A 60,744-nucleotide genomic window follows, 5' to 3' on the forward strand; every position below is an offset into this window, starting at 1 on the left:
CAACATCTCTCTGCCTTATATGTTTTCTTTACCTGAAAAAGTGTTTTTTCTGAAGTACAGGCTCACCCACATCATTCAAATATAAATTCCTTTGTTTGTTATTTAAAATTCTTTCTATTTCTGCCTTCTAGTCCTTTTACACTTTACTCCCCTCCACATACCTTCTATGACCCAATTACAATGGCCTACTTGCTGTGCCTCAGATATGATATCCCATTGCCAGTCTCATTGCCTTTGTACTGGACTCCCTCCTACCTGAAATGATCTTTCTTTTTCCTTTTCCTTTCTCTTCATAGTTTTGCTTTCTTCAAATTTCAGTTCAATCCCACCTTCTGCAGGAGGTCTTTCCCTAATCTCCCCAGTTAACAGTACTGTCTCTTCTGAAATTCCTTCCATCTACTCTATGTATATATTTAGAATCAAGTGTAGTCACAGGAAGCACCTCCCATTAGGAACATGGACTCAGGAACCCAGGAACTAGCCACCAAGACTGGAAATATACATTTCCCAGGATCAATCTTCAAATAACCTGTGTTCAGGGAATCACAAACTTCCACAGGTAGTCAATGATTTGGAACCCTCAATCATACTCACCTAGGAAAGTTCACATTCTTGCTGCTATGTTTGTGTAGTTTTCACTGCTTGGGGGGAAAACCATGGGGATTCCCATCCCATCTCCCACTCCTATCCCAAGGAACACACTCAAGCATTCTGCTCAAAAGAGAAGGAAGGAAGCAGAACATTGCTGTCTCAACCTATTGAAGGTGGAAGCTCCACATATAAAGTGTTTTGCAAACTTAAAAGTGCTATATAAATCTTAGCCATTCAGACTTTATCCCCAAGCTACCCTCAATGCTAATTGTGACTATAAGGTGTAGGCTCAGATAATTCATGGAAGATTCATGATACTGAAAAAGGGAAGGAGTAGGATCATGCCTGGAATAAAGAAGGGAAGGGGGAAGAGTAAGGGACAACATGAGCAGTGGAAGGTAGGAAAGGGGAGCTTGATTTGTGGGTAGACAATAAAAAAACTGATCTTACTAGATCAGAGAGTTTGTGTTAGGAAGTAGTGAAAGATAAGCGTCCAGGTGATAGACTGCAGGGCAGCCAGGTGGCAAAGTATCTACATCTAGGGACCTAATATCAGGAAGACCAATCTTTGCAAGTTCAAATCTGGCCTCAGACTTTACTAGTTGTGTGCCTCTGGGCAAGTCAATTAATCCTATTTGCCTCCATTTCCTCATCTGTAGAAAAACTAAAGAAGGAAATGGCAAACTACTCCAGTATCTTTGCCCAGAAAAATTTTTGCCCATATGGGGTCACAAAGAGTTGCACATTACTGAATAGCTAATAGAGATCTTTAAAAGTCATGCTGGTCAATTTGTACTTGATCCATTAAAGAATAGGTTCCTAAGCAAAGAGAGGTGAATTCTTTAAGCAGAATTTTAGGAAAACAGTGATAAACAGAATGGATTGAAGCCAAAAGGCTATTATAGCAATCCAGGGGTAAGACAATGAAGGCCCAAACTAAGATAATGATAATAGCACTGAGAAAAATATTTGAAAGCCATTGTAATTAAGAAAGAATTAGCAGGATGAATACAGAGAGGATTGGTGAGACTTAAATGAACTGATGCTGAGTGAAATGAGCAAAACCAGGAGATCATTATATACCTCAACAACGATACTGTATGAGGATGTATTCTGATGGAAGTGGATTTCTTCAACAAAAGAGAAGATCTAACTTAGTTTCAATTGATCAAGGATGGACAGAAGCAGCTACACCCAAAGAAAGAACACTAGGAAATGAATGTAAACTGCTTGCATTTTTGTTCTTCTTCCCGGATTATTTATACCTTCTAAATCCAATTCTCCCTGAGCAACAAGAGAACTGTTCGGTTCTGCACACATATATTGTATCCAAGATCTACTGTAACCTATTTAACATGTATAGGACTGCTTGCATCTGGGGGAGGGGGTGGAAGGAGGGAGGGGAAAAATCAGAACAAAAGTGAGTGCAAGGGATAATGTTGTAAAAAATTACCCTGGCATGGGTTCTGTCAATAAAAAGTTATTTTAAAAAATAGAAAGAAAGAAAAGAAAAGAAAAGAAAAGAAACCTACAAAGAAGCAATAAAAGATAGTTTTGAAAACAATGTATACTATTTATCATATAGGTTTTCTTGAAACAGAAATTTATTGTTTTATCTTGAATTCTTTCTTATGTTCTGCTGTGTACAAGGCAATTTTTTTCTTTTCTTGTATTTTAGTTTAAAATAAATTTAAAAAATTTTAAAATTTAAAAAAAATTTTTAAAAAAAGAATTAAAAGGACTTAAAAAACTAGAGAGGATTTAAGAACTTAAAAACAGAAAAAGCAGGAGAAGAAAAGGGAAATGGAAAGGGAAAATGACTGCCTGGCCTGAGTACCATCAATAAAAATAAGAAGAGTCAGGATGGGGAAGACAAAGAGAGAATAAATAACTTTTAGACATGTTGAGAGTTTGAAGTGAAATATGATACTCTGGTATAGGGATTCTTAATATGAGATCCACTGACCTTCAAGAGGCATGTACATAGACTTCAAATTGTCTATAAAATTGAATAAGAAAAAGAAATATATATCTTAATTTTCCCCAACCCCCAAATGAAATTTATAATTTTCTTCAATTATTCAAAATATTATTTTCATGGATTCATGATTTAGAGATAAAAGGTGATACTATAAGCAAATTAGGTGAACAAGGAAAAGTCTATCTCTCAGATCTGTGGAGAAGGAAGGAATTTATGGCCAAAGAAGAACTAGAGAACATTGTAAAATGCAAAATAGATAATTCTGACTAATTTTGATTATATTAAATTTAAAAGTTTTTGTACAAACAAAACCAATACAGCTAAGATTATAAGGGAAGAGAAAACTGGGAGAAATTTTACATCCAAGGGTTCTGATAAAGGCCTCATTTCTAAGAGAATTGACCCAAATTTAAAAGACTATAAGCCATCCTTCAATTGATAAATGGTCAAAATATATGAACAGACAATTTTCAGACAAAGAATTACAATTTTCAGACAAATAAATTAAAGCCATTTCTAGTCATATGAAAAAATGCTCTAAATCGCTATTGATTAGGAAAATGCAAATTAAGACATAACCGAGGTACTACTTCACATCTCACAGATTGTCTAAGATGACAGGAGAAGATAATGATAAATGTTGGATGGTATGTGGGAAAACTGGAACACTAATACATTGTTGGTGGAATTGTGAACTGATCCAACCATGCTGGAGAACAATTTGGAACTACACCCAAAGAGCTAAAAACTGTGCATACCTTTTTTTGATCCAGCAGTGTCTCTATTGAGTCTGTCTCCCAAACAGATTATAAGAAAAGGAAAAGGACCCACATGTGCAAAAATTTTTATAGCAGCCTTTTTCATAGTGGCAAGTAACAGGAAACTGAGTGGATGTTCATTAGCTGAGCAATGGCTAAATAAGTTATTATGGTATAAGAAAGTAATGGAATATTATTGTTCTATAAGAAAAATCAGCAGGATGATTTCAGAAAGGTCTGAAGAGACTTACATGAACTGATGTTAGGTGAAGTGAACAGAACTAACAGAACACTGTACACAGCAACAACAAGCTTATGCGATGACCAATTCTTCCAGAAGTGGCTCTTTTCAATAGTGAGGTGATTCAGGCCATTTCCAAAGATCTTGGAAAGAGCCATCTGCACCCAGAGAGAGGTCTGTGGGAATTGAGTATAGATTACAACATAGTATTTCACTTTTTAGTTGTTGCTTGTTGCTTACATTTTATTTTCTTTCTCATTTTTTTCCTTTTTTGATCTGATTTTTCTTGTGCAGCATGATCACTGTGGAAATATATATATATATATATATGTATATATATATTATATATATATATATATCTGCACATGTTTAACATATATTGGATTACTTGCCATCTAGAAAGGGGGTGAGGAGGAAGGGAAGGAGAAAAAAATGGAACACAAGGTTTTGCAAAGCTGAATGTTGACAACTACCTATGCATATTTTGAAAATAAAAAGATCTTTTAAAAAAAATTAAGAAATTGGGGAATTAGAAAGAGTGCAAGGGAGTGTTGGAGCTAGCTCCAACCAGCTGGTAAGAACTAACTTGAATTTTCAGTGCAAGGATATCATACACTTCAGAGATCAACAAGACAAATCAGTTTGATTTATTCTTTTGTTGGTTGTCTAAATTTAAAACAGTGATGGAGAAAATGCCAATAATGCAAACTAAACTTTGTAAAAAGTGTGTTGTGCATAGTTTTGTTTTGTTTTCCAGAGAACCTGTTAAACATTTGAAGCTAGAAGGAAAACATTCTGAAGCAAACATACTGAAGGAAATGAGCCAGGGAATAGAAGACTTTTATATATTTTATACATATATACATATATGTGTATATATATATATATACATATATATGTAGTAAATAGGCTGAAATCAATTGTACTTTGATAAACATAAGCAGAAGTTCAGTAAGGAAAAAATAAAGAATTTAATTTTTTTTTCTTAGTGCTTTAAAGTTCACATTTCAAGAAGAGAGAATGAAAATAGCTCTAACCCCTCCAGAGCTCCTCCGTCAGCCAGCTTCTCTTTTTACTTTCTCTGTGGAAGTAGTCCATGGGTTCTTTAGTATTTAAACCAACTCAGTACAGCCCCCTTAAGATGAAAAATGAGGAAACTTTGAACTAAGGCAAAGTGAATTGCTTAAGGTCCTATAGTTAATGGCAAAATCAGATTCAAGTTCAGGTTTTATTTCTGTCTCAAATCTAAAGAGTGATGAATGTTTTATAAGGATTACCCCACAAAGGCTAGAGGGAGAAAAGTAAAAAAAAAAAAAAAAATGGACCAGTATGACTGAATAGGTAGAGAATGGGGGGAAGTCAGTAATAAAGGATATGAAGACTGAAAAGGTCAATTATTGGACCAATAAACAGTTAGGAAGCTTCTTAGTGCCAAGCAATCAACTCAATTCTACAAGTTCAAAAGGAGGCAAAAGACAGCCCTTGCCTTCAACGAACTCACAATCTAATGAGAGAGACAAGCAATCACATGTACTTATGAGCTATATAGAGGATAACAGGGAGTGAATGAGGGAAGGTACTAGAATTAAAAGGAATTGGGAGGGTCTAGAGGGAAGCTGACCCATCAATCAGGTATTGCAATAGACCAAGCATGAAGTGGTGGAGATCAGCACTAGGATAAGCGGAAGTGTCAGGGGAGAGAAGGGGACACATTGTTGCAAAGTGATTGCAAAAAAAAACCAAAAAAACTACAAGCCTTGACCACAGGTTGGCTGCGGGGTAAAAAGAGCCACTTTGTGAAAAGCTTTAAAACCCAAGGGGAGTTTTCTTTTGAATTTGGGCAGCCGCTGGAGCTGACTGAGCAGGGAAGGTATGTGATGTGGTCAGACATTTTGACCGAAGGATGGAGAATGAACCCGGGAGGTGAGCGGCTTGACTCCCGGAGACCAAACAAGCCGTTCTAATAGCCTGAGGACGAGATGAGGAGGACTGGTAACTGTGGGCGGAGGAAAGGCGTCAGAGTTAAGAAATGGGACAAAGGTAGAAAGGCAAGAGCTAGCAGCTGATTGGCTATTCGGGGCCCGGGATGACACTGGGATGAGGACCTGGGAGTCTGCGGGATTGCGTTACTGGGATGGCGATAGGGACTTTTTACTACGTGCCAGGCACTTCGATAAACAAACGCAGGGAGAAAAATAGCCCTGTCCTCCAGTAGCTTACATTCTAAAGAGGCAAGGCAAGCTTACAAAAGGAAACCGAAAGGGGGAAGAAGGGGTCAAGGTACCTGCTTGGGGACATAGAAAGTCAGAGACGTTGCAGCCTAGAAAGGAATGAACGAAAGGAGAGGCTGTGGGCGGTAAGAGTTGTGTTTTGGATATGCTGAGTTCGACATACTTAAGGCTCATCCAGTCCAGCTCCACTGATTGGACAACGAAGCAGAAGGGCCGTATTCCGAGGATGGAGGAGGGGAAGTTTTCCAGCAATGTCTTCTTCCCCCTCCCCCAACTGCATCCCTGGGCTCCCGAGAGACGAAACCTCGAGCTCAGAAGCGCAGGAAGGACTGGGAGGGGCGGGACCAGGAGGGCGGGACCTCCCAGGATCCGCGACCCCGTTTCCATGACAACATCCCTAGCGACCTCAAACTGAGAGACGGCGAGCATGGCGGCTCACTCCGGGTACAAGCCCAATTTCACGTTCAGGTTCCTTCCTCAGAGAGCCTTCCAGTCGCTCACCTCCCCCGAGACGGTCCAGCGCCTGCGGAAGTGGTGAGGAGAGGGCAGGCGGGGCGCGGGGAGAGAGGACTGCAGCCCCGGGACGCGGGAGCGCCGAGGCGCGGGACAGGTGGCGGGTCTGGGACCGGCGTCTCATTCTCGGGTCTCGTCTCTCCCCTCTGCCCCAGGTCCATGCAAGGAAGAATCTGCGCGCAGGCGTTCGGTTTTGACGAGAATTTCCAGTCCTATTACAAAGATGATTTCTTAATGGTAAAGTCCGCCCCGGACCTTGGGGATCCCAGGAGCCTAAACTTTGGGTTTGGGGGTCACGTGGTTTCTCTCTCTCCTTTAGGGCGGGGGAGGGAGGGGCAACCCTTACATAAGATTATTAAATTATTAATTAAAATTATTAAATAAGATACACACACAGAGAGAGACTGAAGTCTTAAAAGGAAAAGCTCCTAATGTTTCCCTATCGTGGTGAACGTTTCAAGAAATGAAATTCTTCCCGTGACCTGTGGAAACGTGGTGTCTATATCATCTCAACGTCCGGTCTAGAACCTTCCCCCTCCACAAAAAAAAAAAAAAAAAAAAAAAAAAAACTTTAGAAACGATTTCTCTTTGGGTCGTTCGTCCCCATATTGCAATTCTGCCTACTTGGGGATCTTTTGGCACTGGCTCAGAAATTGCGTCATGTTAAACCACGTACTCCGCTACGGCATCCTCTCCCAGCCTCTCACCAGCCTTTTGAAATGCAGATAAACTTGGGAAAAGGCCAGATTCTCCTGCTTCTTCTGCTAACAATTATTAAAAGATTCAATTCAATTCAGGTTCTACAAGTGGAATCATTTAGGGAACCCAGAGTGAGGATATTAGGATGGGGGAAGGAATCCTGATAAGGAAAATGGGAGGCTACCAACAGAAATTTCAGTCCTTAATGATTTGGGGGGCTAGGACTAATCCCCAAGCAGGCCTCTCAACATTTATCCTTCATAACATTTTTGGTATTATTGTCTTTGATTTCGAAAAATCAACAGTTTTTAGTTGGGTGTAAATGACTCCTCAAGATTCTCTATGAGTGATTTTTTATGTCTGTTATCTGAGAGAATCTAGCACATTGCTCATAATGGTCATTCAAAAACTGAATGAATAAAGATTGGGAAAGGGGATCCGAAAAGAACAGAAGAGAAATCAAAAGAAAAGATATTGGATGAATGGTGATAGGGTGCTACCAACAATTTCTATAAGGTGTCTTTAAAGAATGTGACCTGCCAGCCCAGAGATCTAAGAATTCTAATATTAAACTGTCCAAAGCTGTTCTCAATCTGACTCTGCAGAAACCTGCTTAACTATTTCTTCAATGTAGATTTAAGAGTCAGCATCAATAATAAGCATATATGTAAACTTGATTAAAAATATTTAGTGACAATCTTTGTATTGCATTATATCAACAGCAGAAGTATAAGTTGCATCTGGGCTGCTGTCAACTAGATGTTTGTTAATGAGACTCATGACAAAAAAAAAAAGAAATCACAAAGAATTCATTATCTTCTTCCTCTCTAACTAATATTTTAAAAATATTTTAGATATCAACAAAGAATTCTATACATTTAAATGAATATCGCACTTTAAAGTAGACATTTTAGGAAGTTTTATAATACATTTATTCCCATGACAAGGCTGTTACTCAAATTTGGAGTGCATGAGGGTGAAGTACAGAATTCTTCCTCTGTAATTGCTTTAAAGTCAATTTAAAATCTATGTGGGAAAATTAGCTTTATTATACTATGACCACAGTGATTTTATTGTTTTGTTTTTTTAGCTAAAAATGTTATTATACAGCTTACTAACGAGATATAGCTCTAAACTATTTGCATGTTTTTTCCCAAAACATCAAGTCCAGCCTCAAAAAATAATTGTCACCATTTACTATAGTGCAAAGAATGTATCACAGATTTATTCCAAAAACAAGGTAACTTCAAAAGTTTTTAACCATAGAATTTTGTACTTGGGAAGAATATCAAAAAGACTAGTCCAAATCTCATTTCACAAATCAGGAAACTGAGGCCCAAGAGAGGTTAAGAGATTTTTCTAGAGTATATAGCTGGTAATTGGCAACCACAACCAGAAGCTACATTCCTTGATGGGTTGGTCCAGTGTTCCACTGTACTACAAAATAATATTGTTGAATTTAGTAATATAGGCTTTGCAGATGACTCCTTTGAAGTATATAAAACTTATTTGTATGTTTGAGTTCTGGCATGTTTTTTACTTTAAAACCTTTCATATTACTTTACTCCATATTAGTTTCCCATTCCCTAAATTCAATAAAACACTAGGTACAATTGGGATTTGTGAATTTTCCCTTCAAAATTCCCAACTGAAGCCCAATAGACCATTACTATACATCAGTAGGCACAGTTAATTGTCAAACCTTTTATCTCAGCTTATATTGTTAAGAAAAAAAGACTTTTATGTTTTATTTCTTATTCCAGTGTTATCATTATAAAAAATGAAGAGAAAAAAGGCTTAACTTTATTTAACTTTACAGCACTTGAGAATACAGTAACATATTGTTTCCTTTACAAATTCTGTTGAATAATGTCATCACAGTAAGAATTTTCACTAGAATACAAAGAACAATTATAACAGGACTATTTCTAATTTTTTTCCCTCCTAAGAAAGTCAGACCTCCTATTTGTCAGTTCTAACATGTTCCAAGTAATTTAAGCAGCTTTTCCCCTTTTGCAAATGGGGAAACTGAAAAAGTGATATCCCAAAATTCAGTGTTATGAATATCTACTATTAATTAATTATCTACGACTATTGGTAGTGCCTTCTTCCTAAACTCTTTTAATTTAAATTTATTCACTAATACCACTATCATTTTATATATCTTTTTTATTTTTATTTTAATAGCCTTTTATTTATAGGTTATATGTATGGGTAACTTTACAGCACTGACAATTGCCAAACCTCTTGTTCCAACTTTTCCCCTCCTTCCCCTCATCCCCTCCCCCAGATGGCAGGATGACCAGTAGTTGTTAAATATATTAAAATACAAAGTAGATACACAATAAGTATACATGACCAAACCGTTATTTTGCTCCACAAAAAGAATCAGACTCTGAAATATTGTACAATTAGCCTGTGAAGGAAATAAAAAATGCAGGTGGGCAAAAATATAGGGATTGGGAATTCAATGTAATGGTTCCTAGTCATGTCCCAGAATTCTTTTGCTGGGCGTAGCTGGTTCAATTCATTACTGCTCCATTGGAAATGATTTAGTTTATCTCGTTGCTGAGGATGGCCAGGTCCATCAGAACTGGTCATATAGTGTTGTTGTTGAAGTATATAATGATCTCCTGGCCCTGCTCATTTCACTCAGCATCAGTTCGTGTAAGTCTCTCCAGGCCTTTCTGAAATCATCCTGCTGGTCATTTCTTACAGAACAATAATATTCCATAATATTCATATACCACAATTTATTTAGCCATTCTCCAATTGATGGGCATCCACTCAGTTTCCAATTTCTGGCCACTACAAAGAGGACTGCCACAAACATTTGTACCACTTTATATATCAAGAGCAAGTCATGTAAATCTCAATTTGAATCTTGATAATTTGGCATTTCTGATTATTTGATCACTTCCCAGATCAAATGCAAGGTACTCTGACACTATTAGGAAATAATAATGACAAAAATACAAGTTTGATTTGAAAGCCCAAACATGCCATTTATGGCAAAGTTTCAACAGTTAAGCATGATTAAGGGAGTAAAGACCACAAAATGGGTTAAGGATCAGGAAAAGCATCACATAGAAGTCACACTAAAATTTGAAGGCTACATATTAAAGTTAGCTGTGTGCTATTTTTTAAAAGATTTGCTTCATAATTGGCATTATAAGTTAATTGTTTTCAGATAGTTTTTTGAAAGAATCTTTTTACATACAAATATGGTATTCAATACCATATTTCACCATATATAATTCTTATCTAATTTTTCAATCTTAAAGAATCTGTAGTTGGAATATACTTTGTTAGCTTTTTTCATGGTTACTGCATATTTGTGAAATTAATAAAATTTTAAATCCATCTGACTTTCACTAATTTACACAGACCTTTAGTTTTTAGAGAGATTTTTAATCTGGTTCTTTCATGAAAACTTTTAATAGTTCACGTAGAAAAGTCAGTTACTGTAATTATATTAGAAATTGGGCTTCTAATATTAGTAACAAAATGCTTAATTTTTTTTCTCCTATTTTATTTTTTAGGCTTTTTTTAGAGACCCAAATGTTATTTCAGATTTGAAATTACTTTCAGATTCTTCTGGACGATGGATTAACTTAGGTAAATAACTAGAATTTAATTTTAATATTTCTTAATGACTATTTTTCAGTTTTACTAAAGAGAAATTTTTATTTCACATTTTCTTCATTTAAGTTAGAAAGAAAAGCAACAATGTAAATGTAAATATTTGCCTTGGTAAAACAACTAACCTATCAGACTGCTAGAAAGCCAATGTAAAATAATGGATAGAGTCAGGAAGACTTGAGTTCAATTCTGGTTTCTCCTAAATCCCAGCTGTGCACAATCCCCTGTGCCCTCACACACACACACACACACACACACATACACACACACACACGTCATCATCATCATCATCATCATCCACAAGTTATATTAGTACATCAATAAAAAGAGTTCCCATGCTGAAGGTTTCCTAGACTAATGAAATCTCATGTCCAGACAAAACAAAAACCAATCTTCTAAAAATCTTTCCTTCCTTTACTAAAAATAAATAAAATTAGCTATCTTTAGTATTTAATGATTAAACTGTCACTATTCTTACCTTCAAAAAATTGAGGGTGCCAGTTATCCATTGGGTACCTAGATAAGAGAAAAAAAATCATAGAATTTAGAGCTGAAAAGAATCTTAAAGTTCACATAACCCTAAAGCAATATTTATCCTTCATTTCATTATTTATTTGATAAGATTAGTTAGAAGATGAGTGCAGAGCTTGCATCAATCAGAAATTCAGCCTAGATTTTCTAATTCAAAAGATATATTAGTCTTATAGATACTAATAAGGAAAATTATTGCACCAAGACCACAGATATCTCTCTGCTTTGCTCCAAGCAAATAATTTGGGCCAAAATTACCTAGAAGATTAAATCCTATCTCCTTCCTGGTTCTGTCACATTTTCCTCCTTGGCCTCCAAGTATGGGGATAATTATGGCTCTTTATCCCTCCTTTTTTATCTCTGCACTCTCTTAGTGACATAAACTACTCTTTGGGATTGATATATCACCTATATGCAAATAACTATATCCTCTGAAAGTTAAGTGAAATAGTGAATACAGTATTGAAAATGGAATAAGGAATACTGAATTCAAATCTGGCTTCAGACACTAACTCTGACATTGAGCAAATTACTTAACTTCTGCATGCCACTTATGTAAAATGGAATGATAATAGCACCCACCTTCCAGAGTAGTAATGAGTTCAATTAATCCATGACCATCCTTGCCTACTTACTGTTTGGTTTATAGTTTAAATTTGAGAGCTACTAAAAAAAAATCACATTGTAGTTTTGGTGTTATTTTTGGTGTAGTTATTCTTCTGATGTTTAGTCAACTTGGCTCAGAAATTCAAAATTCAAAACCACATTTTCTGATTGTTGCATTTCTCTATTCACATAATTCACAAAATTAAGGACTAAACGTGTAGGAAATATAGAAATTAAAAGTGCTTGAAATGTTTCTAAAGTATAGGACTATGAAATGAAATGCAAAAAAGAAAATTCTTGAACACATCTAATAAGGGAGAAATCACTATGGTTCTTTTGGATAGCTCTCATTCTTTTTTATTATTTCCTGAACAAATTAGTGGTATGTCAGTAAATGTTTAACAACTAGCTCTTGGAAAGAAAAAAAATGTACTGGAAATACTTTTATGTTTAATCAGCATTTATTAACATTTTCTTCATTATTCTGAGGTGTAAGTGCTGCTCACATTGAAAATTTAACAGTCAAGCCAGCTGTAGCATACTCCTATCAACAAATAGAAACTTTATGACTAACAGCACTGATTTCACTTACAAGCAAACTTGGGTGGAATACTACCCATTAATAAAAATAGCTGTGAAAAAAATTATTATTAAAACTGGGAGGTTGGCACTGACCTGTGATTTTTTTGATATAGGAAACTTCCAGGATGGAAACTCCCTTCACCAATTGATATCAGCAACTCTATAACTTATAGTCTTAGGATATTGAAAGTTTAAGTAACTTGCCCATAGTCTTATAACTGATATGTGTCATAAGCAGAATTTGAACCTAGGTTTTCTCCCCAAAACCCAGTTACCAACATAAAAATCAATAATTGTTCATTATCACCACTTAAAAAAAAAGTTCTAAGGATTTTATGACAAAAGTGTATGTCACAATTCAGAGTAATTTTAAAGTTGTTAATTCTCTTATCAGTGGCTGTTCGTTTCACATGTTTGGACTTGAAAAATATTTTGCTCATTGTACTTCAAAAGATGCATAATTTCAGTGGTGTAAGCCCTCCCTGTACTAAAAAAAAATTACAATTCATTTTTCTTGTAATTACTTTCTAATTTACTTAACTAACTCTGATTTCTTCACCTCATCAGTCAAGCAGTTATCCAAATAATTTTTCTACACAATTATAGCTTTATCACTATCTGCTTAAATACCTTTAGTGACTCTCTGCTCCCCAGAGTATAAAGTAGAAACTACTTAATGTGTAAGTATTTAAGCCTTCTACAATCTTGGATCCAAGTTACCTTTTCATTTGTTGTACATTTTTCTCCTTCACTTTCATTCTATTTCAGCCAAACTGGACTACTCAACATACTTCAATCTCATCCTGCCATCTCCTACCTCTCAGCATTCCTTTAAGCTACTGCTACTTCCCTTGAAATAGACTTGATCCCCCATCCCTACCCCAGCCCTAGTAATTCATATTAAAATCCTTTTCTTTCTACAAAATCATGATGCCTTTGATGATTGTCCAGCTGGAAATATTTTCGCTCTTTACATTTTCTAGTACAATGTCTGGTTCTCTTATCTGCTCTTATGAAATTTTACTTCCTATTGTGCTTCTCTGTCTCCATATCATAACCTGCCTAGAAGATTATAAGCTCTTTGAGTTGAGGGATTCTGCCATCTTTGTGCCTAGAATATAATAATGTTTTAAATACTTGTGAAATTGAATTCACTGTTGCAACATATATTACAATATTTAAGCATAGTAGACAGAATTGTCTTCTCTTTCACTTCTTTAAGATTCAGATAAATAAAGATAATGCTTTGTATACAGGGATAATCAGATAATTTATTACATTGTGGTCAGGGAGGTAAATATGATTTTCAATAGGATTATCATTTCTGAAGGTTGAATAATAAGGTTGACTCTGGTAAGTTCACATCTAGATTATTGAGTTAAATTTGGGGAGTTTGCACAGTTTTGGAAGAACGTTGACAAAATGGAGATTGTTCAGAAGAGTATACAGGTAGTAAAAGACCTTGAAATCTTACAGATGGTGATTAGTTTGAAAGAACCCTGGGATATTTAGACTGGAAAAGAGAATACTTGAGAGAGTTGGAAGAGGGGGAAATGATGAAGAGTTTGTGGTCAAGTAGTTGAAGAACTGCTACCTAAAAGAAAGGTTGGATTTAGAATCAAGTACTAGAGGAAACTTTACATATTTTAGATGCTGGGTTTGGGGACCAAAAGGCAAAAACTAGAAGAACTAGGTGACATCAAAGAAGATGTATATTTGGCATAATCTTCCTAACAGAGCAATGCCAAAGTGGAATGGGGTCCCTAAGTGACAGAGGAACGGTTCCCCCTCCTTAGAGGGTCTTCAAACAAAAGCTCAATGTTAAGTATGTTGGAGAAGAAATTCTTTTTCAGCAATGTTTAACTAAAATCTGAGGTCCCCTTCCAACTCTGAGATTCTTTGTTCCTGTTTGTAATAATAGGGCCTTAAGTGAAAATCATTTATTAAAGAATGAAATAAAAACAAACACTGATATTTCATACTTTTATATTCAGTATTTCAATACTTCTCCAAGTCTGTGAGCTCATCATGGGATATCCTCCAAAGCTACAGATACCAGCCTATCCATACTTTTCTTATTTTGTAAAATCACTGTTTGTTCTCCCATAAATTTTCTAAGGAATTGAGGTATTTTATTGTTTTTACACAAAGACCTTTTTTTTAACTCCAAAAAAATACTCATTATTAGCTTCTCTTGCTTTGAGGTGCAATCAATACAGACTTATTACCAAACTATCATTATGGTAGCCTTTTATCCACTGACTTACCTGACATTCTTATTCTTTCCTTAATTAGTTTAGCACTTGACTTAGTCTCTTTTCTCCTTATTTCCTGCACTCAGTTCTCAACATATCTCCCATGACCTATATCTCTATCCACCTCAGCCATATACCTTTATACCTTTCATCTAGCCATCATCCACAATGGTTCCCCTTTGTAGGTTCATGAACTCTGAAATTCCTTTATCTGCTTGTAATGTTATCAAGTACCTACCTCTCTACCTTGTAATCCCTCCACTGATTATTTTTTTCCCCATGCTACCTCCCTTGCACTGCTTATATTCTCCTCCTGTTCCCATTGTACCTCTGGATAAATCATATAATTTTACCCTACACTCTGCCCTCTTCCTTAATCCTGGTGCGAAACTTGGCACACCAAGCACCAGCCCCCCATATATACTGTTCTCTCTGGATGATCTCATCAGAGATGAGTCAATTATGATTTTCAGATCTATTTATCCAACCTCAATATCTACCTTGAGGTCTCCTATCTCCAACTGACTAGGGACATTTCAAACTCGATGTTCCATAGATATCTTTAACTCAGCATGTCCAAAACCGAACCATTATTTTTCCCCCAAGCCCTCTCTCCTGTTTTTTTCCCATTCTATTCACAGTCATCACCATCCCCCCAGTCACCCAAGCTCACAGACACCTCTCTCTCTGTCTGTCTCTGTGTGTGTGTGTGTGTGTCTCTCTCTCTCTCTCTCTCTCTCTGTCTCTGTCTCCGCCCGCCCCCTCTCCCCCGTCTCTCTCACTTTCTCCCTCTCTCTGTCTCTCTCTGTCTCTCTCTCTTCCTCTCTCTCTTTTTCTCTTCCTCTCTCTCTCTTTTTCTCCCTCTCTCTCTCTCTCTCTTTCTTTCCTTCTCTCTGTCTCTGTCTCTTCTGTCTGTCTCTCTCTTTGTCTCTCTGTCTCTCTACATATACATATGGAGACAAATTATATATAGATAGATATATATGTATGGAGACAAATTATTAAAGGAGACAAATTGTGATACAATAAAATCTCATTTTCAACAACTAAGAGTTTATGATAACTTGGACAAAACTTGACTAAAATTTATTTTTACCTAGAAAACCCTTCTTCTGTGGAGTGTAAAGCAAAATTATTCAAGGAAAAAAATATAAATTGTTTATGTTGACTATCAACAAGTTCTTTAGAAACACATTTATGAGTTTACTTGCTCTATACTTCTTGGAGTTACAGTGTGAAACAATTTATTGTTGCATCTAAATGGGATGCCCATCAAGTACAGAATATGGGCAAAAAAAAGTCCCAAAAAATAGATAATTTAGAATCTACTAATCACAGGATCATAAGATATTGTTACTATAATGGAAAAAATGACTTTTTGTGAAAATGGGAGTAGCTCGAGTCCACTGATGCTATTTCAGTACACCTCAAAGTTAATGGACCATAGGCTAAGCTGAAGTAAGCGTGATGTTTTTGAGGTGTTTTAGAGTTCTTTATTCCTGTGTTAGGAAGTGCAAACTCAACTCCAAGGCGCAAAGGAGAAACTAGAATGAAAGAAGGAAAATGACAAGGAGAAGAATAAGATCACCATTAGACTTTTGTAATCAAAGATCATTGACAAGAACAGCTAAGGCAAAGGGATAGATTTAATTTTGTTTCTCATCTTCTACCTTTATCTCCCATTTCCCATGTCTTACTTTTTGCCTTTTTCACTTCTTCCTTGGAATGAATACTGGAAAGTGTCAGGAAGTTGATACAGTTGAAGAATTAAATTTAAAAATAATAGTTCTAATGGAAAATTAAATAGATAATGGTCAGATAGTGTTCTCAGATTTAATCATATAACTGACTTGATATGACTCAACTGAACCCAATTTTTATTTCTGTCTCTAGGAGTGTAAGCATCATTATTAGTGTGAATACAATTGAAAATAATTTTGGCAACCTGAAAGTAATTTACATCTTAATTACATTGATTATTCTGATCTATGTAATAAAGTGGGACTTCTGAAGAAGAGTGTAAAATCCTTAAAAGACAAGGATTTTTTTCATTTTATCTTTTAATTCCTAGCTCTCAACACTGTACCTTTTACACATTGTTGGTTAAGATTTCTAATCAATACAATGACCAATCATGATTCCAGCAAGCCAGTGATGAAGAATGAGAAAAGAGAAGTGATAAATTCAGGATGTAGAATGAAACTTAAATTTTTAAACATAAACAATGTGAGGGTTTGTTTTTCTTCATTGTATATATTACAAAAAAAAATTGTTTTCCTCTTTTTCTTTCTCTTTAAGGAGAAGACAGGAAGGAAAGAATAAATGCTTGCTGGAAATATTTGTTGATATTGAATTTCTATTTTCATTTAATTTTTTCAATTAATAATGCTCATTTATTTTTTCCCTGTTCAACTCCTATCTGCCACCATTGAAAAAGAAAAAAAAAACTTTTGTAACATGCACGTATTCAAGAAAAATAAATTGCTACAGTGGCCATGTCTAAAATTATATTCTGAATCTTTAGCCTATAATATATCTCTTAGGAGGTCTACTTGGCAAATTTTATCTTCAGTTCTCTAGAATTGTAGTTCATCAGTACATTGAGCAAAGTTCTTAAATCTTTCAAAAGTTGTTTTTCTTTATATTGTATAAATTGTACTGCTCACTTCACTGTGCCTCAACTCGTATAAGTTTTCCCAGTTTTTATGAAGCCACTCATTTTTTTATGGCTTAATAATATCTTGTTACATTCATATATCATAATTTTTTTAGACATTCTCAATAGAGAATTCTATTAAATTCCAGTCCTTTGCCATCACAAAAAGAACTCATCAGTATTTTTTACATATGGAACCTTCTTCTCTTTCTGTAATTTCTTTGGGATATAAAACTTAAGAGGGTTTAACTGAGCTAGTCAATGTTTTGTAAGTTCTTGTGCTTATTTCCAGAATTTTCACAATCCTTGGACCAATTCACAACTTCATCAAAAATTTATTGGTGTGTCTGTTTACCTGAAACCCCTCTAATGTTTGTCATTTTCTTTTGTCATCTTTGCCAATATGATAGATATGAAGTGCAGCCTCAGAGTTGCTTTAATTTTAATTTCTATAAACATTAATACACTAACATGTCTTCAAATGGCTGTTGATAGCTTGGACTTCTTCCTTTGAAAATTTCAGCTAAATGGCACAGAGTATAGAGCACCAGCCTTGAAGTCAGGAGGAGCTGCATTCAAATATGACCTCAGACACTTAATACTTCCTAGGTGTGTGATCCTGGACAAGTCACTTAGCCCCAATTGCCTCAGCAAAAAAAAAAAAAAAAGAAAAGAAAAGAAAGAAAAAAGGGAAATTTTCTATTCATATCCTTTCATCATTTATCTATTTGTGAAAGGCTTTTACACTTATATATTTGAATCATTTCCTTAGGTATCTTGGATCTGAGACTTTCATCAGAGAAAATTATTACAAAGATTTTTTTTTCCAATTTACCTGATTCCCTTCGAATTTTAACTATTGGATTTTTTGATGAAAAACTTTTTAATTTTGTAAAAATCAAAATATCCTGTTTTTATCCCTTGCTGTTATCTCTTTTTAAAAATGTATTTATTTATTTTAACTCTCCCTAGTTCTTTTCTGGATGCAAATGGCATTTTCTGTCCAAAGTCTATTGGGATTGCTTTGGTTCACTGAACCACTGAGAAGAATCAAATCTTTGATAGTTGATCATCATACATTCTTGCTGTTATTTTGTACAATGTATTCATACTTCTGCTTTTTTTGCTCAGCATCAGTTCATGTAAATCTTTCTAGGACTTTCTAAAATCATCTTAATAGAGCAATAACCTTCATATACATATATATATATGTAATATAACATTACCTTTATATACCACAGCTTGTTCAGCCATTCCCCAATTGATGGGCATCCACTCCTTTTCCAATTCTTTGCTACCACAAAAAGAGCAGCTACCAACATTGTTGCACATGTGGGTTCTTTTCCCTCCTTTATGATTTCTTTGGGATACAGACCCAATAATGGCATTGCTGGGTCAAAGGGTATGCACAGTTTTATAGTCCTTTGGGCATAGATCCTGATTGCTCTCCAGAATGGTTGGATCAAAACCATTTCTCATTAGTGTCCCAGTTTTCCCTCATCCCCTCCAACATTTATCATTATTTTTTCCTGTCATCTTAGCCAATCTGAAAAATGTGAGGTGGTACCTCAGAGTTATTTTAATTTGCATTTTTCTAATCAATAGTGATTTAGAGCATTTTTTCATATGACTAAAGATGGTTTTAATTTTGTCATCTGAAAATTACTTGTTCATATCCTTGAGCATTTATCAATTGGAGAATGACTTGTATTCTTGTAAAGTTGACATGTCAAATTTGTATTCTTATAAAATTGAATGTTATCTGTTGTTTTTCTTATTTTTTTAAAGTTCCATGCTCACTTCATTGATTTGTTTTATGTCTTTTTTAATAAAGCATTTAGAGAAACAAAGTTTAAAAATAAATCCTTAATATCTACCTTCTTGTTAGATTTGTCTGGGTCTGAAAAGGGTTCATTGAGGTTTCCTGGTATTGCATTTTTACTATATATTTTTACCTATAATTCAATAAATATTCTTCCTAAGTATTTAGATGCTGTGCTGCTCAGTCAGTATTGTTATGGGTAATTTATGTATGGTGTCTATAACCATAATGTATTTTCCCTGTTTACCTCTTCTTATCATGCCCCTATTCTATAATATTATTATAAAATCATAATTGTTTCCTGATTTTTTTTTTGTTCATCTGAGGTGAAATACATAGATTCCAGTCTAAAACCCCATTTTAAAATCCCTGTGAATATTTGTTTCAAGTGAATTACTTATAAATCATGTATTTAATTCTGTTTTCTAAGCCATGCTCCTATTCTCCTCAGCTTTATGGAGAAGTTTATCCTATTTTCTATGAGCATACTAGGTAAATAATCCCTGAAAATATAATTTCTATTGTATTTTCTTCAGATAGCCTATAATTCAGATTTTTTTCCTAAGTGACACTAAACTTCTCTTTAATTATTAAACCTTTTGCTATATTTTAAAATGGGTATAAAAATGAAGTAAACTTTAGAAATGATGAATACTTAAAGTATTAAAAAGTATTAAAAAATACTTAAGTATTTGACGAGTATTAAAATTTAGGACTTGGGGATAAAAATGTATTATTGGTAAAAAAAAAAAATAAATATTGGAAAATAGTATGGCAGAAACTGGACATAGACCAATATCTTATACCATTTACCAAGACAATGTCAAAATGGATACATGACTTAGATATAAAAATAAATATTATGAAAAAACTATAAGAACATGGAGCATACTACTTAACTTATGCATAAGCAAATAATTTATGAATAGACAAGAGATAGGAAGCAAGGCTAGGTAGAAAAGGGATAGTTTCTGTTACATTAAATTTACAAGTTTCTTTACAAATAAATGTTGCCAAGATCATAAGGAAAACAGAAAATGGGAGAAAAAATTTTATAGAGTTTCTTATTTAAAAGTCTCATATCTCAAACATATAAGGAACTTTGTCAAATCTATAAGAATAAGAGTCATTCCTCAACTGATAAATTATCAAAAGTTTTATACAGGAAGCTCTCCAGTGAAGAAATTAAAGCAATTTATAGTCATATGAAAAAATACTCTAAATCATTATTGATTAGAGAAATACAAAATCTTGAGATATCATTTTACCCTACTAGATTGGCTAAAATAATTGAAGGGGAAAGCAATAAATATTGGAGGGAATGTGGGAAACACTTAATTTAACCATTTTGGAGAGAAATGTGGAGTAATGCTCAAAGAGCTATTAAACTGCCGTATACCCTTTGACTTAGCAATCCACTGCTAAGTTTGTTTCCAGAGATGATTAGGAAAAATTTTAAAGTTCCCATATGTTCCTCAGTATAAATCTTAAAGAAATGTCTTTAAATATTATTTCATTTTAGTAGATTTTTGGATAGTATATTCAATTTTATTTACTATGGCTCTTATTTGTGATATTCTTAGAATTTTACATTTGAAGATAATTTTTAAAAGATAAAATTATTCTATTCTCTATGCCATCTTTCAGGAACAGAAGTAAAAAAAGTTGAAGCCATAAATATTCCCTGCACACAAATTTCAATGTCATTTTTTGACCGATTATATTCTGAAGAAATTGTTCGAGAAAGTGGACATATTGTTAAGTGTTTGGATAATTTTTGTGATCCTTTTCTCGTTTCTGATGAGTTAAGAAAAGTGAGTATGATGGTATCAAATTATTAGAGTATTTTTAGTGTAATCTTCATACCTAAGGCAGTGATCAGTATATGCTACTTACTACATATATATGCCATATCTTTGAAATATCTTATGTCTACATAATAAAATAATGTGTTATACCTATTTGGGCATTCCTATTCTTACTTTAATTATTACATAGCTACTTTATCTGCTCCCTTCTCTGTGTTCTGCACCCAGTTGGTCCTTGATTAATATATTGTGTTTGTTCTCTTTAAGTAATAACTGTTGTCCTCAGAGATTTCAAAAAACTGTTCTTTAGAAACAATTAGCTTAGAATAGAAGCATAATCTTAACATTTTTCTAGTTTCAACCAAATTATTTTTATAAGATAAGAATTCCTCATCACTGTCACAAAATTATTTTTATAAGATAAGAATTCCTCATCATAGATCATAATATAGATCTGAATGCAACATTAAGCCTCCCAATCCAACTCAGCCTTTAACATGAGAAATAGACCCAGAAAGGTCAAATCACTTGACTGGGATCACACAAGCAATGACCAGAGCCAGAGTTTGAATTTTTCTCCTCTGATTCCAAATCCTGTGTTCCTTCCACTGTATTTCATTTCACAGTAGTTGCTATTCAAATAAGCCATTAGGTTGAAAAGGGAAATGTCAACTTTTACAACTTAATAATTTGCTGATCACTTAGTGATATAGTTTACTTGTATATATACACATATGTCTATAGAGATATGCTATTCAATCAACAATTATAAGCAAATACTGTGATCAGGGCTTTTTTGGAGAATGGGCTAGACCCATTTTTAAATTGACAACCTTCCCATATAGGGAGGACAGCTTGACCTAAGGCTCAGAAACAATAACAATTATTAACCATTTTATTATTTTTATAATAATACTTTGTGTTTGAGTAGTACTCTATAATTTAAAAAACATGTTCAAATAGATAATCATAGGAATTTATACATATATGTGTATTTATACATGTATAAGTAATATAGCAATTAGGTTTTTTTACAAAAACTCTAGAATCAGGTGGCTATATTATGATATTCTTATTTTACAGAAGAGAAAAATTAGGCCACAATCATATAATCAGTAAGGGACAGGACCAAGACTTGCACCAGAGTTTAAAAATAACAATTACAAGATAATGAAAAAACATATATGTTGTGATGTTTCAAATAAAAATCACAAAAGAAAGGCACAACCTCATTGAATTAAAATTGATACTGTTTTTTTATTAGTTTACTAATAACATGTTTTTAAAGCCCCAAAACAAAACTCTGAATCAAGTTTTCTGTTTTAGGTCAGGTCCTAACTACAAATGGATCAGTTTTTGATGTTTAACTTAATAACTATTTAAGAGGCATCTATATTAGATTTACAATCAGAGGACCTACTTTCAAATTCTGATTCTGTTACTTTCTCTATATGATCATGTACAAACCACCTAATTTTTATAGGCGTCAGTTCTTTCATCAGTAAAACAAGGAGGTTGAAACTGAAGATCTCTTGGGACATATACTCTCATTTATCCCAACTTAGCTAGTGGACTGTGCCACCGTACATTTAGAAACCATGTTAAAGGTGCTCTCACATAATTCTCTCAGAATATACATATAAATTGCATGTCTACATGTTCACATATGTACACATATATACACATATAGTTGTGCATGTATACATACTGACATATAATGTATAGGGACAGGGATGAGGAGCAAACCTTGATAATCACTGGTATAAACTCCCAGATCAGCAGAGATCAAGACCTTCTCTTCAATACAGATTCTTAGAAATTTGACTAGAATGCTGAGAAATGAATTTATTTGCCCCAGGTCACAAAGCCACTATCTGTCAGAGGCAGGAATTTAATTTTCTAACTTTAAGGTCAGCACTTTATCCATTATACCCACTGTCTCTCTCTGCATATATATGGAAAAAACATACACAGTAATTCGTATATACATACTATATGTGGAGAAAAGAATAAAATATGAAAATACACTTTAATGTGGAAAACAGAATCTTATTGTGTGTAATTATTAAGTCAAAAGATTTTTTTTAGATTACATGTTATATACAAACACAGAAAAACATGCATAATACAACCAAGTTTATAAGTCCCTAAGTGATCAGCATATGAATTTTATATGTTAGTGTGGTATGACAGAATAGGAAAGGACCTCAGAGGTCATCTAGTCTAACTTTTTTCCTTTTATAGATGGGGAAAATAAGATCCAGAAATGTTAAAAAGAGGGATAAGCTGATAGAAACAAAGTGTGCTGAAAGCCAGGACCTACCTTTAGGAGGTACAAATGGATAGAGTCCTGAGCTTTGGAGTCAGGAAAATCTGATTTCAGATTTGACCTCAGATACTTTCTAGCTGCGTGACCCTGAGCAAGTCATTTAATCCAGCTTCATCATCTGTAAAATGAGCTGGAGAATGAAATGGCAAACTACATAGTATCTTTGCCAAGAAAACCCCAAATATGATCACAAAGAGTCAGACAGGACTGAAAAGACTGAACAACACCAAAGCTAAACTCCAAGAATAAATGAAAAGAATTTTTAAATGATAAGGCCATTGCCCTAAGGTAGGAGCAAAGAGAAATTATGTGTGACAGGTGCTAGAGAAGGCCTTCAATGAAATGTCTAATGATAAGGTAGAAGGAAAACAGCTACGATACTCATCTAAATTGCTCTGGGTTTTGTTCTTCATGCAGGAATTTCAAAAAATTCACTAATAATCTTGTGCTACTGTAAAAAAAATTAGTCTGCTTAAAAAAGTTTTTTTTTAAACACGTTTTCAAAAATGTCACATATTCTTAAACCAATGTTGTCTTGAGATTAAACCATATCTTCTCATCTTGTATAAGGTTTTACTAATGGAAGACTCAGAAAAATACGAAATTTTCAGCCAATTAGATCGTCAAGAGTTCCTTTTTTGTATTTTTAAACATCTTTGCCTTGGTGGACTTCTTTGTCAGTATGAAGATATTCTTGACCCGTATCTGGAAACAACAAAAGCTATCTATAAGGATCTTGTCAGGTAATATTTCTAGATCATAATATGTTAATGTCTGATTAATTGACTGAACATAAGCAGAATTCTTTGCTTGACCCCTGTACATTATTCATTTGTAATATATTAAAAACAGCACTCCTGTGACCCACTGTCATCCCTTCTGGCACCATACCAGCCATCTAGGCCTGAAGGGCAGCATTTACTTTATATCCAGAGTTCCAATCATATCCACATCTAAAATAATTACCTATACACTCTCCAATGCAGACATTCTTTGGGGAAATATTTGAATTTTCTTAATAGTAAAGTTACATTTTTATACTTAGCAGAAATGTTATATATATAAATTTTTATAATTAATTTCATAACTATTACATTTTCTCTTCAGCTTGGTCTATAGGATTCAATGGAATGTACACACTCTTTATGTCTGTAAATCCTTTGTGTAGGACATTTATAGTTACATTTTTTTAATCTTGTTTCATTAACCTCTCTTATATGAGATTCCTCTGTTCTTCCATGGCTCTACATCTAGTAAACTTTCTTCTTTACTTCTTATAAAATTTTTAGTAACAAAACCAAAAAATTAGCTTCTTAACTGGTTCATAATAGCAGCTCTGCTACTACTTATTTGTTCTATTTCCTTAAAGGTCTGTTTCATGTCTATGTATTCTTTAGATTCCTTAAAATCTCAAATTAACTTTTCATTTAGCTTCTCTAGAGAAGTTCTTTTCATATCTAGGGAGCACAGTAGTATTTGGCCTGGACACAAGAAGAGCTGCATTTAAATCTGATCTCAGACACCTACTAGTTTTGTGACTCTGAGCAAGTTATTTAACCTTGTTTGTTTCAGTTCCCCAAATGTAAAAAGGGAATAATAATAGCACCTATCTCCAAGGGTTGTTTTCCATGAGGGCCAAATGAGATAGTGTTTGTAAAGTGCTTAGAATGGTGCCTGGCATTTGGCAGGTTCTTCATAAATACTTGTGTCTTTATTTATTTTTTAAAAGTTAGAACATAGTTTAAGAGGAAAAATAATCACATACTTTAAGATAAATTTTAGTATAACAATAATGTTTTTCTTTTTGCAAAACTCAGTGATTTACAAATTAATAATTTTACTGAATGTAAAATGTCATTTTAAAAGGGACTCTTAGAGCAATAAACAGTTTGAGATTATTAAAAGCACTGGGTGACTTTCCAAATGTGGTTCAAGTTCATTTTGGGATTAATTTTTTGGCATAGTAATTCACAAAATAGACAAAAATACAAAATGTCTAAAGGCCCTGTAATCTTTTATTTATATAGTGACAGTGGTAGAATGGATTTGTTCCCTTTTAATTCCTACAATTTCGCACACTTACTTATGCACACCGATGTACCTGCATATACATCCCATCCTAATAGATTTCTTTTTCTGATCCTCTTCTTATGAGAGATCATAATGCACTTTAATGTTAAAAAAAAATTTTTTTTTGTAATGGAAGTCAAGAGGCCTACATTCTATTCACAGCTTTGCTACTAACTAGCTGTATAACCTTGAATATGCAGTTTCATTTCTCTGGTCTTCAATTTCTTTATCTGAAAATGGACTAAATTATTTCTGATGTCCCTTCTTGTACTACTAATCTGTTATTCTACAGTATTGCTTCCCTTTTATTTTTAAGCCCCTAGTTGACTCTACCTTATTTGAAACCTGTACAAGTGCTGTATATTGAGCACTTGATGTGAAATCCTGTTATTCCAATTTTGGGAAAGGGAGGAGTCCTTGGTTATGAATTTTCTATACAGCTAGGCAGCATAGCAGATAGTGTGCTGGGCCTGCAACCATGAAGACTCATTTTTCTGAGTTCAAATACAGTCTTAGACACTTACTAGCTATATGACTAAAATTATAAATAAGAGATATGAGTATATAGGCATATGTCTAAAATATGTTTTTCTTTGATTCTAGTGTTATAAAGGACCCTCAGACCAAGACTATACGTGTTACTTCTATTGTCTTTAAGGTTACAGCATATGTAAGTCTTATTTTGCTGCTCTTTATATACATTCATTACTAAGTGGATTGAGGATATTGGATATATTGACTATTGAAAAGTCAAGCATTTAGGTCTTAATTAGGGTGGAATTGTAGGAGTACTCAGTGCTAGAAGAATGTTCATTCATTTATCCATTTTTTGAGTTGCTAAAATCTTAATGGAATTTGTATTGCTCTCTTATAAAGGGGAGAAGAACAAATAACTCAAATCTTATTTTGCTTCTGTTTTCTTTTTTAATAACTAAAGTCATCCAGAATTAGAACTTGCTTCCAGGGAAGTGATTTTATTGCATATCTCTAGGCAAAACCTAGATGTTTTGAGGGATGTTGTTGTAGAAGGTCTTTTAAACCAGCCATGGATTGGATCAGAAGATTTAGCTCAGAAGAGCTTTAACTCTGAGATTCTGTTCTCAGAATGAACCAGGCATCTTCTGCAAGTGTGGTTTCAGTAAAATAGAAGTCTTGGAAGGAACATTTGAGAAAAGACTGGGGGAGGGAGGGCGGGGTTTATGTAGAATAAAAGATAGGGGTTGGTCACAGAGTCCAGTGACTGGGTAAGGAAAGGAATGGGCAGGCCGAGGAGACATTTGAATTAGCTTTGTATCACATTGGCAACTCGGTCAGAAAGTAGACAATGGATAAGGGTGAGGAATTCACTGATCCCTAAGTTCTAATTGTGATGTTAGTAATTTTGAGTGCTCTTCTGTGTGGTCCTCTCACCTCACATGTTCTTTCTTGGCACTGCTGATGGCCACCAACTTCTTGGATGGGGAGGGACCCTGGGCACCTGCTTAGCCAACCTTCTGGTGCCATGGAGCTGAAACTAGAAGTGATCTCCTCCTCTTACCGAGGAGGTGCCCTAGAGAGGGGGTGACTTGGCAAGGGCTCTAGGAATCAAACAGCAGGGCTAAGGCTCAGTCCATCCTCTTTCTCCAAATCCGGGGCTCTTCTGCCACTGACAGTCGAGGTGTAAGGTATGGTAAAGAAGTGTTAATAATAACAACTAACATTTATATAGAACTTTAAAGTTTACACAGTGCTTTGCACATATTACCTCATTTGATCCTCATAATTCTGTAATGTAAGGTTCTACCCTTGTATCCATTTTTAACATATGAAGAAACTAAGTTTAAGAGGAAGAGATAAATCTGGAAAAGGGATTACAGAATGTCAGAGTTAAAAGAGGACCCAAAGGCCATCTGATTCAACCTAAGTAAGAATTCCTGCTTGTTACAACATACCCAATGAGTGTAACCAAGGATTTGCTTAGAACTCTAATGAGAATAAACCACCCATTCCACTTTGGGGTATCTATAATTTTTGGGAAATTTTTCATCACATTGAAGCAAATCTGCCTTTCTCTGTAACTACCATTTACTGTTCCTCCCATGCCCTTTAGGGCCAACCAGAACAAGTCTGATTCTTCTTCCACAGTCTTTCAAATACAAGGAGGTCAGCTCCAAAGGATGGAAAACTTTGAATATCAGGTGAAGAAACTTGTCTAGACTTCACTTGAAGGGTTTTGTACAAGAATGTAAAATGATCAGAGTTTACTTTGGAAAAATTAATCCAAAAGTTCTACATAGGATGGATTAGAAAAGGAAGAAGCTGAAGCCAGTTAGAAGACTGTTGTCATAGTCTAGATCGAAGGAGGGAACTAGTTCAATGCCATTTGGATATTTATAGCATCATTTGCAGGCCATACAAAATTATCAGCTTAAAGAACTCAAGCAGTGGGAGGTTGTTGTACTTAGCTTTCAGCTCATTATTGCCTGAGAGTGACTTAGCAAATGATTTTGCAGGCCTTATACAGCCACAGGCCAGATGTTGCCCACCCCTGGTTTAGATGAAATAATGAGGATGGTTTTAGAGAGAATAGAAAGGAGAGGGAGAAGACAAGAGATCTTACTAAGTCAGTTCAGTAGTTCTTGGCTGATGTTACATTTAGGAAGAAATGGTCTTTTTAAAAGCTCTGTTGCAAAGGGAAAAAAAAAACTGCATCAAAGAAGCACAAGGACAAAGAAGGGATAGTAAGAAAGGATGATGGAATGAGGCCCAAAGTGCTTAACTCATATTTTGCTTCTCTTTCTGCTGCCAAGGAGAATAACTGTAAAGGAGACAATAAAAATACTAATGGGCAGTGATTCCCAAGACAAGTAGGTAAATAGAAGAGACCACAAAACTGCCCTTAGATGAACTGCCTCTGTCAGTTATCTTTGAAAAAGCATGAAGAATCAAAAGAATTCTATGGGATTCAAAAACAACAAAATTTCTGGATTAAAAAAAAAAAAGATGAGTAAGAGTCTGCTAACTGTAGGTTAGAAAACTTCAATTTATGATAATATTCTAGCAGATTTTATTCTAACAAAGTTTCTCATGATAATATGAAAAGCATAGAGGAATATGGAATAGTTATTAATACAGGATGCAAAAGTGGTTGATCAAACCCAAAGAATACTTATTAATGGTTCAGTGTCATTCTGAAAGAAGGTCGCATGTGGAGTATCTCACAAATTCATGCATGGTTCTGTGCTGTCCAATGTTTTTAATCAGTGGTTTGGATTACAGTATTTACAAGCTTGTCAGATTTACAGATAAAAGCTGAGAGGGATGGCTAATACCATAGATAATAGGATCTAGGTTAAAAATCTTTGCCTAAGATCACACTTCAGTAATATATAACTTTTACAGGGACAAGAAGGCCATGATCCAGAACACTTTTCATGTATTATTTTCAGTTTGAAGATGTCATATTTTATTAAGAATTTTGCAAAGTTGAGGAATACGTAGGGGAGGGCAACCAGAATAATAAACTTGAATAAGGCCATATGAAGCTCATTTGAAAGAATTAGAAATTTTAGAGAAGTATTAGGAGTGTTATGATCATCTTCTTCAACTATATTTGTTCTTATTGGTCCCAGATGGCAGAACTAGGAATGACAAATAAAAGTTTCAGACAAATTATGGTTTGCTATTTAAAAGAAAATCTTCCTAACAGAGTTCTCCAAAAGTGATTGTCTTGAATACCTATGGGTTCCCCCTCACAGTTCTATAAACAAAAGCTATGTGACTCCTTGTAAATACTTCTTGTATGTATGTGACTATAAAGAAGACATTTGTTTAAGAATGACTTAAACTCGATGAACCTTGAGATCACTGAGCTTAAGATGACAATAAAGTGACATAATACTAAAGGTAAAGATGAATTATGCATCCATTTGGAAGTCTTCTACTTTACAAACTTGCTTTTTTCTTTCCCATTCTCTTCCTATGATGCATGATACTTTTTCCCAACGATATTCCTTAATTATCTCAGAGATTAGTTTGTGGCCAAGTTGTAGCCAATCACATATTTTTTGCACCTAATCAGAATTTTAAAACCACACATTCTGGAATGGCAGAAGTCTAAAAATCTTAGATACTTTTAAGCATTTACTCAAATCACCTAAATTATTTCCATGAAAAAAAGTATTGTTTGTAATCAAATTAAGGTGAATTAAATCCCATTACTTTCATTCTGACATTAAAAGGAACAAAAAGTAAAAGAAAATGGAAACTTTGATGATCTTGATAGTTTATATTTTTTCAAAAGAATTTCTTTAAATTATCATATCTAATTTAGAGTACAAATTTATTAAAAATAAGAATTTTATTTTTCAGGTACAAAACCTAACATACTATGTTGTTAGTAATGTTAAATGTTAACCTTTTAATTGTTTACCAAAGTTTTTTATTGAATATTTCTGTGGAATTTTGATACATATATTAAGTTCAAGTATTTTAATAAAAGTCAAAGCCAGTCTTATGTATAGTAATTTAGGGTTTGTTTGTTTGGGTTTTCTTTTTTAGGATGAAAATGGTACGTGTTACCCTTCAACAAAAAGTCATGAACAATCGTTTGCTTACTTGGTTGTGGATCCTTTAAAACGTCACATTAATGTATTATACCATTGCGTTGGTGTAGGTGAACTGTCTTTCTAATTTATAACCCCAAGTATATGTACAGCTATTCTTCTGTATATTAATCATTTCATAATGCTTTATGTGCAGTTTGGTAGAAGAACTCAACTTCTGACCAGAATTCAGTTTTTAATTCACTTCACATAAAAATGTGTGTGCTTCAGAAAAAAAGAAAAAAAAAGGATAATAAAGTTCCATTCCTCCTTATTGGTTTTTATTCTTCTGCATTATTAATAGAGGAATAGATTTCCATCTTTCATTTCCCATATAATACTAATGAATTCTACAATTCTTCTTAAAAATTACTTAGAATGAAAATCTACCCATAATTATTTACACAATATAAATCTTGTTAAATCATTATTTACTCCATATATTTTATGTTAAAGCTATTTTTCATAAAAAATAATAAAATTATATTCACTACAAACTCTTTGAATATAGTTTTCGTTTTATGCATATACTTAGATTTAGTTATATTTATTTTTTTACACAGCAAGTTTACTTTTCTTACAACAACAATGTCAAGATGAAGTATAACAGTATCTCCATTATTTCCCTCATTTTACCAATAAGGAAAAGGCAATACAAAAAGGCAGTGATTTGCCCTGATTCATACATCTGTCATCATAATGACAGATGCAAAATTTGGACATAATTTTCTCTTCACTCCAAGTCCAGAATTCTTTCCTCTAGATCACACAGTTTTTACAATTTTTGCATTCAGGTAATATATAACCATTATTAGTACATGTGATTTTCTGAGAATTTGACATTTTCTTCATTATTCATTTAATTAAAATAGAAGAAATTTTACTTTGTGATAAGTCAAAAGAATATCCTATAACTGAGGAATCCAAAGCTGCTTTGTTGCTTAGCATAAATCTAATTTTTCATTGCTTTAGCTCCCTTACTGTTCTTATTAAGGATTAAAAAAAAATAGAATATTTCATGTATAATTTCAAATACCTATGAGAAAGGAGGGACCTCCTAAAGAGGGAAATTAAGGGAATTTTAGGCACTTGGGTCCTAGGATAAATGAGTGAAGAACTATGAGTTTGGAAAAACATATATAATGTCCTACATATTCCAACATATTGGTTAGTTTTGCTAAACTTTTTCTCCTTCCTATGTATTTTTGTTATAATGGATTGCTTGGGGGTGGAGGAGGGTGGCACACTGGATAATGTGGTTATTGTAAACAAAAATATCAATAAAATCTACTAAAATTTGTTTATCACAAGAAAGCATGTGAATATAGGTGAAAAATAAGCTGACTCCATGCTCTCCTCTAACTTGGCACAGTGTCTGACTAGATTATTTTTCTACCTTGCTTCTAAGTAAGAACTTATTCTGCCCCATCCCACCCTGATTTTCAATATTTTATGTGTTATCTTCCCCCATTAGATAAGATTAGATTAAATAAATTCTTAAAGGAGCAGGAACTACATATTTTATTTTTCTTTTAATTTGTATTCCAAATGTTTAACACAATATCCGGCACAAAGTAAACCAATAATACTGAGTTTCTTAACCTTTTTTCAACTCAGGATCCCTTTTCACTTGAGAAATTTTTACCCAACTCCAGGTATAAAGGCATATAAAATAGGTATACAAATAAAATATTGATAATAAATCATAAAATTGTGATCCCCCACACACAATCAGTTATAAGACCTCACATGGAATCACAAACCACAGTTTTAAGAAGCTGGGTTATATATAATAAATGCTTTAGTTATTCTCTAACCCAGCCTTGAAAAGCTACACAAACAGCCCTTGTGTCATATTTCTGTATTCTACCAGCTCTTTGGATAACAAATGGGCTCCTTGCCTATCTTCCCAGCTATGAAACATTTGCAGTACTTGGAAATTACATGGGGGTATATTTAACATACATGAACATATCTCATAATCATTATAACATATCAGTAATAGTTATCCCAACAATCTAGTATAATGTATATTATAGTAAGTGCCTAATATATGGCATTCATACATGATTGTATACAAAGAAAGTCAAAACAACAAATCTCAGACCCAGTTCTTCACCTACAAATAACTGTACAGAAAAGGTTTTATACAGGATTGATCAATCAATAAGGTGAAGCCTCAAAGAGGAATATGAACTGATCTCAAGCTCAAGAGGTTCTCTTGACAGAGTTCAAAAAGGATCTTAAAAGAGAGATTGGAGAAAAATGGGAAAAACAAATGAATGCTATGTAGGAAAAGTATGAAAGGTTGAGGAAAAGAGCCAATAGCATAGAAAAGGAAACACAGAAAGTGAATGAAGAAAACAATTCCTCAAAAAATAAATTTAATGAAATGGAAGAAGAATACAATTCCTTGAAAAATAAAATTGGCAAAATGGGGAGAAAAAAAATCATTGAACTAAACAACTCTTTTAAAAGTACAATTGGCCAAATGCAAAAAGAGGTAAAAAAAGTTACTGAAAAAAAAATAATTTGCTAAAAATTAGAATTGGACAAATGACAGTGAATGATTGATTCAATGAGACATCAAGAGTCAGTCAAACAAAACCAGAAAAAAAGAAAAGAGAAGAAAAGGCAAAATGTAAAAAATGTCATTGGAAAAACTACTGACCTGGAAAATAGATCCAGGAGAGACAATCTAAGAATTACTGGACTATCTGAAGGCCATGATGAAAAAAAAGAGCCTGGACAACATCTTTCAGGAAATCATTAAGTGCCCTGATAGCATAGAACTAGAGGGTAAAATAGTCATTGAAAGAATTCACCAATCATCTCATGAAAAAAAACCCAAAATAAAAATTCTAAGGAATATTGTAGCTAAATTTCAGAATTATCAAATCAAGGAGAAAATATGACAAGCAATCAGAAAGAAACAATTCAAATATCAAAAAGCCACAATCAGGATTACCCAGGACCTAGCAACTTCTAATTTAAAGGATTGAGGGGCCTGGAATATTCTATTCCAGAAGGTAAAGGAGCTTGGACTACAACCATGAATCAACTATCCAGCAAAACTAAGCATTATCTTTCAGGGAAAAACATGAGCATTCAATGAAATAGGGGATTTTCAATCATTTTTTGATGAAAAGACCAGAGCTGAATGGAAAATTTGATCTTCAAATACAAAACTCAGGAGAAGCATAAGTAGGTGAAAATAGAAGAAAAACTATTTTTTAAAGATTAAAATGTTTACATCCCTACATGGGAAAATGATAAAAGTAACTCTTGAATACTTGTATCTTTGTCAGGGGAAGTAAAAAGAGGTATACTTAGAGAGTGTAGGTATGGGTTGACTTTAATGTAATGATAGAAAAATGAAATTAGGAGTGGAAAAGGAATTGTATAGGGAGAAGAGGAAAAAGGAGGTAAAATGGGATAAATTATATTGCATGAAAGGGCATAAAAGACCTTACAGTTGAGGGAAAGAAGGGAAATGAGCATTGTTTGAACCTTAATATCAGATTTGGCTCAAAGAGGGAATGACATATGTACTTAATTTGGTATAGAAATCTGTCTCATCCTATAGGGGAGTAGGAAGAGAAAGAGGAAAAGAAAGAGGGCAGAGGCTAATAGAAGAGGGGCAGAAGTAAAAGAGGAAAGGAATAATAAAAGAGGAGTGACTTAAAAAGGAAGGGCAAATTGAGGGAAGTGGTGGGCAGAAGCAATACACTGGTTACAAGGGAAAGGGCAAAAGGAGAGAGAAAAGTATAACTTGGGAAAATAGGATGGTGGGAAATACAGAGTCATTTTAACTGTAGATGTGAAGGGGATTAATTCTCCCATAAAATGGAAGTGGATTAAAAAACAGAATCCTATAATATGTTGTTTACAAGAAATACATTTGAAGCAGAGAGATCAGAGTAAAAGTAAAAGGCTGGAACAGAATCTCTTATTCTTCAGATGAAATTAAAAAAAAAAAAAAAAGCAGGGATAGCTATCCTGATCTTAGATCAAGCAAAAGCAAAAATTGACTTAATTAAAAGAGATAAGGAAGGAAACTACATCTTGCTAAAGGGTACCATAGACAATGAAGTAATATCAATATTAAATATATATACTTCAAGTTGTATAGCATCCAAATTCTTAGAAAAGTTAAGTGAGTTGCAAGAAGAAATAAACATCAAAACTATCTAGTGGGACATCAGAACTAGATAAATCTAACCACAAAATAAACAAAAAAGAAGTTAAGGAGGTGAGTAGAATTTTAGGAAAATTAGGTATGATAATTAGGTCTCTTTGGAGAAAATTGAATGGGGATAGAATGGGGAATATGCCTTTTCTCAGGAATGCATGGCACAACCACAAAAATTGACCATGTATTAGGGCATAAAAACCTCACAATCAATTGCAGAGAGGAAGAAATAAATGCATCCTTTTCAGATCATGTTGCAATAAAAATTACAATTAACTGGAAACTAAACAATCTAATTCAATCTAAAGAATGAGTGGGTCAAACAACAAATCATAGAAACAACTAATAACTTTATCCTAAAGAATGACAATACTGACACAATATACCAAAACTTATGGAATGTATCCAAAACAGTTCCTAGGGGGAATTTTATGTCATTAGATGCTTACATAAATAAAATGGAGAAAGAGAAGATCAATGAATTGGATGTGCAACTAAAACAGTTAGAAAAAGAACAAATTAAACCCCCCCAATTAAATAGCAAATTTGAAATTCTAAAAAATCAAAGGAGCGATTAATAAAATTAAATGAAAACTTGTGAACTAATAAACAGGACTAAAAGTTGGTTTTATGAAAAAAAACAAAATAGATAAACTTTTGGTTAATTTGATTAGAAAAAGAAAAGATGAAAAACAAATTACCAGTATCAAAAATGAAAAGGGTGAACTTACCACCAATGAAGAGGAACTTAAAGTAATAATTAGGAGCTATTTTACCCAATTGTGTGGTGATTAAAATTATCCCACCTACAATAAGAGAGATTAAGGCAGAGATCTCTTTTAATAAAGTGGTCCATGGTCCTCCATTATAAAGTGGACTTCAGATTGTCTTCACAATCCGAGGTGCCACTTCCTTATAATAGCTATACAAAATACAGAATAATTTCATTGAACAAGCATAGTATGTCAGCAGGATCACAAGTTGGATGAAGCAAGGAATATCTCTACATAAGATGAACAGGCTTTTCCTTAATTTGGGCAGGAGGAAATGGCACTATCACTGTCAGTGATCTAAATGGTCATAAGATGTTTATTTGCTTTTATTGGACAAGCGATTAGTTCTGAGGTACAAAAATATTTTGGGGGACTTTCCACGTAGTTGTGATCTTTGTTATATTGGGCTTGGTCACAATGATAAAGCAAAATAAGGGTAGAGGACTTTTAGCTAACTTCCTATAATTAAGCAAGTGAACTTAGAATCTGCAGCGCATAGCTCTGGTGTTTTATACAGAGAACTTTGGTATGGTTTATCAAATAGACTAACACTGATCATTGGTGGTAGAGTTGTGAATCCAACCATTCTGGAGAGCAATTTCTGACTATACCAAAAGACTATCTAACTGTACATCCCCTTTGACCCAGCAGTGTTACTGCTGGACTTGTATCCCAAAGAGACCTTAAAGGAGGGAAAGGGAGTCAAATGTGCAGAAATGTTTGTGGCAGCCCTTTTTATAGTGGCAAGGAACTGGAAATTGAGTGGATGCTCATCAGTTGGAGAATGGCTGATGGAATATGGATGTTATGGAATATTGTTGTTCTATAAGAAATGATGATAAGCAGGCTAATTTCAGAGAAGCCTGGAAAGATTTCATGAACTGATTCTAAGTAAAGTGAGCAGAACCAAGAGAACATGGTAGATAGCCACAACAAGAATATGTGATGATCAATTGTGATGGACTTGGTTCTTTTCAATAATGAGGTGATCCAAGGCAATTCCAATAGACTTATGATGGAAAGTGTTAGTCACATCCAGAGAAAGAACTATGGAGACTGAATATGGATCAAAACATAGTATTTTCACATTTTGTTGTTGCTGTTGTTTGTTTGCTTATTTTTTTTCCCTTTCCTGTGTTTTCTTTTTTTCCCTTTTGATCTGATTTTTCTTGTACAGGATGACAAATATGGAAATATGTTTAGAAGAATTGCATATATTCAGTCTAGAAGAGGGGGGAGGGAGAAAGGGAAGAAGAAAAATCTGGGACACAAGGTTTCAAAAAACTATTATTAAAAAAAGAAAGAACAGCTACATGATGACATCCCCCTTCATGTATACTATGATCCAGCCAAACTGTCCATTTACTTGTTCCTTATACCTCCTGTACTGGTTTTCCCTGATACCTCACCTCACCTCTGCCTCTTAAAACTCCTAGTTTCCTTCAAGGTACAGTTCAAGCAAAACCTTCAAAATTAAGACTTTATTGATCCCATCAACTATTAGGGACTTCCCTGCAAAATTACCTTGTACTTTATTTTTTCTATATTTCACATTCTGTAAACCTTAAAATAGCAATTTATGTGTTATCTATTATGATGATGATGACAAAAATCTAAATATTGTTTCCCCAATTAAATAGTAAACTCCTTAAGGACAGGGAATGCTTCATTTTTTTCTTTGTATCCCCAGGGCCATACACAGTGCCTGGCACATAAAAAACTCAATAAATGCTTGTTGATTGATTTCCCTGCAAGCACATACCACATACCTATCATGAAATAAGAAACACATCAGCTCTAAAGCTGAATTTTTTTTTCCTGAAGTGATCTTTCTATTCTTTAGCCATTGGAGGTCATCAAAGTCCAACTTGTTTAGAATCATTTTTAGAGTGGTTAATCAATAAGCCAGCATTTACAAATCAATAAATCAATGAGTATATATTATGTGCCAACTATGCACCAGACAGTGTTCTAGGCATTAGAGATAACAAACAGAAAGAACAAAACAATCTCTACTTTCTAAAAGTCTATAGTCTGTCAGGAAAAACATAAGTAAGAATGTATATTAAAAAGAATAAAAGCAAACTAAATAAATGGTAATTAAATTCAAGATGATTAGGTAAGACACTAGCAGCAGTGAGGGATTAGAAGAGTATTCCTGTAGAAGATAAAACTTGAAGTCCTAGGTCTGAAATCAGGAAGACCCAAATTTTTAAAAAGTACCTCTCACACTTATTAATTCAGTAGTCTTTTATGAGCTTCTGGAAATTTCCTAGGATTTATTTGCTAAGTTTGAATATGGAAGATTCTGTGCTCTGTGGATACAAAGAAAAAAAAATTTTAATCATCCCTGCCTTCAATAAGCTTACATTGTATAACCTGAAGTATCCCCATAGTATTCTAAGGTAGATATAAAAATTTAAAAACTGAACTCTGAGTTGTGAATTTATCAGGTATTTGTATTCATCAAAGTGATTTTACCTTTGGTAAAGCGAGCACGTTAATGCATTTTTGTTCAACTAAAAACTAGACAAGTATGGATTTATCTTATTCATTACGATCCATTAGATTGAAAGTGGCTATTCTTCCAGTGATATTGTAAGACTAGGAGCCATAGAAACCACAGTTTTTAAAGAAGTAAAGTCTAAAATTGCCTAAAAGAGAATAGAATTTGGTTTCTAAGAGGTTTTTAGGAATCACAGGCTTCTTGTTAGGGAAAGAATGCACCTAATGAGCCAAGTAAAAATAGATTTGTCTGAATTCTTAAAAATCTAATCAAAAAGAATTAAAGAGAAAAGAAAGAGGGGAAAAATTTCCTACACAGGTCCACAAAATTGGGTACTATATAGAATAGTTAAAATTAAAGACTAGTAGTCTAGATGACCAGAAAATTCATAAGATAGCAATAAAACATATAAAGTCAGATAGCTACACATAAGTGTACAAATTATGAATATGCAGAATCACCTAGAGAGCCTAATCCAAGGAATAAAATTAGATTCTGAGACTTGGTGTTTTGAGACCATAATGAAATTATTCTGAAATAGTATACATTTTTTACAAGAAATGGGATGCATAAAGATGTGTGGGTAGGGAAAGGGAGGATACTATGAGTGTCCCTGTAGATTAAAGAAAATATACTCAGGTGAGGATATCCAGGACCAGACAGGGGAAACATGATGGAGAACATATGGCTGAAGATCAAGAGGAGCAGGAAAAAAACAACAACCAATATTATCACTGGAGTATACTACAGACCAGCTGGACTGAAAAAAAAAAAAAAGAGATAGATGAGGAGTTCAGGAAACATCACAGAACTGTCATGAGATAAGATATAGTAGCAATAGAGGATTTCAATTATCTTGTTATCTGTTGTAACGATCTCTCTCTCTCTCTCTCTCAATCTGTGTGTGTGTTTGTTTTCTCTCTCTCTCCCCAAAGTGGAGCAGTTAATCATTTCTTAATTTGCCTTAATTTTATTCTTCATTGGAGGGACTAAATGAGGGGAACTTCTTTTCTGAATTTCAATACTGTTTAACAAGAAAGAACTATTACTCAGATAAAAAGAAATGGAACTTGGGGTGGGGGGGGAATTGTGCTATTCTACCTTAAAAATACGTGATTGAAGTGAGGGAAGCCAAGCAGTGGTCTGACATGCCTAAATGTTGAGACAACGGGTTTCCAAATATTCAGAAAAAGAATAAGTTGAATTCATGGGCTAAAATTCCACAGAAATCATCACAAGAGAAGTTCTCCAAAAAATTCTGAAAACACAGAGAGAAGCTATTCAGGTGAGGAGGTAAAGAAAGAATTGTTAAAAAGAGATGTTAGAGAAAGAGACAGACAGACAAAGATAAAAAGACATAGAGAGACAGAGACAGAGAGATTGAGAGAGAGAGACTAGAGATAGACAGAGAGACTTTGAGAGAGAAGAGGAGAGGGGGGAGGGAGGGAGAGAGAGAAAAAAGGGGAAGGGAGGGAGAAAGGGGAAGAGAGGGAGAAGGGGGGAGGGAGAATGGGGGAGAAAAGGAGGAAGACACAGACAGAGAGGAAGGGAGGGAGGAAGAGACAGAGAAAGAGACAGGAAGGGAGGAAAGGAGGAAAAGAGGGAGGGAGGAGACAGAGAGAAAGAAGATTGATCAACTAGCTTAAATTTAAATATATATTCATCTAATATATAATATAATGTATATATATATACATATGCCTATGTGTACACATAATATACATATATGTGTATGTGTGTATATATACATAATAAAATGTTAGAGGGGTCATCAGAGAATGAATACAAAATCATGCAATAGTTTTGTCAGAATAGCATCCAAAGTACAAAAGCTTAGAATAAGCAAAGATTAGTTAAAATAAAAATCAAGAACAACAAAAAAGCATTTGCTGGTTTTTGTAGAGTTTTTAAGTGGAAAAGTAGAGGCTGGAACATCTTAATATGTGTGGGACTGGTGTTTTTAGGTCTGCTCATGTGATTTCATTGATATAGAGACACAACCTACCTATTCTCCCCATTTCAATCAAAAACTTTTTTCCAATAACACTAATCAGTAATTAATCTACATCTTTCATTTTTAGAGTTGGGGAGAAGGGGTATCTGAGAATTTAACTAACGTGTTTAGAATCACTTAGCTTATGGGAAAGTCAGGATTAAATGCAGATAATCCATGGATAACATACCATCCATTTCATCTTTCTGCCTTTCATCTAGACATATACCAAAATCCATAAATCATAAAGGGGGTAAATCAGACAATTAGTCATTATATAAAATAGATCTGACTTCTTTTTTACTTTAAATTTTTATTAGGATCCTGGCAAGGATTTTATCATTTCTGATGTTTTCATGGGCACAGAGGAGTGTTTGGCCTGGAGTTGGGAAGACCTGAGGGTTCAAATTCTGCATCAGATAGTATCTCTGTGACTCTGGACAAGTCAATTCACCCTGTTTACCTCAGTTTCCTCATCTGTGAAATGAGCTGGAGAAGGAAATAGCAAATCACTCCAATATCTTTACCAAGAAAACCCCAAATGGGAACACAAAGAGTCAGACACAACTGAAAATAACTAAAACAAAATATTTTTATTTTAATGATGAAGAAAATTGGAACTCTAATTTGTCCAAAATCACCCCGGATAGTATCAGAATTGTGTGATTCAAACCTAGGTCTCTGGAAAGTTCAGTATTATTCCTGTTTAGTTTCTAACTAGTTTGTATAATTTCCTTCTATTCTCTATTCTTCTCAACTCAGCCTACCCAACCCTCAATATCCATTACTTTTTCTTTTTTGTGAATAGTATGGAATTGGTAGCCATTCAAAATGGTAATCTAAAAAGGTTTTGCAAAAGTGAATGTTGAAAACGATTTTTCCACATATTTGAAAAAAATAAAATACTATCATTAAGAAAAAAAAAAAAAAAAAAGGTAGTTCAGATTTTCAGGTGGCAGTTCTCTTCCAGAGATGTCACAGATCCTTATGAGGTAGAGGGGTGGATCTTTTAGTAGTATAGCTCATGAATTCCCCATGCTTCCTTCATTATCAGTTGATATCCATTATTCATACTCAGACATGTCAAATTTGAGACCTGCTGTGACCTGCAAAATTCCTGCATACCACAGGAACCTGATTAAAATGTAATTGGTAAATGTTTAACAAAATAAATAAAAATACAATAAAACATGTTTAATAGTAATTAATGGTTTTCTAATTCAATCTACAGTCCATAGGGATCCATTTCTATTTGAATTTGACATCACTAAGCAAATTAGTTTTTAGAAAGGAATTTTTACTAAGGGAGTAAGATAGTTGGTACAAAACATCTTTCCCAAGACTCTTCTCTGGTAGTACATTCAAAATATCTCAAGTTTAGAAAGCACATATTGTAAAGGGCTAACTCACAGCTCTTGAAAATCATTTTCTCCCTTTTGGTAGGGCTCTGCTGGGTTTCTTTTAGAAGACTATAATATAAGTTCCTAGTTTTTCCTCAGCTTCCATTGTAGAAACTAGAATTAGTTATTGCTGCTTCAGGGACATTACTAAGACAATAATGAAAAGTCCATATCTTTTTTTTTTTTTTTTTGGTAAAATTATTTTTAATTTAAATACAAAAACAAACAACAACAAAAAAAAAAAAAAACCCAAAAAAAAACAAGACCAAAAACATTGCCTTGTACACAGCAGACCATAAGAGAAGATTCAATATAAAACAATAAATTTCCATTTCAAGAAAACCTACCTAATAAGTACAACACATTGTTTTCAAAGCTGCCCAACTTTTCTTTACTTCCTTGTTGGTTTCTTTTGTTCTCTGCAATGCATTTTTTACTTTCTTCCCCCCATCCATCCTAAAGAAAGCTATAATTAAGCATGACTACATATATATTTGAACATATACATGTGCATATTTAGTCATACACATGTATGTAAGAACACATTAAGCTTATTTCTTCCTATCACCTATTTCTTGGAGGTAGAGAGCATCATCTTTCATAAATTCAAGTCTTTCCATGTTTTTCTAAAGCAATCAGCTCATCATTTTCTACACCTCAGCAATATTCCAACCCAATTACATCCTCTCTAAATTGTCTATGAACGTTTTGCCCCCCAATTCTTGGTAAATAGATTTTGGTGATACAACAAAATTTTAATTTAAAACAATCAAAATTATTCTTTTTACACTTCAATAGGGCTCTCAACTCAAAATAGTTTTAGGTCTAATACTGCTGAATCAACTTCCTTTACATCTTTTTTCCTGGTTTCTTTGAAGTTCCCAACCTTTTGTTCTTCTAAATGAACTTTGTTATTATATTTTCTAACTTAGTAAAAAAAAATTTTAGTAATTTAATTGGGATGACATTGAATAAATAGAATAATTGCATAACTTTTTCCTTTTTAAAAATTATATTGGCTTTATACATGAAGAGTAATTACTTCAATTACTTAGATCTAAGTTTATATGTATAAAAATGTTTTCTATTTATATTCATATAGTTCTTGTGTCTGTTTTGGCAAGTATATACTCATGTATTTTATCTTGTGTAGTGATTTTAAATGATCTAAAACAATATTATTTAATAATAGTACTGACAAACAATGTAGCTTCTCTATTTTTCACTTCTGATTAAATCTATTTTAACTTTAACTTGGACTGAAATCATGATTATTATCCTTGCTTTTTCTTTTCACACTAAATTCTATTCCTGCCTTTTATTTTATCTGTATGTATGTCTCTCATTTTTATGTTTCCTGAAAGCAACATATTGTTGAATTCACATGTTTAATCTGTTGTCTGTTTCCATTTTATGGGTAAATTTGTCCCCATTCACATTTTTAACTACAATTACTTACTGTGTATTTTTCTCCTTCCTATTTTTTCTCACTATCGTTCTCATCCTACTTACCCTAATCTTCCTCACTCTTCTGCTTTACTTGTACCTACTATCTTGCCCAGTCCCTTAACCTACCTACCTTGTAAGAGTCCCTCTCTTATCCTCTCTCCCCATCCTATCCACTTGACCTCTTATTTCTTTCTGAATTTAGGAGACCTTTATATACTTCTAGATATAGCTATAGATTTCTGATGAGAGTAAGGTTCCAGCACTACCCACCCTTCCTCCACTAACTTCTTCTGTATCAGTTTTTTCTTTTATGCTTCATTTGTATGAGATAATTTCTTCTTTTTCTCTCTCCCTACACAGTTTTATTTTTTATAGAATCACCTCGTCATATTCAGCTCAGCCCATGCCTTTCTTTCCAACTATCCAAATAATAAGATGATAATCATAAGGGTTTTCACATATAGGAAGTAAACAATCTGGGACACTTGGGTAGGTTTCAGAGGAATGCGAAAGATGATTAAAGAGGTAAAATGTAGAATCTTGAGTAAAGGTTAAAGGAATTGAGATTGTTTAGCCTACAGGGAAAAAAATGAGAGAAGACTCAGTAATGGTATTCATATATATGAAACCTTATTATGCAGAAGATAGTATCCAGCTGTTCTCCAACTCAACTAGAGAAAGAACACTTAAGAAATGAATTTGATTTAGCTATTAAGAGGGATTTCTTTAAACACTGTAATAGGCATCAAGGAAAGTAATTAATTTTTTTCTGTTAATTTCTCATAAGAAACAAATTTCCAAGCTCAATTTCAACAGAGTAGATTGATTTATTCCCTTAATTGTTAATGATCTGCTTCCCTGACTTTTGAAATTATTATGTATTTATTTTCTCCCATTTGTTTTGTATTGAATTACCTCTTATATATGTTATTTCTTACCTCTTCTCTCCTCTCTTAAATTTTAAGGTCCTTGAGGGCAAGAACTGATTTGTTTTTGTCTCTGTACACTATCACTATTTCTAACCCTAGCATGTTGCCCGAAAAGTAGTAGGCACTTAATAAATGCTTATTGGACTGAAATGATCTGATCAGTCTGGTGAAATCCTCAAAATAATTATTTTTAAATAAGTTAAAATGTTAAAATCTTTAAAATTCAGCATTTATACTAAAACTACATGATAAAATCAAAACAATAGTAAAAGACTTGCGGTACAACTAGATTGGAGCTCCACTAAAGGGAGCTTTGAAAAGTTTTACTATTTATTAGTTAATAAACTATTATAATTTAATATAAATATTTACTAACAGTATTATTAACTATTAGCTACTGGAAGCAGCAGTCAGAGTGGGGAGGGAAGTCACATCATTTCAGTCTCCTTAATTGTAAAATAAGGATAATAATCCTTTCTCCATTTTATAGATTTGTTTAGAAGATTAAAGGAAATTATCTATCTACTTACATACATACGTACATATAATGCTTCATAACTATATATAATATGTGAATGTGTGTATACACACACATATATATGTGTGTATATATATATATATATATATATATATATATATATATATAGTATTATTATTATTATCTCCAGCATGGTAGAGTGATGAGACCTCCATCTGCATATCGCCTCAATTACACATAAGAATAGATCATAACCTAATCCCAAAGCTGTGATCCAAACTCTAAAATTCCCCTCTAGGACTAGGACCTCTAATCCTTCAATTTCTCCTCGTCTTCTCAGTTCTAAACTTACTCCTCACTCTGTCCTCATTCTGACCTCTAATTCCTCAAACTTTCCCCATTTTCCTAGTCTCTCATATTTGCTTTGGCTTCCCTACCCGCCTTCACAGTATCGCACCTGGTTCACACTCCCCCCATCCCAATAAATATTCCTCCAGACAAACTACTCCAGATTCAAGATTCTCTGTGGATCTGCATCCACTCAGAACCATAGCTCATGGACCCCCTGATATGTTTACTTTTATGAGTCAGCCAGAGGACACAATCAGTTCAAAATAAAGGCATTTGATGACATAGCAGAGTTAGAAAAGAAGCAATAGATTCCTCCAGAAACCTGAAGCACATTCTCCCACAAGCTCACACTAATCTACAATCCAGCTCTGCCGGTTTATTTGCGGTTCCTTCAACAGGACCTAGCATCTCCAGTCACAGTGCTTTTATGGTGTCTCTCTCCCCTATTCCTAGTAACTTCTGTTTCCTCACTTTTCACTCTTTTTTTTATGAATAAAATAAAAAAGATGATTGCATATGAAATTACAAATCTATTGTGTACATTTTGTTATTTCTTTTAAACATATAATAAAGTTAGTATGTAAATTTCTTTTTTTCTTTCCTCCTGCCCTGCCTTATAAATGGCTACCATTAGACACAAATATGCAAGTATACACATAAATATACATAAATATGCCTGTGTTTATACACATATGTAAAATCATCCTGTACATATTTCTATTTATCAGTTCTTTCTTTGGATATAGATAACATCTTCCTCCATATAGCCTTAATTTTCCTGGCTTCTTTCAAGACTCAGCTCAAAGTCTTCCTTCTGTGGGAAGGTTCCTCCTTCAGATTACCTCTCATCTACTCTAAATATATTTTAAATGTGCCTAGTTATCTAATCCGTCTTCTTTCAATAGAAAGTATTTGTCTTAAGGACAGGGACTTTTGCCTTTCTTGGTATTTCCATTACTTAGCACAATAACTGGCACATAATAAGTGCATAATCAATTCTTGTTTGAGTCATTGATTATATTATAGGAACATAGCACAGTGGTTTGCACTAGACGGTACTTTTTGTTTGTTGAATTGACTTTGAGTCAGGAAGACCTATTTTTAAATCCTGCTTTTGTTTCTACTAAATGTTACCTTTATGTGACTCAAGCAATTCCTTAAAAGTGCCTGCTATAATTTGGAACTATGCCCAAAGGATTATCAAACTGTACATACCCTTTGATCCAGCAGTGTTTCTATTGAGCTTATACCCCAAAGAGATCTTAAAGGAGGGAAGGGGACCCACACGTGCAAAAATGTCTGTGGCAGCCCTTTTGTAGTGGCCAGAAACTGGAAACTGAGTGAATGCCCATCAGTTGGAGAATGGCTGAATAAGTTGTGGTATATGAATGTTATGGAATATTATTATTCTGTAAGAAACGATCATCAGGATGATTTCAGAGAGGCCTGGAGAGACTCACATGAACTGATGGTAAGTGAAATGAGCAGAACCAGAGAACAATATATACAGCAACAAGATTATCCAATGATCAACTATGACAACAGCAAAGTGATTCAGACCAGTCCCAATGATCTTGTGATGAAGAAAGCCATCTACACCCAGAGAGAGAATTGTGGGAACTGAGTGTGGATCAAAACATAGTATTTTCACCTTTTTTATTATTGTTTGCTTGCATTTTGTTTCTTTCTCATTTTTTTCTTTTTTGATCTGATTTTTTCTTGTGCATCATGATAATTGTGGAAATATGATAGAAGAATTGTACATGTTTACCCTATATATTAGATCCATCTAGGGAAGGGGGGTAGGAGGAAGAGAGAGAGAAAAAAAATGGAACACAAAGTTTTGCAAAGGTTGAATGCTGAAAACTATCTATTGCATATGTTTGGAAAATAAATAATTTTAATTAAAAAAAAAAGTACCTGCTATTCATAGATGGGTTATTATGGTATTGTTGGGTTATTATGGTATTGTCACAGGGAAATTTCCACACTAGAAGTTAACCACACTGATAAAATTGTATATTTTTTGTGTCTTTTTACTATTATTGTCGATAATAATTTAATATGAGTATTTCCATCCCCCCAAAACCACTTTTCAAGATTCTTTACAAAACAATTGTATCATTATTGTGAATTTAACATATATCTATTTTTAATTGGCTTATATATATATACACATATATGTATCTATTTGAGTATAATGTTATTTTTAAAAATCCTTAAATTATATGATAGAAATTTTTTAAAAATCTGTTTCTGTAAAATTTGTATATGTTTCTTAGGTACAAAGGCTGGGCTTGTAATTTCATTGTTTTAGGGAACTCCCAGGGAAGGAAACATCCTCCACAAAGAAAGTCAGCACCTTTTTTTGCAAATTAATAGTTCCAGAGATTTTCTTGGAGTACTGTATTCTTCCTGTCCCACTTATTTGGCTTTCCTCCCTATATTTAGATGGACGCTTCATCTATCAACATTCTACTCATTCTTCAAAGACAGGCTAAAATGTTTTATCCTCCATGAATCTTCCCTGATAACTTGACCTGAAAGTTATATATCATACATTCTAACACTTTTTATGTAAAATCTCTAAATTTGCCACCTGAATATGAAGTTTTCTGAAATATACTCTACAGAATTCACAAGAATTAGAGAGAGAAATCTTTTATTGACTCTTTATGAATTCATCATTCATGTGATGTGATACATGCCTAAATCTTTGGCAACTTAGCAATAAGTATGGCCAAGCACACAAAATCTTTCAGGGAATAAGAGTAATATACTAAAAGATGCAAGAGAAAAGCACCATAAAATATTTTGCTTTTCCAGCTATGCTATTTCTATCTGTCTCTTTTTAAATATTACATGGCCCTGAGAATTTTGCATTGTAAGAGATAGTTTCCAAACATTAACCCTGGAGATCCCATACCTCTCTACTGAAATGGGTAGGGTAGCTGAAGATAGTTATAGTTTAGGTGAGAGGCCAGTACTCTCTCCAGAGCCATGGGCTATCCATAGTTGTTCTCTTTCTATATCAGCAGCTATGGTAACTTCCTGACTGTACCAACCTTGTGCCACAAATTTACATCTTCATTTGTCTTATTTTTATTTGCATAATAAAATGTCAACTTTTTGGTGGTCAAGACTGCATCTTTTGTGACATGTAGTAGATGCTTAATAAATCTTTGTTGAATGATTTTTAAGTTTAGACCTGAAAAGAATTTTACAAGTCATCTAGTCCCCAGCTTTTTAAACTGTGGTTCACAATTCTTGTAACTGAATGTGGAAGGTTTCAAAATTCTGATTTGTAATGTTTGATTTGTATAGATAGCTATTTTACATACTTCTATACCTAGTATCATGTAAAAATTTCTTGGGCAAAAAGGGCTCAGGAGTAGAAATAGTTTAAGTCCTGATCTAATCCACTTTTTCACTTGCCTCACAAATGAGGAAAGCAGGACCCTGAGAGATTAAATGAATTTTTGTTTTTGTTGTTGTTGAGGTAGTTGGGGTTAAGTGACTTGCACCAGGTCACACAGTTAGAAAGAGGTAAATATCTATGGCTCAATTTTAACTCAGGTCCTCCTGACTTCAGGGCCAATGTTCTATCCACTGCACCATCTAGTTGCCCTGAAATTAAGTGATTTAGTCAAGGTCACAAAACCTTGTACCTGGCAAAGTAACTGCCAGTAATTGGCAGAGCTGGAATATGAACTGAGATAGATAGATAGAAGATAAATGGATAAATAGAAGATAAATGGATAGATAGATAGATAGATCATAGGTAGATGATAGATAGATGATAGATAGATAGATAATAGATAGATAGATAGATAGATAGATAGATAGATAGATGATAAATTTGAGATAGTTACAAAGAGACAGCATGAAGATTAAGAGGATTAGGAAAAGCTTCTTGCAGAAAATGGAACTTTAGGTTGGACTTGAAGGAAGCCAGGAACTCTAGGAGGAAGAAATGAAGAGGGAGAAAAATCCAACCATAAGAAACAACTGAAAAAACTTAGCATCCCCACTTTTGGTTTGTGTGACCAACAAGATGGTGGTCTAGACATTTTCTGTAATCCCTATGACCTCTGACTCTGACAGTTATAGACTGACTCATCTATAAAACAGAAATTATTCACCAAAGATAAAGCAATTTCAGCTTGGAGTCCAAAAGAAGGTTTTAAAGAAAAACTAGAACTATGACTACTTACCTTGAGCTGGCTCAGTATCTTCTCCTCTCCCACCCACTACACTTCCAGTAGTGAGGCTGCACTAGCTGACTCAATGATCTGAAACATGGGCTCTCAACAAAACCCAACCCCCAAATTTGGCCACCCACTTCCCCTCATTACTCTGCTAGTGTTGTCCAGATCAGGGCTCCAAGTTGTAGAAGTTTGCTGCAGTCTCCGTGACCCAAAAGCAGGAACATTTATGCTACAAAAGTAAATCTCTGCAGGAGAATGGAAGGTGCAAAATAATGTCTGGGCCTGAAATAATAATAATAATAACAACAACATTTTACAGCACTTAGTATGTGCCAACCACTGTCTTAAGTGCTTCGCCCCATACTCCAACTTCTGGGAGGAGTCCCAGAACCTTGGAGACTCGAATTCCAAAGAATATAAATCATCCCAGCTATGGCAGGACCAATGTTTTAGCTGTTTGAATTGCCAGGCCAGAGACTTGAGAAACAGAGGGAATGAGACAGGATACCCTATATAGGAAGGCTGTGAACCACTACCTAACTTTCATAAATTATTCTCTAAATTAAGAAGGAAAGCACTATATCAGAATCCTTTTATAATCCCAATACTTAAACCAAGGAAAGATAAAATACAAAGGAAAAACTATAATTCAGTATCTTAATAATACTGATTCAAATTTTTAAGCAAAAATTATTAAAGATACTACAGTGATTTGTCTAAAAAATCATTGGTTATGACCAAGAATATTATACCAGAAATGCAAAGATGGTTCAGCATTATAAAAACAATCAACATAATTAATCATTCTCAAAACCAGAACATCTAAAAACAATATAATTGTCTTACTAACTATAGAAAAAGCTTTTGACAAACAACAACTCTTTTTTGCTAAAAACTTCACAAAATATATTCAGAGAAGAACTTTTACTTAATATCAAAAGCATCTATCTAAAACCAAAAACAAGCATCATGTCCAGTGAAAATGCATTGGAATTTTTCCAGTAAAAACTAGCATAAAGTGAGGATTCCCATTCTCCTTAGTATTACTTTCTATAATTCTGGAAATGCTGGTATCAGCAATAAGGCAAGAAAAAGAAATTTATAATAAAGTAAAAAGGGGTTAAAACTATCTGTATTTGCTGATATGATATTTATTATACTTGCAAAATCCAAGAGAATTAATAAAGATACAGTAACAATAGCTTCAGTAAAGTTGCAGATAAAAAATAAACCTTTGAAAATTAACATTTTAATGTATTAATTTTTAAAACCCAAGAAGCAAAAATAGAAAAAAAATCTCATTCCAAAGAGCTACAAAATATATAAAATCTTTGGAGACTGACCTACCAAAACATGTACAAGATTTACATAGGTTCAATTATAAAGTGCTCCTTAAATAAAGAACTACTTAAATAGTTAGAGGGATATTCAGTGTTTATGGGCTTGCTGGGTGAATATAATAAAAATGACAATAGCATCAAAGTTAATTTACAATTTTAATGTCATACCAATCAAATTATTAAAGGGATACTTTATAAAACTTGTTAAAATAATAACAAAATCTGTTTGGAAAAACAAAAGATGTAGAATATCAAGGGAAATGATTAAAAGAAGTGACAAAGTGTCAGTAGCAAGTACAGACATCAGACTATATAATAAAGAAGTAATTCTCAAAATTATCTGGTATTGGGTAAAAAAAAATTAGAGATCTAAGTCAATAGAACAGACTAGAAAAGGAAGAACCAGAATGAAAGGATCTCAATAAATTAATGCTTAATAAAATAGAAATATAAATTACTTAGAAGAAAAAAATTTATTTGATTAAAAAAAAATATTGGAAAAATGGGAGAACAGTCTGACAAAAATTATAGACTTAAATCAACACCTTCATTATGTTCCATAATATATTCCAAATGAATATGCAACCTTAATATTAAAGATCAGGCTTTTTCAATGAATCAACTGGTTATAACGATTTCTTTTACTCTATGAAAATACTATTTGTTACATGGAATAGCTCTCTCAGAGGGAGAAGAGGAAGGATCCTGGGGATAATTATGATGACATAGAAAACAGAAATCATCAGTAAAAACTTATTTAAAAAAAAAAGAAAATACTCATCTCAGAAGTGAAGGACTCTAGGTTCAAAGGGGATTTCTTCAGGAAAGGTCAGAGGAAATATAGCATCTCCCTCTTTGCTCGCTTCCTTATTTCTCATTTTTCTCTCTTTTTCATCAATCTATTATTCATGTCCCTGGAGAAGGGACCAATAGGAGACAATAATCAGTAAATAATCATTTATTAACCACTTACAGCATGTGAAGTATTGCAGAAAGTGCTAGGGATACAAAGAAAGACACATTCCCCTCAAAAAAAAAAAAAAAAAAAAAAAAGACGAAAAGTTCACATTCTAAATGGAGTGACAACATTTAAATTACTAGGTACTTTAGAAGATATATAGAGTGCATGAAAAGCCATCAGGGGAGAAACAATGAGGACAAAGATAGACACAGGCAAATGCAGAAAAATTGCCATTCAAGGTAGGATACAATTTTAAGAAGTGCAATCCCTTGCACCAGACAATGTCAGTTGTAGATTCAAGAAAAGTTTTCCATTTCTAACATATACTGATTATACGATCTCTACTAAGTAACTTAATTTCTCAGTGTCTCCACTTAGCTTTCTAAGCATATAAGTGGAAGAGATGCTGATCTGTTTTAATAGGAATTTTCTCATACCATAAATTGCTAATATCAATAAAATAACAGATCCAAACAAATGTGTCCCATCCCATCATCCATTTCCCCATATATAAACATAGAAAAATAAGATTGACAACTCAGAGAAATGCTATAGATAGTGCATCTGAATTTAAATGAGGTAGATGTTAGGGACTTGACTTATTAGTGACCTGACTAATACTGGTAGCAACCTCTATTTAAAGTAGTTGCATATAAATATTTTCCAGATAACAGTCACTAAGAACTTGTGTTATTATGAATCATTCAAGATGTTACTGATCATTAGTATAGTAAAACCAAACTCGTTTGGATTAATTGGCAGGAAGAATGGTATAAATTAGGGAAAAGCTTTAATTATACAATATTTTAAAGGAAATGCAGTTTTATTGCTTTTATGTACCTAATTATTTCCAATATAAGTCACATATGTTTACCAAATCTGGCATGTATATAGCCTAAATGCAACTTAAACCATTCTCTTAATAAGAGCATTAAAATTAATGATGACAAAATAATAATTTGGTGAACATGTGGAATCTATATTGGTATTAATTCCATTCAATAAACATTTATTAAACATTTGCTATGTACAAAACACACAGGATACTTTCAAATTGAAATGTGATATCATCACTGTAGGCATTCCTTCTAGATTATAAGGCATTCATGAATTTCTTTTGTATTATTTTATATATGTGTTATATTCCTCCTATTTTGTGCATCTTCTTTCAACATCCTCCTGTAAGTTCAAAACAGATTCAAAACTCATCATATCAGCAAATTTGTTTGCATTTTCCTGAAATTTTGAAAATATCAATGTAGCACATGAGGTCAATGTTGATTATCTCTTTCTCTTGACATATTACAGGCCTATATTTTTCATGCATACATTTCATGACATCATTTAGAGTATTTCTTCTTAAATCCTAGTTAGTCACATTTAGTATCTGAATGTGACTAACTAGGATTTAAGAAGAAATACTGATAAGGCACCAGGGATATAAAGACAAAAAAACAGCCACTGACATCAAAGACCTCAAATATTTTGATGAATCTATGATCTCATTGATGTAGCAATTTCTTCAAAAGTGCAGATTGCAGTCCAAGCACATTTTTTTCCCCTGGGTACAACTCCTGATCATAAAAACTCCATAGAAAGTTCTCCCAATATGCCTAGGGACTTTTTCTAAGATAACCTTAATATGGTTTTATGGATACCTGTGAAGCATATGAATTGTTATTCTTCACTCTTGTTATATGACTGACTGGTTCAATTCCTTTTCTGATTACACATTTTAAAAATATACAGATAGGTATTATTTCTGTAATCCCTTCCCTGCCACTGGAAATCTTACTTTTTATTTCATTAAAAAAAAAATATATATATATATATATATATATCTTTATAAACATGTATCCCCCATGAATACATTGTTGGTGGAGTTGTGAACGGATCCAAACATTCTGGAGAATAATTTGGAACTGTACCCAAAGAGTTATCAAACTGGGCAAACCCTTTGACCCAGCAGTGTTACTATGGACTTATATCCCAAAGAGATCTTAAAGGAGGGAAAGGTGCAAAATATTTGTGGCAACCCTCTTTGTAGTGGCCAGAAACTGGAAACTGAATGGACGCCCATCAACTGGAGAATGGCTAAATAAATTATGGTATATGAATGTTATGGAATATTATTGCTCTGTAAGAAATGACCAGCAGGATGAATACAGAGAGGCCTGGAGAGACTTACATGAACTGATGTTAAATGAAGTGAGCAGAACCAGGAGATCATTATATACGACAACATCTATATTATACGACAATCAATTCTGATGGATATGGCTCTCTTTAAGAAGATGTTTCAGACTAGTTCCAATAGTGTTGTGATGAAGAGGAGCCATTTACACTCAGAGAGAGGACTGTGGGAACTGAGTGTGGTTTACAATATAGCATTTTCACTCTTCTTGTTGCTTGTTTGCATTTTATTTTCTTTTTCATTTTTTTCTGGTTTGATTTGATTTTTTTCTTATGCAGCAAGATAATTGTATAAATATGTATGTATATATTGGATTTAACATAATATTTCTACCCTGTTTAACATATATTGGATTACTTTCCATCTTGGGGAGGGGTTGGTGGAAGGGGGGGAGGGAAATTGGAATACAAGGCTTTGCAAGGGTTAATGTTGAAGAATTATCCAAGCATATTTTTTGAAAAGCAAAAAGCTTTAATAAAGGAAAAAACAAACAAATAAATAAATGAGTAAACAAATAAACATGTATCCCCAAACAAAACTAGTCTTTAGGATGACCATGCCCTAAAAAACATTTTTTTCTCCCATTCTTAACTCTAGATCCATTACTTTTCTATTAGGACATGGATAGTATGTTTTATCTTTATAACTCTGGAATTCTAGTTGGTCATTAAACTGATAAGAATTTAAAACTTAATATTTCCTTATATTTATATGCCATATTTTCTCCAACATTTCCCAATTTAAGTGTATTTCCTCAGATTCCAATTCTTTGCCATTTCAAAAAAAAAAAATTACTCTTTTTGTACATTCTTAAAGGTTGTTTTGCTTAAGATTAATTCCTCTTTTAATCTTGCCTTCTAATTTTCCCTTCTTCCTACTCCTCTTTCCCTTTTTTTTTTCCCTATTGAGTTAAGTGGATTTCTTTACTTGGTCCTTTGTGTGTGTGTATTCTTCCTTTTTAATTGGAATTAAGTGACTTGCCCAGAGTCACACAATCAGAAAGTATTAAGTGTCTGAGTTCAAATTTGAACTCAAGTCCTGATTCTGGGTTGATGTTCTGTCTACTATGCCGTCTAGCTGCCCCTATTCTATATTTTAAAAAATCTTATTTGATATTTTATTTTTCCCAATTGCATGTTAAAAACAACTTTAATGTTCTTTTTTTCCCAAAAATTTTAATTCCAAATTCCCCTTCTCCTTCCCTCCTTACTGAGAAGGCAAGCAGTTTGACATCAGTTATACATATGTAGTCATGCAAAATACATTTCCATGTAAGACATTCTGTGAAAGACAACACGATCAAAAGCCCAAGAAAAATAAAGTGAAGAAGTATCCTTGATTTGCTTTCAGTCTCTACCAGTTCTCTCTCTGGAGATGGACAGCACTTTCATGCTAAATCCTACAGAATTTCCTTAGGCTTGTTGAAAATAGCTGTGTTATTCATAGATAATCATACAATAGTGCTGTTATTTTGTACAATATTCTCCTGGTTCTGCTCATTTCACTTTACATCAGTTTACATTAATCTTTCCATGTTTTTCTGAGGGCATTCTGCTTATCATTTCTTAAACTACAATAGCATTTCATTACAATCATATACAACAACTTATTTAGCCATTCTCAATTTGTGAATATTTCAATTTCCAATTCTTTGCCACTACTAAAAGAGTTGCTATAAATAATTTTGTACATAAAGGTCCTTTTACTTTTTTTTTTCTTTTATCTCTTTGGGATATATACCTAGTAGTGGTATTACTTGGTCAAAGAGTATGCATGGTTTTGTAGCCCTTTGGCATAGTTCCAAATTGCTCTTCAGAAAGGTTGAATGGGTATAAAAATTCACCAATAGCACATTAATGTTTTATTTTCCCACATCCCTTCCAATATCTGTCATTTTCCTTTTCCATCATATTAGCCAATTTGACAGGTTTGAGGTAGTAGTTTAGAGTTCTTTTAATTTGTATTTCTCTCACCAATAGTGATTTAGAGCATTTTTATATGAATATAGATACACTGGTTAGTGAGCACTCTTCTGTGAGCACTCCACAAGCACTCTTCAATCCGGAAACTTTAACCAGCGTATTTGTTCCTTTTTGGCTGCCAACTCTGTTGTGCTAGTGTTCTTGCTCACACTGGACTAAAACCAAGAACTACAACCCAGATCTAAATATAGGCAATGCAGGCACCTTCTGTAAATGTCCTGCTGACCTGTTGTCCCATCCCTTTCCCATCTGTGCAATGAGAGATCTGGAAACTATCACTACTGCCACCGATTCTGTCAGCCCCAAGGCTTGCTTCTGGTTTGCTGGGACCAATCTCTGATGGCTTGTGTTGGATTGTACTCTCTTGCTCTGATGCAACAGCCTAAATTGTCCTGGGCTGAAAAATTGTTTCACAGATATCTTTTTGTGGATTCTGCTGTTCTAGAATTTATTTAGAGTCATTATTTAAATGTATTTGGAGGAGTTTGGGGGAGAGCTAAAGCAAGTCCCTGCCTTTATTCTATCATTTTGGCTCTCTCCTATTTTTCTTCTTTTGACTAGTTCAGATGAGAGTAAGATTCTAGTGTCAAAGATTTCCTATCTCCTTCCTCCTTGTTTGTATAGATGTCTACTTACTGTACCTTGATTTTGTAAGGTAATTTCCCATAACCTTCCTTTCCCTTTCCTTTCCCTCCCAGTACTGCTCTTCCCTTCTCATTCATTTCTTTTCTTAAGATCATCAAAACAGGCCTTGTCTAATTGGACTCCTTTTATGAATTCTGATAATGATGGGATTGAAGGGAGATGCAAGTATCATCTTCCTAAGTTTGAATATAAACAGTTTATTTTTGTTTAGTCCTTTATCATTATTCATTTATGTTTACTTTTTTATCTTTCTTTCACTCCTGTTTGGACTTCAAAGTTTTTTCAGCTCTAGTCTTTTCATCAGGAATGCTTGGAAGTCTTCTATTTCATTAAAGATCCATCAGTTTTTCTATTCTTGGCCATAAGCCTGTATCCTATGCATTCTGGTTATTTCAAGTTCCCCACTTTTTTAGAGTGGTAGCTGCTAATTCCCATTTGATCCTCACTATGACTCCTCTGTACTTGAATTCTTCCTTTCCAACTATTTAGAGTATTTTTCCTCTGACATGGAAGCTCTAGTTTTTGCCTCTGATATTCCTGAGAATTTTAATCTTTGACATTTCTTTTAGAACATAACGAAGTGATTCTTTCTATTTTTTACATTGCCCTCTGGTTCTAAGAAACATTTAAGATTTCTTGAAATATAATTTATTGACTCTTTTATTCTTGTTCTGGTCATGGAATTCAAACAGTTCAGTGATTCTTAAATATTTTCTCTTTGATCGCTTTCCCTGATTACTTGGTTTTTGCAATATCTTATCTATTCTTCTATTTGTTCAGTCTTTTGAGTTTGCTTTGATATTTCTTGTTGCCTCAAGAAGTTACTTGGTCCATTCATTGTTTGCTGTTTGATCAAGGTTTTAAATTTCTTGTGCAAAGCTATTTATTTCTTTTCTAATTGTTTCTTCTATGTCTTTTTTTTTTTTTTTTTGCAAAATTTTTATTTATTTTATATTCAAATATAAATTAAGAAAAGGGAAAAAAAGAAAATATTTCCATGGACACAGAACATGAGAAGATTCAATATAAACAATAAATTTCTATTTCAAAAAAACCTACATAATAAATCCTATACATTGTTTGAAAGCTACCCAGATTTTCTTTGCACACACACACATGATAAAGTATCCATACTATGCATTTTTCCATTTGTCATTTCTTTGTCTGGAGGTCTTTCTTCATAGGTCCAAATTGTTTCTTGTTTTTCTAAATCAGCCAGCTCATCATTTACTATAACACATCAGTATTCCAATACAATCACATCCTATCTAAGGAAATACCTATGAAAGTTTTTCTCCTTTCTTTGTATTCTTGGCCACACTGGTTTTATTTATACAAGAAATTTTTAATTTAAAATAATCAAAATTATCCATTTTATACTTCAACAATGTCCTCATAATATAGTTTAAGGTATGATACTGCTGAGTCTCTCTCCTTTACATTCCCTCCCCCCATTTCTTTGAAATTCCTGACCTTTTGTTCTTCCAAATGAACTTTGTTATTAGTTTTTCTAACTTGGTAAAAATCTTTTTAGTAATTTAATTGAGATAGCATTGAATAAATATACTAATTAGATAAAATTGTCATTTTTTTGTTATATTGGTTTTACCTACTCATGAACAATAAATTTTATCCATTTATTTAAATCTGACATTAACCCATTTATTTTCAAATGTTTTCTTCAAGAGTTTTTGTCCATTTATAGAAATGTTTTTAACTTTTTCTTTTAAAGCTCTAGTTTTATCTCTTCTAGGAATTCTAGTTCAGTTTGTGCCTAAGCTGTATTTTTCCCTGAGGCTTTGCTCATAGATGTTTTGGGGTCATTCTCTCTTTTACATTTGTACCTTGAGCATTTCTGTCACCCTAATAATTCCATCTAGTGGAATTTGTTTCCCATTCTTTCAGCCTGCTTCCTAACTTCAGATTTGATTATGTCTGGATTCTAACACATTTCTGGAAAATCTAGGCTGAGCTGGTTACCGCTTTCTTAGTATATTAAGTATTAAGTTGGTGTACGTGTGTGTATCCATGCATTTTTCCACTTGTGATCTTCAGCTTCATTGGACCATATCTGTTCATGTTTTTCTAAATGAACCAGCACATCATTTACTACACCACATCAATATTCCAACACAATCACATCCTATTTAAAGAATTGCCTACAAAAGTTTTCCCCCAAAACTTTCTCCTTTTTTTCTATTCTTGGCTACCTCCAAATTTTCAGCACTTCCAAATTTGTCTTATTTAGGACAAAGTTTGGTAGTTCTTTCTCCTCCCAACTCCAGTTTGATTCTTCAGGTTCTTGACAAAGTAAGCAAGAGTCAACTGCTGCTGGACTTTGCTCTATCAACTGGCTGAAAAATTTTATTGATTCAGAATAAGACAATTGAAGGCTTCCCTTTCGGTGTTTTGGGTCCTGCCTTGTTTATTCTTCTAGGATAGATGTTAGATGCTCATAGTGAGACCATACTCTGAACTTGGAGTCTGAATCACACAGCTGTTGCTGCTGGTTTCTGGGCACAGGTCCTCACTCCACCTTGGATCTATAATCTAGAGTTGAGTAGTGGTCAACAAAGCCACCAGTTTGCTCCTGTCTCCAATACTGTTCCCTGGTATGGGTCTGGTGGAACCTTAGTATAGTCTGGCACCTCTTTTTACCTTGATGCACTGATTCTTTTTGAGCAACTAGAGTGTGATGCACAGTATGCTCCTGCCCCAATCTCTCCTCACTGTCCATAGACCTCCCTATTAGTCTCCCTATGCCAAGATGAACTGGATAAATGACTCATTGTGACTTTTTCTGGAGATTTCCTTCTCAGGATTCAGTCTTGTGCATTTTCTAGGTTTGTTTGGAGGAGTCTGTGTCCCACTGAAATGCTTCCTATCACATTTGAATCATGACTTTGCTATTCTAAGATGGCAACTTGATGAAATCTACTTACGCACATCATAAAAGTCTCCATTATCCTTTGTGTAATCTGTAATTTTAGTTCTTCAAAGACTAGTATTCCATGACTCACAAACATACAAAATCACTAGAAGAATATTGATGTTTAGGGAAAAAAAGCAAGCCATTGTTTAAGAGACATTTGGCATAATTATATATGCTGTGCAACTTTATAAATGTAATCCAGTTCACTTCTATTCTTTCTATTCAATCATAAGTTGCATTATTGTTCATCCTCAGTGTCTGACAAAAGTTTGGATTTTCATCCTACTGAATTTCAGAGTCTGAATCTTCATCCTTTTGACTGCTCCTGCATAAAGAAGTTGATCATTCTTTAATGTGTATGAATGTCATTTAGGAATCTGCAGTATTCTGTGACTTGTTATTAATAAGTACAATGTCATCGACAAACAGAACAGTATTTATTCTCTCTCTCTCTCTCTCTCTCTCTTTCTATCTTCCTCTTTCTCTCTCCATCTCTCTCTCTCTCTTCTTAATCCTCTACAGTCTGACTTCCAACCACATCATTTAGTTGAAAGTACTCTCCAAAAAGTTACAAACAATGTCTTAATTAACAAACTTAATAGTCTTTTTTTTTTTTTAGTACATATTTTTCTGGACATCTCTGTAGCTTTTGACATTGCTGATTACCTTCTTCCCCTTTATATTCTCTTCTGTCTAGGTTGCCGTGACACTGCTCTGGATTCTTCTCCTACCCTGAGTTTATTTTGTTTGAGCCAGGTTTATCTGTGGATATCTCCCAGGTTGGTATCCTGGGTTTTCTTGCCTTCTTCCTCTATACTATTTTACTTGCTGATCTCATCAGCTCCCATAAATATAGTTATCATCTCTATGACAATTATCTCTACTCTCAGATCTATTTATCCAGCCTTAACCCCTCTCTTAACCTCTAGACTTATATCTCCAACTGCGTACTGGGCCTTTCAAACTAGATGTCTTAGAGATATCCTAAACCCAACATACCCAAACCCGAATTTGTCTTCCTCACCAAAACCTCTCTCTTCTAAACTTCCCTATTACTGTTAAAGGTACCACTAGCATCTCAGTCACCCAGGTTCATAATCTATGTGTCATACTCAATTCTTCACTCTCTCACTCCTCACAGCCAATCTGTTGCCAAGGGTTGTGAATTCCTCTTTGTATCATAGTTTTTATATACTCTCTTACATTCTCTTTTCTCCCTGAACATTACCAGCAGGCTCTCATTATCTTAAGCCTGGATTGTTGCAATAATCTGCTCACTGGTCTTATCAGTTAGGAAGAATCCACAGGTTATACTAGTGGGTGTCCATTTGCTTTCTTCTCTTTTAAATTTAAATTTTGTGTCCTGCTCTTCTGATATTTCCCTTCGGTCTCTATCATTATTCAAAGCTCAGTGAATCTTTGGATTTAAATCAGGCAGATAAAGTTATGATAAAATATTAACGTGCTTCAAGAAACCACAGTGCCTATTACATAAATATCTGATTTGTAAGTGCATCCAGGTTGTTCTCTCTACTAGTTTAAGAATGCCTGTTAAACTAGATTTTTCCTTGTTTGCTTAACATTTATCCTAGATAGGGTCAGTTTTAACCTGATCACACTAATATTACAAATTTCAAAGTAGCATATCTTTATAAAATTTCCCCAAAATATTAATCTTTAATTCTTATGCTCTGGTCTTTAAGCATATATCCTCAGGGAAAAAAAAACAATTTTTAAGTCTTTTGCTACTGTCAAAATAAGATCAATCACTCTGTGTATGTGTGTGAAGTACATATTTTGTGAAGAGGTATATCGAGGGGAGGACAGTAGGGAACATGTAATTGTAATTTTAAAGTGAAGCCCTAATCCCATTAGTCCCATTTAGTTACAGGGAGACTGAAGAAACAATTGTAAACACTGATGGAGAAGGTATAAGATCACTGTTATTGATACCTGTGCTTCAGGACAGCAATCAAAGTTGTTTTTAGTTTAATGTTAGGAGATCAGTTGGAAGTTGCCCCACCTATTATAGATATAAAGTCTAATATGAATATAGCCAACATCCCACAAAGAATATGTAAGTTAACAGTTCCAATTGGAAATTTCAAATTATGAATTGGTAAAAATGTCCAGAGTAAGAGGATAGAATACCTTGTTCAAGGAACAGCAAGGAGGGCAGTGTCAGTGCCCTTGAAGAGTATGTGTGGGGAAGGGCAGTAATGTGTAAGAAAATTGGAGGGGGAGTTGTGCTTTGAATGCCAAACAGAGGATGTTATATTTGATCCTGGAAGAGTTAGACAGTCACTGATATTAATTAAAGAGTGTGGAGGGAGGAGAGAGGAACCAACAATCCTCAGATTTGTATTTTAGGAAGATTATTTGATCAATAGAGGATGAACTGGAGTGATAAGAGACTTGGGATAAGGAAGTCAGCCAGTAGGTATTACAACAGTCCAGGTATAAAATTAGGCGGGACTTGACAAAAAAATGGATATGGGGGTTGAAAGAGAGTA

The 60,744-nt window shown here is 33.8% G+C and overlaps 1 protein-coding gene across 1 annotated transcript; it reads left to right on the forward strand.

Moving 5' to 3' along the window:
* The first annotated feature begins 5,626 nt into the window (after nucleotides 1–5,626).
* Nucleotides 5,627–30,172, forward strand: CFAP300 (cilia and flagella associated protein 300). Its single transcript, XM_003764275.4, has 7 exons — nucleotides 5,627–6,336; nucleotides 6,471–6,552; nucleotides 10,557–10,632; nucleotides 20,756–20,922; nucleotides 23,816–23,988; nucleotides 25,919–25,985; nucleotides 29,855–30,172. Exons 1-7 carry the CDS (start codon nucleotides 6,230–6,232, stop codon nucleotides 29,984–29,986), a joined length of 804 nt encoding a protein of 267 aa, XP_003764323.1. The 5' UTR covers nucleotides 5,627–6,229; the 3' UTR covers nucleotides 29,987–30,172.
* The last annotated feature ends 30,572 nt before the right edge of the window (nucleotides 30,173–60,744 follow it).

This window comes from Sarcophilus harrisii, chromosome 3 (genome assembly GCF_902635505.1).
Source record: "Sarcophilus harrisii chromosome 3, mSarHar1.11, whole genome shotgun sequence".
Lineage (NCBI taxonomy): Eukaryota > Metazoa > Chordata > Mammalia > Dasyuromorphia > Dasyuridae > Sarcophilus > Sarcophilus harrisii.

Excerpts from the sequence above, each read along its gene's own strand:
- CFAP300 (XM_003764275.4), top strand. The coding sequence starts at position 6,230 with ATGGCGGCTCACTCCGGGTACAAGCCCAATTTCACGTTCAGGTTCCTT. Across the intron at positions 6,553-10,556 it reads ACAAAGATGATTTCTTAATG|GCTTTTTTTAGAGACCCAAA; the intron begins GTAAAGTCCGCC and ends TTTATTTTTTAG. Across the intron at positions 23,989-25,918 it reads ATCTATAAGGATCTTGTCAG|TGTTATAAAGGACCCTCAGA; the intron begins GTAATATTTCTA and ends CTTTGATTCTAG.